We start from the raw sequence: 68,958 nt of genomic DNA, 5'->3' as shown, positions 1-68,958 counted from the left end.
GCCCTCTGCCTAGAATACCCTTCCCCCAAATGGTGCACGGCCTACTCCTTCAATCCCTCGACACTTTCTCTATCCATTCTATCTAAAATTGTTCAGCCACCATCACCTCATTTCTCAGGCTTCCTTCCCCCGCCCCTAATATTAATAACCCTTTAATGTAATTTAATTGTAATATGTTGTATATTTACATGTTACTGATAAAGTGCATAGTTCTTTCCAGGCACCTGACTCTGTGCTAAGTTCTTGACATGCACAAACTCATTTAATCCACACAACAAACCCTGGGGGTGGTTACAAGTAAATAAACAAGATACTCTTACACTATGAAAAAATACAATGAAAGAAACAGCTAAATGAGTGGAGGGAAGCCTTTAGGAGGCAAATTCAGGGAAGGCAGATGACAGAGCTTGGCTTTGAGCTGAGATAAGACTGGGGCAGCAAGTGCAAAGGCCCTGGGGCAGGAAGCATTCTGACAGGCTTGAGGAACTTCGAGGAGACTGTAACAGGGAAAGTGCCAGACTGAGCAAGGGTGTGTGTGTTGGGGGGTGGGGGCAGTCTACCAATTCTGAATTTAATTTTTAATTGTGTTTGTTTTAAAACAAAGGCGGGATCACTAACAATCCAGTGCTGAGCCAAAGGAAAATTCAGTAATACTGATTCTATTCAAAATGTTGACATTTTATTCATCATGAATTTGGGGAACATTAATTTTAGTTTTTAAAAAATACTGCATTAGCCCGGCCAGCATGGCTCCGTAGTTGAGCGTTGACCTATGAACCAGGAGGTCATAGTTCAATGCCTTATCAGGGCACATGCTTGAATTGTGGGCTCAATCCCCAATGGGGGAGCATGCGGGAGGCAGCCAATCAATGATTCTCTCTCATCATTGATGTTTCTACCTTTCCCTCTCCTTTCCTCTCTGAAATCAATAAAAATATCTTTTTAAAAAACTGCATTGAAATATTCTTTATCTTGCCCTGGACTGTTTGCTCAGTGGTTAGAGTGTCAGCCTGGGGTCAGAAGGGGCTCGGGTTTGATCCCTGGCCCTGGGCACATGTGGAAGACAACCAATTGATGTGTCTCTTTCACATCAATCTCTCTCTCTCTCTCTCTTTCTCTCCTTCCTCCTCTCTCCCTTCTACTCTAAAAATCAATGAAAAAAATACACTCGGGTGAAGATTTTAAAAATAATAATATATATAAATAAAATAAAATAAAATAGCCTTTACTGTGACGACTACGTCTTTTGGTGCCCCCTTAAACTTTGCTCCCAGGTGAGCCCACCCTGGTCCCTGCCCATTCCTCATAGCAACCATTAAAAGGTAAATACTGTTCTTATACCCATATTACAGAGAGGCAAACTGAGGCCCAAGTCACTTTTGCAAGGTTACACAGTCAGAGTGCTAGGATTTGAACCTAGCCAGCCTGACCCCAGAGCCCACACACTTCCCACCATCCCACACTGTCTTTCCCACACTCTAGGCAGCCAAGCCTTGGTTTCCTTATTTGCCAAGTGAGACTAAAGAGTGAATACGATGAAGCCCTTGGCGTGGATTTGGTGAACTCATAGGTGAGGCTTAGCATAGCACCTAGGACAGACATCCTTAGTGCTCAATAAATGGCTGTTGTCATGACTGTTACAGGCAGCCACCTGCCCGTCCCCAGGCGGGAGCAGCGTGTCAGAGTTAGGTGAGGAGCAGGGCCACTCCTGGTCCCTGGTTCTCAGCTTGCAGCCCCAGGCTGGGCTGGTGGAGCTGGGCCAAGACAGGTTCAGTCTCCATGGAGACCCAATCAGGATGCTCGAAGCCCTGTGAGCCTCTGATATGCTGGAGAGTCATTTAAAAGAATAAAAATAGCCCGGCCAGTGTGGCTCAGTGGTTGAACATCAACCGATGAACCAGGAGGACATGATTCGATTCCCGGTTGGACGTGCCCAGGTTGTGGGCTCAATCCCCAGTGTGGGGTGTGCAGGAGGCAGCCAATCAATGATTCTCTCTCATCATTGATGTTTCTCCCTCTCTCTCTCCCTTCCTCTAGAATTAAAAAAAAAAAAAAACCAACCACACATATCTTTTTTTAAAAAAGAATGAAAATTATAACCCACCAGCCCTCCTGTGAAGAAAGATGAATTTCCCACACTCTCTCTGGACATGCAAAACAAACGAGGGTAAGGGGCAGGGAGGGTCCCAGTCTAGCTTGCGTGTGACCTCCAGGAATGTAAATTCAGCATTCCGCCTCCTGAGTGATGCTCATCTCTGGAGTTTACTCCCTGACCGGCTGACACGACTCAGCTGTATCAGGGAATAGGTCAAGGCAGAGAAAACTCCCAGGGCTGTCTGCTTGGAACCCAGGAGGCCGATTTGCTGACTTATTAGCCAGAGGACACCTGGTCGGCTGGGCATCATCGCAGGAGGCCCGTGGTGTGGGCGGCTGTTACTGGAGCAGTAGCAGCGAGGCTGGGGCAGAGCCTGGGGTGGGAGCCAGGGGCTGGGAGGCTTCCCAGGAGTCGCTTGGCTCCCTGAGCCTGTTTCCTCACTCACCTGCCCCAGAGCCTTTGCACGTCCTCAGGGTTCATCTTCCAAAGAGCTTCTCAAAATGCTCACACGAACATAAGTCCATCTTAAAGGGAAACTGTGGACATTCAGGTCATGTTCTCTGTGGGGGAGCCACCTGCTGGGGGGTAAGCCGCATCCCGGGCTCCAGCCACTTGTGCCAGGAGCTCCCCCAGACATCGCCCAGGTCCCCCGTGGGGCAGGACCTCCGGGAAGAACTGCTGGGGAGCGCAGCTGAGGCGCTGGCCTCCGGAGGAGCTGGGGTGGGGTCAGCAGGGTCCACACTGCACTTCTCACACGTGCGTGTCCTCCTGGGCATCCTGCTAAGAACGCAGAGCCCGATCCAGCAGGTCTGAGGGGGGCCTGGGCCTGCATTTCCTGACAAGCCTTCAGGCGACAGGCGGCAAAGGTCTGGGAAGATGTCTGCCATGTTCCCGTTCCGGCTTTTCACAGCGAGATTCTTATTTCAGAGGTCGTGTGTGTGAAAGGGGTGAGCCCCTCGGGGAGGGACAAGAAATGGCTTCTGATCTTTTCCAGGTCCCTCCAACCCCCAACCCAGGGGCTGAGGGGTAGGGTCAGCAATGGGGTCAGGGTATTGGGCAGGGGCAGGGGGCCCAGCCTGAAGCTGCCCTGTGCCAGGACCTCTGCTCTTTGGTGGTCTCCGCACAGCTGGCCTGAGTGTCTTCCTGACCCCGCAACCCTGATGCCCTCTGACCCTGCCCCTCTGTGCCCCAAGTCCCTCAATGCCCAGACTACCTACAGCTCTTCTAGGACATTCCCAGAAGTGAAGCGCCCCACCTACCAAGGCTCATGATGTGTCCCCTGGGAACCGCCCCGCAGTCCCTACCCACCCCAGATGCCTCCTGCCTTCACACACCTACAGCCACAAAGCAGACAGACCTCTGGCTGCCACACCCCCATCCACACCACCGCCCTCCCCTGGGAGGGAGCTGCTCTTTCATCCTGCAGGATTGAACCCCAATCTGCCCGGATTCTCCCAGGTCCCTGGCCCCACCATTTGGTTTCACGGATGGGAAAGGGTTCCTCATTGGGTCAACCCCTTGTTGCTCCCTCTCTCAGCAACGGGGTGGGGTTGTGTGAGGCCTAAGGCACAGCCTGAGGGCGAGGGGGAGCGAGGGAGGGTGGGGGAGAGGTGTCAGGATCTGGTTGTGCCTCACCCTCAGGGGTTGTGGCCCCGTCTCCCCCATCCGTCCTTCAATGTGGCTCCACTCTTCTGGCCACAGCCCGTGGGACCTGGAGTGGACACCTGTCCTGAGGGCCGATGAGTTATTTCCCTGGAGACACGAGGAGTGGATGCCTCACCATCCTGGGAGGTGAGTGTGCACCACATGGAACTTGGGTGTGTTTTTTCCAACGTCGGGATGAGAAAGAGGCACAGATCCTCATTTCTGAATGAACCATCCCCAGTGTGTTCCTATAACTTGCAATCAAAACTGCATGGGTTCGTATATGGTAGGATTCTATTTATGTGAAATGTCCAGAACAGGCAAATCCAGAGACAGGAAGTGGGTCAGTGGTTGCTGGGGGCTGGGGGTAATTGCTGATGGGAATGAGACTTCTTTTTGAAGTTATGGAATGTTCTGGAACTAGATAGAAATCACGAAACCACTGAATGATATATCTAAAAGGGTTAATTTTATGGTACGTGAATATATCCCAATTAAGCTTTTTTTTTTTTTTTAAACTGTGTTTGAATGCCAACTCTGCCTCCTTTTTGCCACAAGACTTCTAGCAAGATAGGTCACCTGTCTGTCTCTTTCATCCTCTGTAATTGGAAGTAAAAGCAGGTATGCAATTCAGACAAGGGATAGAATGAGAGAAATCCCCACGTGGCAACCATCAGTGTGATCACAGCTTCACAGGAATCACCAGTGGCTTTGAAAACTAGAGGGTGACGTTTGAGGAGTGACAGGCTATTTGCACCGCCTAAAAGTACCTCCCCACACCCAGCCGGCGTGGCTCTGTGGTTGAGCATCGACCTGTGAACCAGGAGATCATGGTTCAATTCCTGGTCAGGGCACATGCAGGAGGCAGCCAATGGATTATTCTCTTATTACTGATATCAGTAAAATATATACTTTTAAAAAGAAAGTATCTCCCCATAACGTGCTTATTGGAGAAAGATAGTGACTCCAATGGACAGAGCCAACGGATACCCCATTATCCACGAAACTAGGGCTCACACCCTAGGAATGCCCTGCCGAGTACACACCACCCGCTTTTACTTCCTTCTATATGCCGACCCTCCTCTCCTGTAAAATGCATAGGTTGAACCCGATCGTATGGAAACACCAGGAAACCCAAAGTGAGGGGCATCCTACAACAGCCTGGCCAGGACTCCTAACAAGGTCATGAGACACGAAGACGGGGAACCATTCCAGGGTAAAGATGGCTAGAAAGACAAGACCCCCGGGTGCAGTGCGTGATCTGGAATGTTCTTTATTATGAAGGATGCTGTTGGGGACAGAGGCCAACATGTGAATAAACTGTGTAATTTGTTAAACACTATTGTATGGTGTCAGTTTTCTGATCTGGGTGATTGTTCTGTGAGGAGGGAGGTGACTGCCTTGGATTTTAGGAAACACACTTTGGCATATTGAGGAGTGAAGGGGTGGAGAGAGACAGAGACCCAGAAAGAGACAGAAAAAAAGAACAAAATAAAACTGATAAAAAGTTAACATTTGCAGGATATATGAAGGGTTTAGGAAGTTCTTTTTACTATTTCTATAAATCTGAAATTATAATAATAAAAGCATAATATTCTAATTAGACTGGACAGCCAAACGACCTTCTGGATGTCATTCCAGACGTCCTTCTGGACAAAGTCGTGGCAGCGGGGGCCGAGGCAGAGGTGGTTAGGGGTGATTAGGCAGGCAGGTGAATGGTTAGGGGCAATTAGGCAGGCAAGTGGTTAGGAGCCAGTGGTCCCGGATTGCAAGAGTGATCCCAGGGGGTCCCGGATTGGGAGAGGGTGCAGGCCGGGCTGAGGGCCCCCTCTCACCTCCCCTGACAAATTTCGTGCATCGGGCCTCTAGTGTCAAAATAAAAAGGCAGAAAATGAAATGTTGGGAAACATACCCAATTTCTCCCTTTAAAGCCATCAAGTAAGTTGGCCCTTGGCCCAGCAGCCCCACTGCCAGGCTGCAGGCTGGCAGCTGTCTTGGACCCCAGCTGCAAGCATCACTATTGCTTTCTCTTCCCTGGGTCTGAGGCCTCCAGGTGCCGGACATGGATCAAGGATACCCTTGCAATTTTGGCCAATGGTGAAGCTTGTGCAGCCCCTCGGAACCACATTTCTCCTGGTGCCCCACCCATGCTCCCGTTCAATCTGCTCTGGTTCTTTCGTAGGCCAAAAGGGGGGTTAAAATAATAGTAACTCTCGGAACTGAGATTGAAATGTCAAAGAAGCCAAGAGTGTGTGTCCATTGCAAAACAGATCAGCAGTGGCCAAAGGCCACTAGGAAAGAGAAGGAAACCAGGGTGTGGAATTTTCCTGTGAAGAGTTGGGTGGGACACGTTTGGGGTTTGGCCATCTTCACAGTCTCTGCTGCAACTGATCAGTTCTTCCCTTGCAGTGTGAAAGCAGCAACAGACGATACACACCCGAGGGGCTGTGTGCCAACAAAACTTTACTTCCAACAGGCAGAGAGCCAGACTAGGCCACAGGGGACAGTGCTAACCATTGGTTAAGCACACTCCCTCTTTGTGTGCCAAGGGACACCGATAAAGGTTTAAGGTGGTGGAAAGTTAGGTACAAGCAGCGTGCCCATCAGCAGAGGGTTGGGTGGACAGTGCAAGGTCCCTTCTGAAGATGGACTACTGTGCAGCAGTGAAAGGGTTGGTGTATGTGCAAGTGAAACATATAAAAGCAAGAGCTGGGCCCACTCGGAGCCCGTGCTGCCAGGCGGAAGTCCTGCGTGCCACACACGTGACTTATGATGGTCGAGGCCTTGGAATAAAAGGTGCTATTTCCTCCCCTCAGGTTGGCCTCTCTCCCTGGCTATGATCATGGATTGGAAGACTCGATATTGGTATGTTAGTCACCCAGGAAACAGAACCCATAGGATGTGTATTTATAGAAAGAGGTTGTGGGGACTGCAAAGTCTGAAATCCACAGGGCAAGCCCGCAGGCTGAAAATTCCAGCAAGAGTCCATGTTGCAGTCAGAAGGCAATCTGAGGCAGAATTCCTTCCTCCTCGTGGGACCTCAAGTCTTTTCAACTGACTGGATGAGGCCCACCCACATCATGGAGGGGGATGTTATTCAAAGTCAACTGTTTTACATGTTAATCACATCTAAAAATGCCTTCAAAGCAACATCTAGACTGACATTTGACCAAACAGCTGGGCACCATAGCCTAGTCAAGTTGACACAGAAAATTAACCATCACAATTGGTACCTTGTCAGTTCATTTCAAACTGATCTGTAGATTCCTTGTAATCCCAATGAAAATCCAAGACTTTAAAAAAAAATCCAAGGCTTTTTTAAAAAAAAAAACACACAATTGACAGGCTGATTCCAAAATTCATATGGAAGTGCAAAGACCTAAAACAGTCAAAACAACTTTGAAAAAGATCAAAGTTGAAGGATTCACACTACCTAATTTCAAGACTTACTCAGAAAGCCATGGTGATCAAAACACTGGGTACTGTCCTGGCCAATGTGGCTCAGTTGTTTGGGCATCATCCTGTGCACCAGGAGGTGGCCGGTTTGATTCCCAGTCAGGGGCACATGCCCGGGTTTCTGGCTCAATCCCCAGTAGGGTGCATGCAGGAGGGCCTCTCACATCAATGTCTCTTCCTCTCTCTCTAAAAATCAAGAAACTATTTTTAAAAAATGTGTGGTATTAGTGAAAGGATAGATACATAGATCAATGGAACAGAATGTAGTCCAGAAATTGATTCAGACACATTGATTAATTGATTTTCAAAAAAGGTGCAGCCCTGACTGGTTTGGCTCAGTGGATGGAGTGTTGGCTTGCGGACTGAAGGGTCCCAGGTTCGATTCCGGTCAAGGGCATGTGCCTTGGTTGCAGGCACATCCCCAGTGGGGAGTGTGCAGGAGGCAGCTGATCGATGTTTCTGACTCTCTATCCCTCTCCCTTCCTCTGTGGAAAATCAATAAAATATATATTTTTTAAAAAAGGTGCAAAGGCAATTCAGAGGAGAAAGGCTAGTATTTTTCAACAAATGGTGCTGGAACAACTGGATCTCATATGTAAAAATCTAAACTTGTTCCATATTTTGCAACATATATTTTTAAATAGCACAAAATGGATCATAGATTGAAATGTAAACCTTAAAACTATTACACTTTTAGAAGGAAACAGAAAGAAATCTTTGTGACCTTGGGTTAGAGAAAAATTTCTTAAGCATGACACCAGAAGCATAATTCATAACAGAACAAATTGACATATTGGACTTGATAAAAATTAAGAACTTTTGCTCTTTGAAAGAAACTTAAGTCAATGCAAAGACAAGCCAGAGACTGGGAGAAAATATTTACAAAGATATAGCTTAAAAAGGACTTGTACCCAGTATACTAGTATATAAAAAATTCTCAAAACTCAATAAAACCCATAAAAAATGGGCAAAAGCTTTCAACAGGCATGTCACCAAAGACACACCAAAGATGTGGATGACTAATACAAACATGGAAACATTAGTCGATAGGGAAATGCAAATTAAAACAAGAAGATATCACTACACACTTATAAGAATGACTAAAATGTAAAAGACTGGCCATACCGAGTGTTGGCAAGGATGTGGAGGTACCGGTGGTGGGAACATAAAATGACACAATTATCTTAAAAAAAAAAGTTAGAAACCCAGAATGTGACCCAGCCATTCCACTCCTAGGTATCTACCCAAGAGAAATGCAAGCAGATGTCCACACATTTAATTTATATGAATGTTTATAGCAGCTTATTGGTAGCAGCTGAAATCTGGAAACATGTTCCTCATGTCCCTCAACTTCTGAACTGATAACAAATTGTGGTAAAGTCCTCACTTAGTGTCCTCAGTAAGTTCTGTGACTTTAGCGAAATGGCATATAATGAAACCAGCTTATCACAGGCTAACTGGTATAAACAAGAGTTAAGTTCCTGTGCCATCTCAGCGTTATAAGAAACCGACGTTGGATGAAATGACGTTACTTGAGTACCTGCTGCTGTGTATCCACATAACGGAATACTCCTCGGAGTAAAAAGGAATGAACGATTAATACATGCTACAACATGAATAAACCCCAAAATAATTATGCTGAGTGAAAGAAGCCAGATAAAAGGACACATGTGGGAATGACTCCATTATGTAAAAATCTAGGAAATGCCAACTAATGTGCAGTGACCACAGATCAGTGGTTGCCTGGGAGGGGTAAGGGGAGGTACCATGAGGGACAAAGGAAAATTTGGGACTGAGGAATCTGTTATTTTGATTATATTCAATTAGCAGCCAATAAAGCTGTTTTAGAGGTTTAAAAAAAGAGGTTAAAAATGCAAGGTAAGGACAGTATGATATCTAAATAAAATGTTTAAGCCGTACAGAAAAAATGCTGAATGTTGTCCATGTATCCATAAGCATGTACGTAATCATTGTTTTTAAAGGATGACAAGGAGCCCTGGCCGGTGTGGCTCAGGTGGCTGAGTGTTGTCCATGCACCAAAGGGTTGCCGGTTCTATTCCCAGTCAGGGCATGTACCCGGGTTGCAGGTTTGATCCCTGGTCAGGGTGCGCATGGGAAGCAACTTATCGGTTTCTCTCTCATATCGATGTTTCTTTCTCTCCCCCAACCTCTCCCTTCCTCTCTCTAAAATCAATAACACATTTTAAAAAGAATTAAAAAAAATAAGAATGACAAGGATATGGACAGTGGATTGTACCTTTGGGCAGAAGGGGGAGAGAGATGATTACAAGAGATGCTAGATTGTGTTTTATTGCCTTTTAAACAAAGACCCCTGGGAAGAGATCCAAGACACTGGTTGGACCCCTTGGGGGTCCCGGTGGAAGATACAGTACCCTACTCAGAAGATGCTTTTGCCCAAACTATTTGCTGCCACCCAGGGCTGGTGGGGACTTAAGGTGATGTTCACGGGCACCAAGGGAGCCCAAGGAACCATCTCTCACGCGTCTGACACGCGTGGCCCGATCTCATTTCATCTTCATATCTGGGGAGCCAGTGACCTTTCCAAATACAAGTCAGGCCTATGTTCCTCTCCTTGGGCCTCCCCCTCCCCACAGTTCCTCATCACAGAGTATAAAATGCAAACACCTCACCAAGGCCCCTACAAGTAGCCTGCCTCTCCTCCAGCCACATGGGCCTCCTCATGTTCCTCTAACATACAGAGCACCACCCTGCCCCAGGGCCTTTGCATGGACTGTGCCCTCTGTCAGGATTACTAACCCGGATTTCCACACAGCTTAATCCTTCCTATCATTCTGATTTCTCTCAAAATCGCCTCCTCGGGAGCCATCACTGTCCACCCCCCACTATTTTTACCTGATTCCCCAGTGGACCACAGGCCCCAGGGTGGTGGGGACAGGGACTCTTGCTCTCACCATGCAGCAGGGGGGTTAATACTGGTTGACTTCACAGCTGAATGAGACAATCTGTAGGGACATGATCAGTGGCCACCTGGGAACAAGGGCACAGGGAGAGGCTGCAGAAGGGAGCAGGGAAATGTTCCCCTCAGTGTGGTGACGGCTCCGGTGCAACCAGGGGAGCCATGGGCAGTGGCAGCTGGTCCCGGGCTACCCCCCGAACCTGTCTCCAAGGCCTCCGTTTCTCTAACTCTTCAGTGAGCTGACAGCAGCCCTGCCTTGGCTCACTTCTTTCCTATAACATTTCTAGAGACAAAGCAGCCCGTGTGCCCTTCTCACTGCATTCCTGTTATGTCTGCAAAGAGCTATTTAAAGAGAAATACTTAAAAATTGAGTCCTATTTTCAAAACGAGATGGTATGTACTTATATTCACATACACCCACATACACTGGGAAACAGGATGAAAACACACGAGCCTGAGGGCAGCCATCTTTGCCAGCTGGGGCTATTGGTGGTTTTCGTGTGGAACTTTTTGTGTAAAAAACGGAAACATCAGCTTATGTTAATATGAGGAGTAACGGGCCGGCCTTTCCTCTGAAATGTGGGGACTTTTACCGGAGTTCATGATGAGGCCAAAGCTACCTTCCAGCCTCTGCAGGGGGACGGCAGGGGAGAGGAGAGATGGCCCACCCCTCCTTGCCCATGCCTGGAGCAACCGCACCCCATAAACCCGGAGTGAGCTGCACCAGTATCCCAGAGGCTGTGCCCAGGCCAGGACGCTCCTCGGGGCTGGGGATGGGCCTGATTGGTGGGAGGGGCCTCCACACAGCCTGGTGCCCCCACCCCCATATTAGGTTGAATGCTGTCCCCTCAAATTCATAACCCCTGGGAACCTCAAAATGAAAACTTATTTGGAAAGAGGGCCTTTGCAGATGTAGTTAGTTGAGATGAGGTTGTCCTAGAATTGAGTGGGCCCTGAATCCTAACCAGTACCCATATTAGAGACACACATACAGAGAAGACTCAATATGAAGGTGGAGGCAGACTGGAGCCATAGTCCACAATCCAAGGAACACCAGAAGCCGGGAGAGCCCGGACAGAACCCCTCACAGCCTCAGAATCAGCCTGCCCACACCACCAGACAGGACATTCGAGGCTGAATGTTCGATATGGCTTTATTTTCTGATCATCCAACTGCGTCCCACATCCAGCCTGAGCTCTGAACAGTCAGTGGCCTGAGCCACCCTGGGGAGGGAGGGCACTAGCTGGGCAATCCCAGATGGTGCACCCATCAGTCACATGTGAGGAAAGATGAGTTTCCCTCCTCCCACCCCATCCAACTTCCCATCCTGTGGCATGAGCCCCCAGAGGTGGTCAAGCATTTGGTGAAGTCTTTGGGGCAGTGGGTCCTCCGGGCAGGGTGGAGGAGGAACGAGGCAGAACCTGTGGCCCCCATGCTGACCTCTCCCGAGACCTGGCTTAGTCAACAGCCGGGGCCCGGAAGGCTGAGGACAGGACAGCCGCAAGTGCCCAGGGGCTGCTTTGGCAAAGGTGGGAGACTGAGGTGGAGGCAGACAAGAGCCCCAAGAAGAGCCCAGTCAGTCCCTCCTGCTGGCGGGCTTTGGGGAAGGGGCAACAGCAGGCTGGGTGGGGGATGGGAGAGCCGTCCTGTTGCCCCTTTACACCACTTCAGACCTCCATGGTGAGCCTGGAGCCCCTCCTTCCCGATCCTGAGCCTCCCCCTTAGCATTTAACACTTGCTTGATTATATTGCTCATGAATTGGTACACCTGCATCTCCCTGAGGTCCATCCAGTGCTGGAAGCCTTCTCTCCACCGAGAGAAGCTCACGCCCATGAGGCACCTGGTTTGTGGAGTGCGGGCTTGGTTGAGGCTCGCAGAGCCCACACCTTCCCCCTATGGATCCCACCGACACATCTTCTCCAGCAAACATTCTGCCTTGACGCCCCCACCAGGCCCCAACATGGATTTCACTCCCCCAGGACACATCACACCCTCCTTTTCAGATGAGGAAACGGCTCAGTTGGGCTAAGAAATGAGTTTGCAGAGGGGCCAGAGCCTCCAGCCCAGGGCCCCTCCTCCAGGGCCTCCTTGGGCACTGCCTCTGGAGCCTGGGGCCTCCAAAGGCACCCGGTTTCCCTTTGGGAGCCAGGGGTTGGGAGCCCAGGAGCCAACAGAGAAGACGCCTGGGGAGATGCTGGCATCCCTAGGGCGCAGTGAAAGGGAGCAGAGGCCAGAGAAGCCCCAGTGATGGGAACAACCCAGGGCCCTGCAGGAAGGCAACGGGGGTGGGGGTGGGGGTGGGGGGGGGTGGCTCCAGGTCTTCAGGGCACCAATGCCCAATGGGGGTCCTGGGAGACATGTGCCTCAGCCCTGGCTCAGGGAGGAGACATAACCTTCCAAGGCCAGAGCTACAAGCTGGGGCCCGGAGACTGGAGCTGCCCTCTCAGACCAACATGAAGAGAGTATCCGGGACACTGAGGGGGATGGAGACAGCGTGGACAAATGCAGAGCCAGTGCCAGCCGTGGTCGGCATCACGAGCAGGAGTGACCCCAAGGCTGTGCCGGACAAATTTCCTCTCACAGCGCGGCTTAGCGCCTGAGGGCCGAAGGGCCATCTCCGGGGCCAGGGGCTCAGCCACCGCTTGTCCCCAAGTCCGTGGTCTGGCCCAGAACTCTACCCAATGCTCCTCCAAGGGAGTTCGAAGGACAAACAAGAGAAAGAACCCCCTAAATCCTCAAGAGCAGCACAGAAAAGCTCTGTAATTCGGGGTTTCGGTGAGCCCCTGCAGACCAAGGGTGGTGGTGAGGGTGGCAGGCAGGGGCCCATGGTGCTGGCAGGGCCTCGTCACTGTGTCTTGGCCTTCAGCAGTAGTCTCTGAACTGTTTTGTACAGGAGGTCGAAGTGCTGGAGGCAGTGGGAGGGCGCAAGTGAGGTCAGGAGTGAGGGCAGGGACAAATCCCACCAAGGAAGGCCCAGAGACTGGATCACATGCTTCTAGGCAGGATGGGGCGAGAACTCACCTGGGCAGGTCACCCTCCCACCTGAGCCCTGTGAGCTCACCTGGACCGCTGTATAGGCCATGCCGAGGTAGGCGCCGATGCAGACGGCCAGGAGCAGGTCGAAAATGGCTGGTTTGACCCTGGAGGGAGAGGAGTCAGAGGTCAAGAGAGGGGGTGAAACTGGCCACTCCCTGGCTGTCCTGTGGACCACAGTCCCCTGGATGGTCACCCAGGGGGACAAGGGCTCCTGGTCCAGAGCAGCTCACCTGTAGGCATTCATCACCTGCTTCAGCTGGTCGTAGAAGACAAACTCGGGGTCCCTGGGAGAGAGTGGGTTCTCAGTGGACTCGCCCCGACAGCCGGGACCCCAGAGAGCAGACCACCCGGATGTCTCACAAGCCCAGGGACATGGAGGGAGCACCCTATGTGTGTGTCTCCTCGAGGCTGCCACGATTCCTCCTGGGAAAGGGCAGTCCTTTATTCTGAAATACGATCTTTCCTATTGCTTTTTTGGTGCTGAAACAATCTTTAACAACGGAACACGGGGCTGTAGAAACTTGGCTGGTCTCGGAAGTATTTCTACAGAGGGCGGGTGGCCGCGGCCCGGGAATCAGCACCCTGGCTTCGGCAGCGGAGCCACTTGAGCCTCAGTTTCTCCTAAGCACTCTGCTTCCGGGGGTGCCGTGACCCGGACGGAAGGTGGAGGCCAGCACGGGCAATGAGCAGTCTGGGGACATCTTCTGCCCATGGACACCCACAGGTGCCTCTCCTATCACACCCCCTGAGGTGCCTGCTCAGTTCAGCTTGGGAGCCTTGAGCAGGAAAAAGATAAAACTCAGGGCCCACGGTGAGGAGAAGCCCCCTAAGGGCAGACAGGGACCGGGGTACTAGCCACCTGAGGCCTAGAGCACGAAAGGACCAGAGGGTGGGTGGAGGTTAGGGCTGCCAGATAAAACACAGATCAGTTCTCTGCGGATTCAGATAAATAGGGAACGGGCTTTTAGGATAAGCATATCCAAGCATTTCATGGGATGTACTTACACTAAAAAACAATTTGCTGTTTTATCTGGAACTCAAAGTTAACTAGTACCCAGTACTTTTTTACTTATCCTTTAACTTTTCATCCGGTATTTTATTTATTTGCTCACTCTGGCCCTGGGAGCGGTATAGAAGACTCTAGAAGAGCATGCTCACTGGCCAGCCACACTTCATGAGCTTGTGACAGGGTGGGGGCCGCCTGCGCCTCACCGTTTGTCAGCCTTGATGTGGTGCTGCTTCACCTCCTTCAGGTAGCGGCTCAGGTAGTGCTCCAGGGTGTTGAGGAACGTGCCATCTTTGTCCACTAACTGGGCAGCCCGGGGCTGGTTGGTGAGCCAGTCCATCACGGAGTCCAGCTGTTCCTGTTGGATCTGCTGCGAGGAACATGGCCATGGTCAAGGGACCCCTTCCTACCGCTGCCCCAGGACCCCTGCCCACCCAGCCCAGCGGTTACCATCTGCTCTGTGAAGACAGGCATGTCCGGGGGCGTCCCCTGCAAAGAGAGGAAGGACAGGCTCTCAGTCCCGACCCGCCTGGTGCACTGGGTGGAGGGAGGGAGGGCTTGCGGCCACCGGTGGGGTCTCACCTTCTCAGTCAGGTTGTAGATGACTCGAGTCAGGGCCTCTGCGATGAGCCTTGTGTTGCGGGTCAGGGTTTTAGAGTCAACCCGGGACCTTCAGGGCGGATTTGGAAAAAAAAATCTCTATATATTTGGAATCAGCATCATTTATAATCACCAAAAATCAAGAGCAACCATATATTTAATGAAAATATAAATAAGAAAAGACGCAGCCTCCTTGGGCAGGGCAGGCACCTCTCCACACCTCAGATTCTGTTTTAAAATTTAGGGGGACCCTGCCCTCCTCAAAAGGTTGCCCAGCACCCATGGGGGTTATTTGCAGGTACAGAGAAGCTAGCCTGGCTCCTTGTGTCTGCCTGAAATGACTGGACCCTTCTGAGCCTGTTTCCTCATCTGGAACGTGGGTGGTCAGAGAACCTGCCAAGCAGTTAGGGTCAAATATCACCCCCAAAGTCACACCCACCCGAACCTGGGAAGGTGACCTGATTTGGGGGTAGGATCTTTGCAGATGTGATTAGTTAGGATGAGGTCACACTGCAGTAGGGTGGCCCCACATCCAATGGCGGGTGTCCTTCCAGGAGGAAAATTTGTGACAAAGGAGACACAGATTGGGGTGATGCAATCACAAGCCAAGGGACACCATGGATCATGGGCAACACAGGCCCGAAAAGAGGAACGCTGGAGGCAAAACGTCACTGATCCAAGTGGGTGTGAGATGCTGGGCCCACCCTGGGAGGGGAGAGCAGCAGGGGGAGGTGGCTCACTCACTCTCCGGGCTCTGTTCCTCTTTGCCTCCGACTCCCCTTGCTCTCAGCTTCCTCTGCCCTGGAACACCCTTCTCCTGACTCATGTCCCTTGGTTTCAGTGCCACCTCCTCCAAGAAGCCCTCCAGCCGCGGGACCAGCCGATGCTCCCGCTGTGCCTGTTCTCACTCTCTGGTTCTTGCCTGTCACCAGGCTGGGCTGAACCCCATCCAGGACCACCTTTTCATTCCCCCAGCTGATGCGTGTCCAGTAGCTAGGACGTTGCTCAGGGTTGGCCGATGAGAGGGCACAGGCAGACTGTCCCAGGCTCGGGGTCTGGCAGCCAGTACCCCCAGCCCCACTGGGGCTGCCATGCTAGCAGGGGGAGCTAATGGGATGTGAGGTCCTAAAACAACGGAAGCCAGAGGTAGCATCGCCACAGAGAAAAGAGTGAGAAAGTAGTTGGTGGGAGGGCTCCCAAGGAAGCATGAGGGGCCTGGGAGACAGAGCACAGCTCGCCAGGTGGCAGCACAGCCATGCAAAGTCCTGGGGGCAGAAGCCACAGGTGCTCAGGGTCTAAAAGTCATGCATAGGGGCTGGCGGTGGGGGAAAGCCACTTGCTGTGTCCTCCCCGTCCCCGGCACCCTCTTGCTGAGTAAGCACACTCCTGGTGAGCCACACTCCTGTTTCCTGAGCTGCCAGGCTAGTGCCAGCCCCTCCCCCAACCCACAGGGCAGGATTGCTCCCTCCAGGCACCATGTCTACTGCCAGGCTCCTACTCTGGAAGAATAGTTTTGTTCGTAGGATCCAGATGACAGAAAGACAGCTATGAGATAAAGTGGGAGGCCTGGGGGCCGCACTCACCGCACGTCCATAATGCTGCTGCGCTGGCCATCACGGTGGCTCTCCAGGTGGGACAGGGTGAAGGCCGGCAGCCGGCGGATGGCGAAGCGCTCGTGCTCCCAGGCCAGGATGTCCTCTGCCAGGTTGATCTTCTTGTGCACCATCGAGAAGCGCACCTCCGGGAACTGGTGAGCAGCCACCTGTGCGGGAGGGCGTCGTCAGGGAGTCCGCCCACTGCCCTGGGTCCCGGCCACACCCAGCAAGTCTGCAGAGGGACATCTCGCACTGAGTTCATTCTACAAACGTTCACAGGATCCTGAGGGCCAAGTGGGTCCCATGTCCCTCCACAAACCTCCCCCGTTTAGAAACGGGGAAAACCCACTTGCCTCCCAGGAAGCTAACTAAGGCTCACTCAAGGTCCTAGGGTTTGCAGAGTGCCTGGTCTGATGCCTGGCTGGTGGTGGACACTAGCGAACAAGGGACAGTAGGGCAGATACCCCAGCCTGGCCCCGAGTCCCTTGTGATATACTACTGCCCTTGTCAGGGCCTCCGGGCGCCTGTCTGTGAAATGGGCACGTGCCCAGCATGGGGTCAAGCTGCTGCCTGGAGGGCTCCTTCGTCACCAGGGGTACCTACCATCTCCAGCTCCCGCAGGAAGGCATGCTGCAGCGTCCCCTCCCTGGGCGGCTTGGACACGTGCAGGTGGAGGCTATTCCCCCGGCCCACGGTGTCCAGGCAGAGGACGAAAGCCACATTGTCCTGGAGCAGGCTGGAATCTGTGGAGACAGTAGGAGCTGACCGGGGTCAGGGGGGAGCCAAGGGCCCCTGACCACATAACCTGGGAAAGCTGGGGGCCACTAACCTGTGTGGTCCAGGTTGTCTTCTAACCAGCGCTTGGTCCCCTGATAGTTAAATTTGCCCCCTCCAGACGCAAAGAACAGGAGATTATACCTGATGGGGAGAGCAGAGGTGTCAGCTTTGGCAGATGCGTGTCCAAGTCCTCAACAAGGAGGAGATGGTCTCCCCCAAGTGCAAAATCGTGACCAGCCCTTAGGGCAGGGCTTCCCCATTGCCCACTTCTGGCATCAGCACCGGGTCATCCCCGTGTGGGGCCATCCTTGGCACCCTGGTGTACTGAGCCGCTTCCATCCACTCGATGCCAGGAGCATGCCCAGTTGTGACAACCACAGATGTCCTCAGACACAGTCCAGTATCCCCTAGGGCAGTGTCACCCTGGGTGGGAACCGCTGTTCCAGAGGCTTCTCTGAGCCCTCAAAACCAGGCGACAACCTGGTTTCAATCGATGACGAGGAAATAGACCAGAAAGAAAAGGAGAAAGGAATCCAGCACTGCTTTTCCTGAAGCAGGACTGAAGCCAGGCTGTCACCAAAGACCATATCCTGGGCCTCCCTCATCCTCTACTGCACCCATCCCACCAGGGCCACAGCAGTTCTTACAGGAGAGAAAAGACAGAAAGAGAGAAGACATGTGAGGAAGGAGACAGAGACTGGAGTTACGCAGCCACAGCCAAGAAATTCTGAGGACTGGAGGCAGCTCCCAGGAGTTGGGGAAGGCAGGAAGGACCCTGCCCCGGAGCCTTAGCGGGAGCATGGCTGTGACAAGCTGATCTAGGCCTCTGGCCTCCAGAACTGGGAGCATAAATGTTTGCTATTTCAGCTTCTGTGTGTGGTGCTTGGTGACAATAGTTCTAGGAGACTGACGCTCTCGCTGGGCCCCTTTCTGCCCCAAGGCAGCGCGGTGTGTGGGTGAATAAACCAAGAACAACCCAGCCCAGTGTCCACAGGGCCAAGAGCAGGAAACTAGTTTAAATGACTATTTTTAGAGTGTTTCTATTGTTACTTGCAGCTGAAAGCATCCCCAACACTTGCCGGGACTAACAGCAGCTGAGCCTCCTGGGCAGGATTCCAGGGGATGAATGTGGGAGGGGCCTGGCCTATGGTAGCCCTCAACAGAGACACTGTTATTCCTGGGGTTGGAACTGCACCTGGGACACAAGGCGTAACCAGTGTGGCCCAATCAGCACGTGACCCGACCTGGCCCTCAGCCCCTCCCTCCCGGCCATCACTTACGCAGCGTGGGTGCGCTTGTAGGTGTATAGCCTGGAGAAGAGGCGGGCGAGCTCCAGCAGCACGGAGATGCCGCTCCCGTTGGAGTCTGCGCCATGTGACAGCCACTGTGGACGAGCAAGACAAGACCAGCCGTCACCCCCCACCGGCCACACATGGCACCTCATTACCCTCCTCCCACAGCATTCTGCCCGTGCAGTCTTGTCCCTAGTCCACATTTAGAGCAGGCCTGGGATGGCTACCCTCCTCTGCTTAGAGCCCCAGGCTGACAGCACCTCCATGTCCTCGCGGATGAGCGCTGGACACTTGACGCTATTCTGCGTCTCCTTGCCCATTGCATCTCTGACCTGTGCAGAGCAGGGAACTGTGCCACCAGGGCTGCCTCCACCCAGCAGCCTCAGCATGTGCACTCGGACCCTCACTCCCTTCACTATGGGGGGAGTTGGTGCAGGTTCTCCCCCCTGCCAGCCCACCAGCCCTCTGCGCCTTCCTTCAACTCATCTGGGTTCTGTGACTGAAAGCAGTACTCCAATGGGGCAATGACTATTTCCTGGGGAAAGAAAGAAATCTTGGATTCCATAATGGCTCAGGACTCTCCCCAGGTCACAGTCTATTAACCAACACATAGTGTATCAACAGAAGTAAAATTCATGGGGAAGAGGACCATGATGCTCAGCAAGAGGAGCCAGACCCCAAAGGCCACAGAGTGTGTGATTCCATTTATGTGAACTGTCCAGACTGCTAATAGGGATGGGGATGAAGGAATGTTCTGGAATTAGATAGTGGAGATGGTTATACAACCTCGTGACTATATTAAAAACCACTGAATTGTATGCTTTAAAAGAGTGAATTTTACATTATGGGAATTACTTTATTTTATTATTTTTTTTTAAATTTCACAGACAAAAATTAGGACGAAAGTGTCTAAAAAGGAATAATGAACAAGTTGAGAAGCGTTGTTCTCAGCTAACTGTTCAGAACCTGTCTCTGGGCCCCGGCTGGTCCAGGTGTTCTCAAGGGTGGCCTTGGCCTCCCAGGTGGTATGGCCCCTGGAATAGCTGTCCCTGGTCTGTGGCACAAACGCTCACACAAGGCTGCAGGTCCACCCACCATCAGCTCCCTGTTTGGTTCAGCTGGCTGTTCTTCCAAAGCAAGACTTTCTTGACAAAGGAAGCAGATTTACACTCTGGCCCCAATCTCGCCATGCTGGGAGCGCTGAGAGGTGGCCCAGGGATGCCTGCAGCCTGCGGGAAGGGCTAAGTGCACCTCAGACTTCTCTCCTCAGAGAAGCCGGCCTAGAAGGCCAGCCCTGGGCGATGTCTGGAACTGGACTCTGGGGGCTCCCACCACCCTCACTGATGGGGGCTCCCGGGCATAACCTGTCTGTGCCAACACATGACTCATGCTGTGCACGGGCTCTCCTCCGGATTCTGGATCTCGGACTTGCCAGGCAGAGGGGCCTGTCTGATCAGCCCCCAGTGAGAACCCTGGGCACTGGGCCTCTATGAGCCCTGGAGACTACACCTCACATGCATGGTCACATCCTGTTTTGGGGGAGTGAGTGAGTGCTGTGGACTCTGGAAGCTGTGCCTGGTCCCCACCCCAACCTGTCCCACGCACTTTGTCCCTGGCTCAGTACTGTCTCTGCACAAACATGGACAAGAGGACACCCATCTTGCTGAGCCCTGGGGTACTCTCGGTGAGTTATTGACGGAGTCTCTTGGGGACCCTGACAGACATGCCGGGCTCTATTCCAGGCCCAGCCACCTATCTGCAATGGAACCCTGTCCACAAGACTCGCCCTGGTTTCGCCTGTCTCAACTGGAAGACGACACCCACCCTGCAGGGTCCTCAAGAGGAGCTGAGGTAATGCCTAAAGGGCTCTCAGAGTGGGAGCTGCTCCGCTGACCACAGCTGCTGTCCACAGACAGCCGCTTCTGCGTCTGAGCTGGGCTGAGCAGTGCGGGAGGAAAGGCACCCACCTCCCCTCCTGAGGCGAGCGTATACGTACAGGAGCCACTCCAAAGGCATCGTAGTGAGCCACAATGACGATGGTGGGAAGGTCCTCTCCACCCAGGCCCGTCAGCCGTCCCTGTGGAGAGACAATCTGTGAAGCGGCCAGCCAGCTGGGGTTCTGACCACCAGAACAGTCCAGGCTGCCCCCACCCAGCAGGCCAGGGGTAGGAGAGTATTTTTAGCTTTGCTAGCTCTAGGGTCTGTCATAACCTGTCAGTTGTGGGCGACCTGTGAATGAATGGGCGTGGCCAGGTGCCAATGAAACTTAATAGAAATCGGCTGAAGGCTAGACTTGGCCAAGGGTTGCAGTTCGCTGACCACAGCTCTAGCTACAGGAATCTGTGCCATCTTCTTAGTGTGCTTCTCCCCCTGCACACCAAGCCCGCCCTTCAAAGGCTGAGCTCCAAGCCACTGTTTTGAAGGGCAGAGCACTGCTGATAAGGAGAAATGGAGCAGTCAGGAATGGAGCCCCAAGAGCCCCAGTGCAGGTCCCAGCACTGGCTGGGGACAGTGGGAGGGAGGCCAAGCACCCCCACTTCCTCCCCGCCCCCTGCTTCCCATGTGAATAATAGGAATGGCAGAGGACTCATGGCAGCACAGACATTTTCAGAACCAAAGGCTGTGGCAACCAGGTTGGAACAGAGCCTCAAATGTGAGAGGGGCCCCACTGGCGTGGCTCAGTGGTTGAGCGTCAACCTGTGAACCAGGAGGTCACCTGTTCAATTCCCGGTCAGGGCACATGCTCGGGTTTCAGGCCTGATCCCCAGTGTGGGGCATGCAGGAGGCAGCTGATCAATGATTCTCTCTCATCATTGATGTTTCCATCTCTCTCTCCCTTCCTCTCTGAAATCAATAAAAATATTTTTTTTAAAATGTGAAAGGGACCCACCAGACCCCCAGTGGCTCCATCTGCTGTGACCCCTGGGAGTCTGATAACAAGGACTCTGGCCAGTACAGGTTTTCTCTGCCCAAATCACCACCATCTCTTATGCAACTTTAAAACACGTATTCATCTGAGTGTTGTATCAATTGCTCAGAGGCTGCAGCAGCCTCCCTTATCCCGAATCGGCCTGCCAGCCCTGCTAGCTGCCGTGCCTCTTGCCCCGTCTCTGCAGGAATCCAGTCCTCTCCTCACTGCCACTTCACTTGGCTCCAGGCCTCAGCCTGGACATCCCTGAGTGACCCTCTGAAATGCGAGAGAAATTCAAGGGAAATTACAGAAAGGCATGGGATTCTTGAATGACTTTGTTTTTCTGTTGATCCTCACCAGAGGGTATTTCCCCACCATGATTTTTAGAGAAAGTGGACGGGAGGGAGGGCGAGAACATCCATGTGAGACACACTGATTGGTCTACTCCCACACACACCTCGACCAGGACTGGGAACGAACCTGTAACCCAGGTGCATGCCCTTGACTGGGAATCAAACCTGCAACCCTTCAGTGCACAGGCCAACACCTACTACTGAGGACACCGGCCAGGGCTCAACTGATTTTGTGTGTTAAACAGCTCTAAGGCAGACTCGCTTAGTCCGGGAGGCAGAGGAGTGGCTGCACCCCAACTTTTACCAGAGTCTGCACACTGACATGGGGGCAGTGCCAAGCAGCCTGGCACCATCTGGTGTAAGTCCCTGGGAATTTGGGCCTACAGAAGCCCCCATTAATACAGAAGGCAGTGCCTGGCCCAAGCAGAGGGTGGGGAGACCAGTATGCTCAGCTGCAATGGGCCTAACTGGGCAGTAGGCACCAGGGCGGGCTCTGAGGATGAGACAGTGGTCTCAGCACCCCCCATCCCAGGGGCTCGGCACAGGAACAGGGCTGGCACTCACCTCCACACTGGTGATGAGCCAGTCACTCAAGGCCTTGCTCTGGACCCCGCTGGTGACCATCTGGAAGCCATTGGCAGTGGCAGTGTGGAGCAGCACTGGGGACAGGAGCAGTGAGGGGTCAATCCAAGGGTCCCCCGACCACAGCCAGCACCCTCATCACTCCCACACCCTGGGCCCTAGATGGTCAGTCTATGCAAAGCTACATACAGAACTGACCACACGAACTAGAATGCAAGGCGATGACTGGACATGGAAAAGAGCCTGGGTGTCCAGGATGAGCTGGTGAAAGTCACCCCAACCCCAAGTAGGCAGAGTGCCCTCACTCTGCAATACCCTGGGCCTCTATTCCAAATTCACAGAGGCATTTCACGCCCCCTGACCCAGCCTTCCAAGGACCGACTCAGCACCCATGAAGATGGTCACCCTAGAGGTGACCCAGAAACAGGAGTCTCCCATCAGGTGGCCCATGACCCACCAGCCCAGCCCCAAAGGCCCTAACAGCCTAAGCTCCCGAAGATTTGGAACTCACTTGCTCATGACCAGACACAAGGCAGCGCCACCTTCCTCACTGTGGATGTTTGCCACTTGCCAACTTAAATAAGCATTTTTCCATGCTGCTAAAATTCTACCCTGATGTCATTATTAATGGCTGCATAATATTCCACTGAGCAGAAGATTCCTTCCCTCTTAGGCTCTAACTGGAAATTTAGGTCTTTCCAAAAATTCACTCTTCTGCTGTCAATGCAGACAGGTGCTATCAAGACTTTGATATAAACCAGGGGTTGACAACCTTCTTCTATAAAGCCAGAGAGCAATATTTTCTGCTCTGCTCTGCCACAGCCATTCAACTGTGCTGCCATGAAAGCCACCATAGACAATACATAAACAAATGGACACAACAGAGTGGCAATAAAACTTTCTTTACACAGACAGCTAAAAGCTGTGGTTTGTCAATCCCCAATCTAGCATCCCATGCAGCTAATCATCTGGCCAGGAGGATCAAACCTTTGTCTACAGCTTAAACACATACTGCCAGACTGTTTCCCCAGGGAGCTGAGCCAAGTCTCCCAGTGTGGACAAGCCCTCCTGCCTTGCCCACTCCTCTCAGTTCTGAGTATTTTTCTCCTGTAACACCTGCCATTTCGATAGGTGAGAACAGAGGGTCAGGTGGTTCCTTTCAGCTGCATTTCTTTGACTAATTTTGCTATCTCACTCCCAACAGTGAACCACTCCTGCTCCCAGCTCGCCACAGCATCCCCCAGTCCATGGCATAGGAGGAAGGTTTTCTCCTCCTCCCAAGAACGTTGCTGACCCACCCTGATGTATTCAGCAGGAACGACAGAGAAAACGAAATAGATGCCATGTTTTCCTTAAACATCTGGAGGCTGAAGACAGAAAACACCTCCTTCCAAATTAGAAGCTCTCAAAGCTTGTTTGCCTGAAAATCAGTGGTGGGATAAGGTGGGGGCTATTAAATGCAGAGTCCTGGCCCCCAGCCCTGAGACTGTGACACAGCAGGTCTGGGGGAGGGCCTGGTAACTTGCACTGTTAAGCATGGGTAATGTGCTAAGGGTTTCAGAAGTGGCACAGTGTGACCCTGGACCTCAACAGGGAAGGCTCCCCATGAACCCGCTCGGCTCCTGCAGCCCCCCACACCTTCGGCAGCAGAGGCAGAGCCCTGGGAGGCAGAGGCAGCCTGAGTCTGCTCATAGATGGAGAGCAGGGCCTCGTCTTCCACAGCGAAGTACACAGGAACAATGGTCTCCATGGCCAGCATCTCAGGCTCAATCTCCATGAATTGCTGTGGAAGAGACACACAGTTAGGTGACTAATGGCCTGGGGGTGCCCAGTGGCTGTCCCTGGAGGGCAGATAGGCCAGGCCTGAAAGAATGCCTCCACGGAGGCAGCTAAGAGGCTAGGATTGCACCAGAGGAGAGGAAGGGGCAAGAAGGAGACAGGAAAGTACGACGAAGACGGAGGGACAGGTGAGGTGTGGTGGTGCCCAGGGGCCCCCTGGGTGGTACCCAGGACGGAGGAAGTGGGCTGAGAGGACAGGCACTGGAGCCAGCCAGGCTGGGGTCAGGTCTGGTGTTACTGTGGACTGTCCTGCCCTCACTGGCCATCACATCCTTAGCAGTAAGTGGGCAATGGGTGCTGGCTTCCTAAGCTGACGGCAGGGACCCACATGGACAGTGGGCATAAACTGTATGCCTGGCACTGAGCTGGCTCTTGGAAAATGTGGGCTGCTGACCCTACCCAACCTCCACCGCCCCACTCCCCCTTCTCATGTGCAAAGCATCTTTACCGCAGAATCTTGGGGGATCCTATCAGACCCTGTTCATTCAAAGCAGACCTCTGCCCCTCAGCACTGCTGACATCAGGTCCAGGTCACTCTCTGTGGGGGCCTGTCCTGGGCACTGTGGGGTGTTGAACGGTACCCCTGGTGGCATCCACCTGATGCCAAAAGCACCCCCAGTTGTGACAACCACAGATGTCCCCAGACATTACCAAGTATCCCCTGCAGAGTCACTCCAGGGGGACAGGGACCAATGATGGAGAACAGGAGGCATTTGCTTCCTGAAGGACAAGGGCCCAAGGGCTCAGGAAAATGGCTTGCCACACAGATGACTCCAAATCCAGTGTCCCCTTTTCCACAGAAGCTTCTGGACCCTGGCCTGTACAGAAGGTGGGGAATGGGGGCTCACCCGAATGACGTCCTGGGGCACGGCCGCCATGGCCCGTGGCAGGATGATGACCACGGCGCCAGCCAACTGCCGTAGAGCCTTCTGGTACTGCTCGTAGGAGAAGTCCAGCAACCGCATGAGCACGCAGCGGCGGCTCAACACATCTGCATCGATGGTTCGCGCCTCCGTGTTGAGCACTGCGTTCCGTGTGCCTAGGGGGGAGCCAAAGGGCGGGGCGCTCCCTCAGCAGGGTCCAAGACCCTTGCCCAGAGAACACCAACTCAGTAACCCCGAGTCCCACCAGCCCTCTGCCCACATGCCCCAGTACATGTCGGCCATGGCCAGCATCCCACTTGCACTGAATGCAGTGCCCACTTGAACCCTGGAGTGTTGCAGGAGGGCCTTTTGAGAACCAAAGGAAAGCTGAGACTTCCCCCTGGACAAATCCACAGGTCGGCTCCCCCAACTCCCAGAATCCTAGGGCAAACCCAAACTCTGGGCCTGGCTATCCTGAGCCCGGTGGCCCGTCCTGCCCTCTCTGGCCCCCTCCTACCAGGCACCCTCTTCCCTCCGGGCTCTAACACTGCCCTGATCGTTAAGCCTCTCGGTGGGGCCTCAGCACCATCTAGCACAGGGGTGGGCAAACTTTTTGACTCGAGGGCCACAATGGGCTCTTAAACTGGACCGGAGGGCCGGAACAAAAGCATGGATGGAGTGTTTGTGTGAACTAATATAAATTCAAAGTAAACATCATTACATAACCTTTTATGTAAAGACCTTTTACGGTCTTTTTTTTCAATAGTTTTATTCATTTCAAACGGGCTGGATCCGGCCCGCGGGCCGTAGTTTGCCCACGGCTGCTCTAGCATGTGTATGGCTATCTATTCCTCTAATTAAACTGGAATTCAGGGGACAGAGACCTCATTCACTGCAAAGTAAAACCAGCACAGCCACTTACATCCTGAGAGGTTCATGTGTTGTTGTTTTTTCTATTTCTATTGATTTCAGAGAGGAAGGGAGAGGGAGAGAGAGAGAAATATCAATGATGAGAGAGAATCATTGATCGGCTGCCTCCTGCACACCCCCCACTGGGGATGGAGCCCGCAACCCGGGCACGTGCCCTTGACTGGAATCGAAGTCGTAGAGAGCTTTCCTAAGGCCAGCCCTTTGGGCACACAGCATGTGAATGCTGTGTCCTGGAAGTTCTGCTGGAGAAAGGCGTCCCAAAGAAGCCCTTTTGAGGTTAAAATGCTGGACTGTGGAGGGGGCAATACGTCTACATAGCTCCCCACAGCTACTCAGAATGGAACATAGTGGCAGGCCCTTGGGGGCCATCTTTTCTCTTTTTAAATCCTCACTTCAGGGCATGCTTAGAGAGAGGAAGGGAGAGAGAGAGAAACATCAATGTGAGAGAGAAACATCAATGTGAGAGAGAAACATCAATTGGCTGCCCTCCGCACGTGCCCGACCAGGGTTCAAACTGGCAATCCTTTGGTGCACAGAGCAATGCTCAACCAACTGAGCCACACCAGCCGGGCAAGGGAGCCATCTTTTCCAATGAAATGGTGGGTAAGGGGGCTCAGTTAGCATCCCAATGTCAGAGCCACCTACATGCTGCCAGAAATCCCAATTCTTATACCAAATCACCCCAATTATAAAGGCAGCAAGGAGTCCAGAACATTTCACATGCTGCAGGCTGACCCAGGCTGAAGCAACCAAGTAAACCCTGACCCTATGAGGGCTGGATGGAGCCCCCCAGAGCCTCCAGTGGGAGACCCACGCAGTGAGCACAGAGGACACAGAAGGGATCTGGCATCCCCAGGGGAGCCAGCCCTCAGCTGGAGGCGGAAGAAGCTCAGGGGAGGCGCCATCCATGCCCTCACAGATGCAGACCTATGCTAGGCGACACTGAGCCCAGGCTCGGGGCCAGGAGCCTAGATCCCTGCCTCTGCTTTCCAGGAATGAGCTCTTCGGGAAAGTGAGCAAGCAGACAGAAGGCTTGCTTCCAATGGCGTGCCCTAGGAGGATGGTGGGGAGAGGAGGCCGGTGGACACCGAAGAGACAGCATCCCAGGTGGGAACAAGGAGGGCCATCTCTGGCAGGGGGCCTGCAACCAAGGAGTAAAGGTGGGCCATATGCCCTGGGCCAGGGGTACCCTGCCTCCACCCCCAATCCTCTGGGGAACTTCTCTCTGCTTTAAGCAGGGGAGGGCAGCAAAGACCTTCAGGATGCCCTTGAAAGTCTTGAAATGCTCAGAAGGCCCCTCCTCCATGCCCCACCTGTTTTGGGCCCTCAGCCTCCCAGAGGGGCTCAAACGTCACCTCAGGGGCGAGGACATGAAGGGCAGCCTGTGGAGCCTTCTGTGTGCATCTCCTCACTGGGCCTGGTGCTCCTACAGGGCAGGAATCAGGACCCAATTTCCGGAGGGAGGAAGCAAGGCTAGAGAAGGAGAGGGAAAAGAGGAAGGCCAGGGACTGTCCCCCAGACTCTGAGCACCCCAAGGGCAGAGACCATCTTTACTGATATGAAGTTACAAGCCAGCACAGCCTCCTACATCCCTGCTCTAGACCAGCAGGCTTGGTAGAGGGCACTGGACACCTGGACAGAGGTTGCTGGTTCCCACTATGGAGCCTGCAAACTTTTCTATCGAGGACCAAAGGAGCAATTAATTCTCTTGCCTGGCTGAGCTGTAGCGGCTCTGTCATGACTACTCAGTTCTGCTGTCAGAAACACATCAACTAGTGCGTGTGGTTGTGTGCCAATAAAACTTTATTTACAACAATGGCTAAAGGGCCAATCCTAGGTAAAGAAGCCCTGGCAAGTCTGCCCAGCATGGTGCTGGGGTACTAACACCCCCACCTCCTAGGGCCTTGATGAGCCACAGTGCATCAGCACAAAGCAAGCGCTGTTAAAGCAGCAGTCGACCTCAGAAAGGCCAGAGTCCACCTGGTAGGGGGGTGGGCCACACCTGTGGCCCTGTACCTGGTATATTTCCCTGAGTACTGTTCACAGCAGCACAAAGAGCACACGCCTTTCCTTCCTGGGCAGCTGCCCAGCCCTGTTTCTTAACAGGAGTGACAGGAAGTTGGGAAACGAGAGACTCTGAGCCAGGATTGCACCAGAGGTGGGGAGCCTGGGGCGTGCACTCTAGGAGAGGGCGTGAAAGACACTGGGGAGACTGCACTCCGCAGTGACCTAGCCGACCAGTTCTCAGAGGCACCACTGGCAGGGAGAGACTCAGGGCTTCTTCTGGCCACACCAAGTCTTTCTGCTGCTGCTGCTGAAGAAGTAGCAATGCCTCAGACCTGAGGAGCCTCCCCTCCACCAACTATCCCACCAGCTTCTCCCCAGGCAGCAATGGTCTGCCCGACATCTGAGCCAGGGATATTGCAGGGTGTGTGGGGGTGTGGACATGTAAGCCCCACTGGCAGAGCCTCATTCAAGTTTCTCAAGCCGACCTCTGTCTCCCTGCTCTGCAGATAAGCAGCACTTGGCTAACATGGGTGGGTGCCCCACCAGGCACCCTCCAATCACCCCTGGGACCCAGAGTTTGTATAAATGCCTCACAGAGGGCGGGAGGTGTCTGTGTTTCTCACTAGGAGCAACAAAGACAGGGGTCAAGAAAGGGGTATGTGGAGGGAGATACCAAGTAAAAAAAAAAAGAACGGGAGGGAATCCCAGGGTCAGGAGCAAAGGACTTAGAAAAGGGCGGGAAAGGGGAAAAAGCTAAGGGAAAGGAGAGGAGGCCGGGGAGAGAGGTCACCTAGGATCTGCACTGCAGGGAGATGGAGAGCGTGGCTCTGCATTCAGAAAGATGGTGCCTTGGCACCTGTTTGCTCCACAAATTCAGCCAGCATTTCCTGGGTGGGTTTGGAGGGGAGAAAGGAGGCCACATCAGGTGCAAGCAGGACAGTGCTGAAAGGGCCAGAGGAAACCTGGGGGTGTCCAGGCTGTCAGACTACAGCTGTCCAAGGGGCCAGAGAGAGAAGCTGGGTGTGTTGGGAGGGGCAGGACAGAGGCTCTTGGCAAGGCTTCTGAGTGTGAGTCGTTTGGGTTGGGACAGAGTGACAGGTGTGAGTTGAAGGAACTGAGACTCAGGGTCTGGAGAAATTGGTTATATTGAGTTTTAGCATCTGGGCCTTCTGGACTGTGGATTCCTCTGGGAAACCAATGAAAACTCTAGACCAGGATGGCAGCCACCTGTCACATGTGATTATGTGACTTTATTACAATTAAATAACAGTGAAAATCTCCTTCTGTGTCAGAGCCACATCTCCATTGCCCAGTGGCCACCGGGGCTGGTGGCGCCGTATGAGTGAAAGCACAGAACCCGTCCACCGTCACAGAAGGTCCACTGTACAGACTGGTCAGACCCTTCCTCCAGGAGAATGTCAATGCACAGAAACGTGCCCACAGATTAGAGCTCCTGGTCCCCCACCCCGACTCCTCCAGAGCCTGAGGCCTCGGGTTCAGAACCATCACGGAAACCCCAAGTGTCTCCCCTCAGCACTGGGGCCGGATCTTTCTCTGTGTGGGGCCGTGCTGGGCACTGTGAGGTGATCAGCAGTATACCTGACCCCCACCCACTCAAAGCACCCCCAGTATGACCATCCTAAAGTCATCACCCAATGAACCCTGGGTTGACAACCACTGCTCTGAACAGAAAGAGCATAACTTTGTGGCGAGGAGGGATCTCAGGGGAAGTCTGGACGCGTCTCCAGAGCCTGAGGCTCTCCAAAGGCCTGGCAGGGCTTGGGGCCTCAGGGGTCGCCGGTCGGCCTGAGATGGTCTAACAGGAGAGGGCAGTCGACGAGAACTGAGGCAGACCCCTTAGAGACAGGGGACCAAGAGAACTGGAGAGGGAGGCTCCTTTATAAGAAGTCAGGCTTTGACTTGCAGGGACCTAAAGCACCAGGCTGGAAGAGAAACCAGAGGCCAGAAGGTTCTGGAACAACAGATACAGTTGGGAAGAGACCAGGGAACGTAGGATAACTTGGGCACTGGGGTCAGAACCACCACTGGCAGGTGGAGCAGCAGGAGTGGGGGAGCAAGGGGCTGTGCAGGCCCAGGAATCAGAGACAACACAGAAATCCCGGAGAGAGGGAGCAAGCGGAGTTCCAGGAAGTTAGAGGTGAGGAAGCTTAACTGAGGGGTGCAAATACCAAAGGAGAGGTCAGGACATGGGGTCCAAGGGATCCTCAGGACCCTAAGGCATGGGGCTAGACGGGGGGAGCGGAGTCGGGCTAAGGAATTCTGAGGAATCTGGCTCATGAGCAGGGACCTGGGAGAGCTCAGAGCCTGGAGAGGAACGGGCCCTGACCTGGGGCCAGGCCTTAGTTAGGGTTAAAGGTTCGGGTTCCGGTTGGCGATCTGTGCTCTGGAGTCCCGAGGGGAGCAGAATGTGGAGGCTGCACCAAGAGCACCGAGGTGCCCAGGGGCTGTGGGAAGCAGGGGCTGGGTGGAACAGCACGTTGGGCGGCTCACCGGGCAGACCCTAGCGAGGTGGCTCACCTCCAAATCCACCAGGCCAGAGGGCGAAGCTCTGGGAGCAGAGGATGGCCCAGTGGGGATGGCACGCGGGGGTGCCCCAGGGAGGGACATCCTGGGCAACGCGACGCTGGCCCCGCTGGGAATTGAAAGGGGACCCGGGAGCAGAGGGAGCTTAGCCTGAGCGTCGGAGGGCTCTGGGACAGGCAGACAGGCAGCCCTTGTCAAGGACGGGAAGGTGTGGGAGCCGGCGCGGGGGAACTCCTGGGGCACCGGGCGGAGAGCTGGGGGCCTAGCGGAGGTCTAGGCATCCACGCTCTGACTTGCATGGGCCTAGGTGAGGGTCTGGCAGCTGGACAGGCCGGAGAGGAGGGTCCTAGGGCCCGGGAAGCAGAGACCCGGCTGAGGGAAGGGGGCATCTCGGCTCGGGGAAGGCCGAGAGGAGGCCGGCTGAGCCAGGGGCCAAGGGGTGCGGTGGAGGGAAGGCGGGGACTCGGGGGAGGCCAGGAGGGAGGCCGGGGTCCACGCACCATAGGGCTGCCCTTGCAGGTCGTACTGCTGCATGCGGTAGACGGTGAACTCGTGCGCCGCATCGGCGGCGGGCAGCGGCGGCGCCACCAGCAGCAGCACGGCGGGCAGGAAGACGATGAAGCCGAGCGGCAGGCACGACGCCTTCAGCATGTTCTCCAGCACCTCGCCCGCTTCCTCCAGCATCCTGGCCGGCGGGGGAGCCGCGCAGAGCGGCGGCTTGAATGGGACAGCGGCGGCAGCGACGGCGGCGGCTCCCGCAGACTCACCTCCACACGGGTAGCCGCCGGGGTCCTGAGGACGCAGCGCCGGGCAGCCCGGGCCCGCCCCGGGGTCCTGCGGGCACTGCTGCGGACCGCCCCGCGCCGCCGCGCTGCCTCCTGGGGGGGTGTACTTCTCACGGAGCGCGCGAAGCCACCTGGGAGTTGTAGGCCCGCTCATTTACTCCAGAATGCTAGCTGTGGTGGACTGTTTGGCTAAAACTGCTAAAGTTTCACATAAACTCCAAGTCAGGAAATACGGAGACTTAAAAAAGAACTGTTTGAAGTGGAACTTATTTACACCCTGTCTTTGCTGTGGGAGGAGGGGGCGGTGACTGCGGATGCAGAACTTGACCTTGAACCGAGCAAAAAGTTGGTAACGTAGGGAGGGGCCTGCTTGGTGCGCTGGGTCTCCTGGGAGTTGTAGTCTCATTGAGCAAGCACAGGGGATCATTGAAGCTGTAGTCTTCCTGGCAGAAGTCTGGAAAAAATCACTTAAAACTTCCAAGGAATGTAGATGTTAAACTTCCATGAGGGCGAAGACTTTGGTCTGCTTTGTGCATTGATGTATCCCCGGAACCTAATAGAAAGCCTGTCACGCAATGGGTGAGCTATATAATTTTGGGATGAATGAATGTAGAAATCATAGAAGGTTCCTAAAGGGATGACGTAATGGATTATGGGACTTGTAGTCTGGAACCTGGAGTTCGTGCAGGGATTGGTGACATGCTTATTCATTTTGGGGTCATAATCATAGTAAAAAATTATTCATCAGAAAATGAAATTTAACTGTGTGTCCTAAGTTTGTATTTTCTAATCTGGCCACCCTAAGAACCCTCTGTCTCGGGGCCAGGAATCTTGAGAAGCATGAGTAACTCACACCCCCTTGTACAGATGAAAAGACTGAGGTCACAGGGTGAAGAATACATCAGCCCTGGCCCACAACGTGTTGACATCCCAGGCTCTGATAGGGTGGCATTTGTGTTGATTAACAGCATTGGGTTCAAATCCCAGCCCCTCCACTTCCCATCTGTGTAACCTTGGGCAAGTCACCACCTCTGAGCCTCAGTTTCCTCAGCTGCCAAGTATAATAAATAATCAAATACTCTTCCACTCCCCGAAGAGATGTGTAAGAAGTTAACCAGATAACCCACATGAACTGACTCGGAAAGAGGAAGGCACTCATGAAACTCTCAATAAGTGTTGCTATTATAAGAACGCACCCACTTGTGCAGCCCCAGGACTGTTGCATCTGCTCTGCCAGCAGAACACCCTCCCCCACTTTTCTGCATGGCTAGCTCCTCATAGAAATGTCATTGGGCATTTCTTAGCTCGGCATTGCCACCTCCACCAGAGTGGGAGCGTGATGAAGGCAGAAACCAGATTGTTTATATCTGGAGCCTCAGTGCCCAGAATAGAGCCTAACACACAGTGGTTAAGTGAATGAATGAGTAGTGAAAGCTCCAACACACTAGCCATTCTTCTTCTTCCCTTTCTTCCAGCCATTCTGCAGGCCTCTCCAGGGAGGTCCTAGGCCTGAGGAGTCAGGAGTGCCCTGGCAGGGCAGGGAAAGAGATAAGAAGTCATTCTGGCTGAAACCGGTTTGGCTCAGTGGATAGAGCATCGGCCTGCGGACTGAAAGGTCCCAGGTTCGATTCCGGTCAAGGGCATGTACCTTGGTTGCGGGCACATCCCCAGTAGGAGATGTGCAGGAGGCAGCTGATTGGTGTTTCTCTCTCATTGATGTTTCTGACTCTCTATCTCTCTCCCTTTCTCTCTGTAAAAAATCAATAAAATATATTAAAAAAAAAAAAAAGAAGTCATTCTGGCCCACATCACCAAATGTTTATTACCTGCTTCTTCCATCTGCACCCCCATTCTCCCAGGTCAGGATAGGAACACATAGGACACACACACACATTCATCCAGAGACAGGTCAAGATAGGGGCCTGGCCCTAGCCAGTGCTGCTCAGTGGTTAGAGTGTCAGCTCACACAGGGTCATGAGTTCAATTCCCAGTCAAGGGCACGTACCTGGGTTGTAGGTTCGATCTCCAGCCCCAGTCTAGGTGCGTGAGGGAGGCAACCAACCAATGTGTTGAGGTGTCTCTCTCATATAGATGTTTCTCTCCTTCTCTCTCTCTCTCTCTCTCTCTCTCTCTCTCCTCACTCCCTTCCACTCTTTCTAAAAGAAAAAAAAATCAATGAAAAAAATATCCTCGGGTGAGGATTAACAAAACCAAAAAAAGATAGGCACCTGAACATGGCTGCCTAGAGCTGCCCATGCTGCCTGCTCTCCTGAGCCTGTTTTTCTGTCTAAAATATGGAGGTTCAACTAGTCCTCCTTCAAAGAATGAAATGGAATTTTGAGTTTTCCGAGGAGGAAAGGAATTGGTATCCATTCATTCATTCATTCATTCATTCAAGAGGCAGTAACACGCAGGAATCAAAAAGCCACCTGCCTGGTTTTGAATCCCAGCTCTACTGCTTCCCAGCTGTGTGACCTTGAATCAGTTACCTGACCTCTCTGGGCCTCAGTTTCTCATCTATAAATGGAGTTAATGGAGAGGTTTTGTGAGGGTTACATGAGTTAAAACAAAGGTGATTACACAACACGAGGCACCGAGTGATAAATAAGGCGTTGTTCTTATTATTCATTTAAAAGCATACACGTAATAGTTCCAGGGTCTTTTTATGTTTCGAGTTAGCAACATCCCAGGATGGCAGAGGCTATCAGTGTCCTCATTTGACAGACGAAGAAGCTGAGGCCCAGGGTGTTCAGCAGAGCTGGAAAATGACAATGGGTTGCAGACACCTGAGCCATCTAACAAGCAGAAGACAAGGATTCTTGGGGACGATTCTGCCACCGTTAGAGAGAGGGCTGGGGTACGGAAGGAGGAGGGGAAGAGGTTCCCGAGGCTCAGCAGAAGGCGTGCTGCTGAGTCCAGTGCTCCCAAAGCTCCAGGTCACCGAGTATCTGCTGTGTTCTGGGCCCTGGGCCAGGTCCCGGGGACACAGCAGTGATGCAGACACTACAAGATCTCCATTGCCACAGCTTGCAGTCCAGGGGCAGAGGTAGATGGGTGGCCAGGGGCGACTGGCACTACAGTGGGACTCACAAGCAGCTGTGGGAGTCCAGAGGAGGTCTAGGGAGGGGCGGGAGAATCAGAAGAGACTTCCTGGAGGAGGTGATGCTAAAGCTGAGACCCAAAGGGCAGGCAGGGCAGATGGGGCAGCTAAGCCAGCTCAACACGGGCCCAGAACACAGGCTGAGAGTTTTGGGGGTGAGCTCCACTCACCCCACACTGCCTACTGCTGCCCCAGATAAACACACCCAGAACAGGCATCAGGGGAATGTAAAAATTACTCCAGCTTATTGTGCACCCACACACAGGCTGGAAACTCTTTCTGGCCACGTCCAACAGAACTTTCCATGATGATGAAAACATTCTGCCTCGACAGTGTGCAGAACAGTTCCCGGGAGCCGCATGTCACTACTGAGCGCTTCAAATGTGGCCGCATGGCTGCTGTGGGACAAATGTATATGTTGAAGTCCCAAACCCCCAGGACCTCCGTTATTTGGAAAAGAGGGTCGTCGCAGATGTAATGAGTTAAGGTGAAGTCATACAGGACTAGGGTGGTCCTAATCCAATATGACTGGTGTCCTTATGAAAATGGGAAATTAGGACACAGACATACACACAAGGGGAATGCCATGTGAACATGGGTGCAGACATGAGGGCAACGCTTCAGCAAGCCAAGGAACACCAAAGATTGCCAGCCAACACCAGACTCTAGGAACAGACCCTCCCTCGAACCAACCCTGCCGGCATCTTGATCTCAGACTTCAGCCTCCCGAACTGGGGCGGAATACCTGTCTGTGGCTTAAGCCCCCTCATGTCTGGTGCTTTGATACAGCAGCTCCCACCGACCAAAACAACCAACTGACTTTGAAATTTTCCTTTCGTTCTAGCTCATGATAACCAGCCGCATGCGGCCAGCGGCTGCTACATTGGACAGTGCAGTAAACGGTTTCCAGTCACCAAACCCCCGTCGTGCGGTGGGAAAACAGATGTGGGGGGCTGCCCTGAGAACTTGGCGAGACAGAGACAGGAAGACCCTGGCTGGGTCCTGGGAGGATGGAGAAGAACATTCTACCAGCCGAGGGGGCCAGGTATTGGGTGTGCACCTGCGCTGTCCCATCGGCTCCTTAAATGCAAACGAACTCAAAGGTCAGCTCTCCCGTTTCACCGGCCACGGACGCAGTGCTCAGTAGCCACGTGGGCTTCCTGTCCTGGCTAGATGTGGAACCTCTCACCATCGCCAGCCGTTTGGTGGGACACATGGATGCGCTTCGCCGTGGCAAGCACTGGGCAACAACACCTCACGCTGTGGGTTCTGCTTGTTACCAGCCCGTTTTACAGGGGGGAAGGGGGAAGCTGTCAGTGCTAAAAAGCACTCCAGAGCGTAGGCAAGGCTCCCGAGGCCAGGAGAACCAGACCACTGGCCTTTTGTTGGCCCCAGACTGCGGTCCCAAGAGATGCAGAACCTAGAGGTGGAGGAAGAGGCTGCCAGGAAACCAAGAGGAGAGATGGGGGAGGAAAGGGGAAGTGAGCGAGAAGGGGAGGGTGTCAACTGTCACTGCCCCCCCCACCCCCACCCCACCATAGCCTTGTATTGCTCAAATGCTTTCAGAAGAGTAGTCCGGTTACACACAGGTGTGCGCACACACCCTCCGCAAGAGGCCACGGAGATGTCTGTGCATATGCAGAGGCACAGCACATGCTCGTGGGCACAAGCCATTCTGTCCTCTCTCTCTCTCTCTCTCAGACACACACACATACACACAACCACCTGCCCTCACACCCACACCACCGCCACCACCAAGCACACAGACCCAAGGCCTTCCCTGGCCACCGACATGCCTTCTTGCAGGCTCCTGGCCGCCCCACAGCCCTCGTGCCATACTCCCTCTGCAAGAAAGTGAATAAGAGGGAGGCGGAGATATCTCATACCATCATTGAACTTCCATGTTGTCAATTCCACCGTCATCAATTCCACAGGCTGCCCCTTGTTGCCTGGGAGCCCCACGGAGGCCCAGAAAGGAGCCCGGATTTCCCCAGAATCACACAGGAACTGGGGCACACATAGTCACCCCATTTATCCCCACTCCAGGGCGCCCTCTGTTCCAATGAGCGGTTGCCTCTTTGGCATCAGCAGACTGGGGAACTGCGAGGAGGACCATGGGGCCTTAGGACCCCTGGCTGGCTGGCTGCCCTGTTCCGTCCTCTCCCTCCACTGCCTGGTGCCTCCCTGCACGCTCCCAGGCCCCTGGCCCGCCCCTCCTGGGCCTCGTCCAGGGCAGGAGGGGGGCCTGCGTGGGCCTGCACCTGGCGGCTGGACCACGTTCCCCCGCCGTGGCTCAGATGCTCCGCACGCTGGAGATGCTAGTCAGGGGCTCCCGCATCCGAAAGCTGAGCGGCCGGGAGCCCCGAAAGCTGTCCCTGGGCCTCAGCGAGCTGTCCGTGGTGGAGGCTCCAGAATGGGCCTCCACGGCCCGGGCCAGGCAGTCCCCCGGCCCTCGCAGGCCCAGCCGGAGACACCCGCAGCAGAGGAAGCCCAGCACGGCCCGGCACACCTCCCGGCTGCGGAAGGAGTAGATGAGCGGGTTGACTGCCGAGTTCAGCACGGCCAGCGCCAGGATCCAGTCCATGCCCCTCAGGTACTCCTGCGCCCAGATGTTGGAGCCAAAGATGTCGGCCAGCAGCAGACCGAAGAGGGGGCCCCAGCAGACCACGAAAGCCACCAGGATCATGAGCACCGTGTTGAGCAGCCGGCGGGCCTTGCGGCGGCATGGGGGGCGCGAGGCCTTCTGCCCGTTGGCCCGCACCACCCGGAAGATGGCCCCGTAGAGCACCATGATGGTGGCCAGGATCCCGGCAAAGATGACCACGCAGAAGAGGATGTAGGCCTTGGAGTAGAGCGGGAGCAGGCTGGAGCAGCTCTGGAAGGAGCACACGCAGTTCCAGCCCAGCAGGGGCAGCAGGCCCAGCAGGGCGGCCAGCAGCCAGCACAGCCCGATGAAGCCCAGGACGCGGCCCCGCTTGGTGTACCCGCTCTCGGCCACCGGCCGCACCATGGTGGCAAAGCGCTCGCCGGCGGTGAAGAGCAGGCTGAAGGTGGACGCAGCCAGGGCCATGAAGAGCACGCCCTCCCGCAGGAACCAGTGGGCCGGGGCCAGGTGGAAGGTGCGGGCCCCGGACAGCAGGACGTTGACCAGGTAGGCCAAGCCGGTGAGCAGGTCACTCAGCGTGATGTTGACCAGGCAGTAGTAGACCCAACGCCGGGACCGCATGTGGGTCACGATGGCCATCAGCACCAGCAGGTTCTCCAGCACCACCAGACAGCTCATGGCCGCGAAGAGCCCATGCAGGCCCCCCAGGCCCCCGTCCTCTGGCGCGGCCCGCCCCACCAGCCGGCCGGAGTGGTTGTAGTGCAGGATAATGAGCTGGCTGCGCCCACTGGCCGCCAGCTGCCAGCAGGCGTCAGAAGCCTTCACTGGGGACCCTGTAGCATTCATTGCAGTCCCCCAGGGCAGACTGAGGCCCAGGGTGGCTGGCCCCGGGGCAGGGTGGAGCTGCTGCCTTGCCCTGTCTTGGTTTCCTGTTATTTGAAATTTCCTGTTATGTTCGAGGTACCCCCAGGGTGGGGGTGAGGCCTGGGAGGGTGGGAGGGGAGGGGCATCCCAACGGTCCACTCCCACCCCAGGTCCTTGGAGGGCGCTGCAGCTGCTCCTGCTGCAAGACCCCCTCCTTTGTCCCCTTCTGTTCCTCGAAAGCCCAGGGGGGTAGGGGCCCCAGAGGGAGGGGAAATGCCCCACCCAAAAGCACTTGCCACCCTGCCCAGCTAGGTGACTCCTTCCAGCACCCAGCTACTCCTTCACTGTCTTCCCAACTGCTTCAACTGTGCCTGGCACACAGTAGGTGCTTAATAAGTGTGTGTCAAGTGAGCAGGAGCACCGCTGGCCACTTTTTAAAAAATATATATTTTATTGATTTTTTTACAGAGAGGAAGGGAGAGGGATAGAGAGTTAGAAACATCGATCAGCTGCCTCCTGCACACCCCCTACTGGGGATGTGCCCGCAACCAAGGTACATGCCCTTGACCGGAATCGAACCTGGGACCCTTCAGTCCGCAGGCCGGCGCTCTATCCACTGAGCCAAACCGGTCAGGGCTCTGTTGGCCACTTTGCTGAAGGTGCGGATGTGCCCCACTTTATCCCCATGATAGGGCCAGACAGGCCTGTGGCCCACCGGTCCACAGAAAGGGAAACCGAGGCCTGAAGAAGTGGCACCAGCTATGGAGGGTCATACAGTGGGAAGCGACCACCTACAAACACAGGGTTCTCCAAGGCCAGGACCCCACTTAGCAGAGTTTTTCGTTTCACCGCTGGTTGTCTCTCCTGTCCCCTGAGCTGGCCCTACTAGGAGCAGAGCTAGGGACCCCCACCCAGGACAGCCCCTCCCCTTTGGGGAGAGGGGCTCACAGGAAAAATGGGGGCTCACCCCACCCCCATTCCCACCCATGTCCACCTGACCGTGCTCAGACTGACCCAATCGGAGACGGCTGAGGACTGAGGTGTGAGCACCAAGTGGGGGTGAGAAGTTGGGGGAGTAGAGCCGATCCTGGGGAACCTGAAGAGGCGAGGCACAGTCCTGCCCTGGGGTCTCCAGGGGGAGGCAGGCTCCCCTGCCAGGCCCACACGTGTGCCCATGGAGGCGGGGTGGGCAGGAGCTCGGGGAGGGCATTCAGGTGGCTGTGGCTCCTGCCAGCACCTCTCCCACGGCTCACTACTCAGGGTGGGAGCGGAACCATTTCAGGGAAGCCCAGGTCGAGGTGCTGCCTGAGGAGGCGATAACATCTTGTCACTAGAGGTGACCGAGCAATAACGGATCTGAAAGGGAGGTTTGGGGAAGAGGGGCCACTCAGGAAGCTGTGTAGGCAGCTGCGGTTTGAGGCCTGGGGTGGGGTGGGAAAGGCAGCCGAGTCTTTCCCAGGTACCACCCTGTGCAGTAGGACAGCTGGCCTCCGTGCTGGCCTCACCAGGGACCGCTAACGTGCACACATTAACCGAGACACACTGCGTGTTCTGAGACTCAGCCTGTACCCGGGATTGAATCCTCAGTCAGGCTGGTCCTTGGATGGAGCTCTAATCCCAGGCTGAGCCCCGGTCCCAGGTTGAGCTCCGATCCTAGACTGAGCTTCGATCTCAGGCTGACCCCTGACCTTGGATGAGCCGTAAGCTGATTCTGATCTTCACCCATGACCCTGAGTGAGCCCAGCCCTGGACTGAGCCCTGAGCCCCAACTCTAGTTGAGCCCCAACCTCAATTAAACCCCAATCCCAGCTGGGCCCCTGATCCCTGGCCCAGAGCGCAAATCCAGGACGAAAGTGCAATGCCATGGGAGAGCAGTTTGACTAACACTGCAGAGCTGTCCGACAACGACCTCGCCCGTGAATTACTTGCTGCCTGGGAGAAAGGCCGTGCACACACACACATCATACCTGATTTAATCTTACGATATATGTCTGTGCTGTAAGAACAAGCCCCCTCTAGAATCAGCCCTGAAGCCACAGCTCTAAAAATATGCAAGTTAACACAGAGAAGGCTATTATTGTTGTTTGTAAATGAAAAATATTAGCACCCCAAATGCCTGTGCACAGGAGACAGGCTGATACATTATGCCGCACCCAGAGTGGAGCACCGGACAGCCGTGAAAAAGAACGAAGACAGCCTCTATGAATGAATAGAGTGACTTCTGGATCATCGTGTCAATTTGGGCGAAAAGTACGAAAGACTTGGGTCATCTGGTGCTTATCTATAATAATAAAAGCGTAACATGTTAATTAGACCTGATAGCCAAACAACCCTCCGGACATCCTTCCAGAGAAAGCCACCATGGCGGGGGCCAAGGCAGAGGCATTAGGGGAGATCAGGCAGGCAGGTGAGCAGTTAGAGGTGATCAGGCAGGCAGGCGAGTGGTTAGGGGCAATCAGGCAGGCAGGCAGGCAGGCAAGCGGTCAGTAGCCAGTGGTCCCGGATTGTGAGAGGGTGCAGGCCAGGCTAAGGGGACCCCTCTCCCCCAATGCACGAATTTCGTGCACCAGGCCTCTAGTTGTGTAATAAAGAAGGGAGATAAAATATACACATATCTGCTTGTTTTTGCAAAACAAACACAGGAGAGAAACCAACAAGGCTTGTGGGGGGATCGAAATTGAAAAGAGGGGATGACACCCTCTGAGCATCCCTCTTTACATCATTTTCTTTAACTCAGTTAATGCCTCCATTAGTTAACAATGAAATTAAATCAGCAAGGGTGAAGAAAAAGAGCTTTAAGATGGGATAAAATGGAAAAGAAATGAACATAATTGCATTTCAAATGAAAAACAAAACCACACAGAAATACAAGAGAACCAGCCCATGCAATTTTTGGACACAGTACTAGCTCTGAAGACAGAAGAAACTGCAAAGAGATTTTGAACTTTGTGTAGGAGATTTGTTTTTGGGGGTGGAATGGGGGTAGTGATTCTGAAACCATCATGTGTGCTATGGGACTGAGCACAGTAGCAGGCGTATTGATAGGAAGGGCCAGGTCTTCACGGGGGGAGAAGATGCGACAGTGGAACGGGAGAGTGCAGAAGAGCCCCAAGAGCAGGACTGAAAGTGTCAGTGTGGCCCTCGCTGGTTTGGCTCAGTGGGGAGAGCTGTGAACCATTACAGGGCTGGACTTGTGATTTAAACAAAAATCTGTTTCCTGACTCTGTCCACTGGAACTACTCAATAGCAATGAGAGCATCAAACACCCAGATCTTGGCTTCTGAATATCATCCCCTTAAAAAAAAATTAAAAAAAATAAAATAAAAAAAGGTAGTGAGGCAGGGAGAGTACCTGAGCCTGGAACACGTTGGTGTGTCAGAAAGTAAGAAAGTGCTCTGAGAAAGATGGGGACCTGTCACACAGATGCAGGAGCCAGCCTGGGGGGCTGCTGCTGGCCAAACTGGGAGCTACATGAGCACCAGCGATGAATGACCTTAAAATCGGAGAGAAAGGAAGTAGATGGTGGGGGCCAGGGCCTGGGAGGGGGAGGGGCAGTTAGTGCTCAATGGGGACAGTTTCAGTTTTATAAGAAAAGTTCTGGTGATGGGTGGTGGAGATGGTTACACAACGATGTGAATGGCCCTGGCCGGTTTGGCTCAGTGGATAGAGCGTCCGCCTGCGGACTGAAGGGTCCCGGGTTCAATTCCGGTCAAGGGCACATGCCTGCGTTTCGGGCTTGATCTCCAGTAGGGGGTGTGCAGGAGGCAGCCAATCAATGATTCTCTCTCATCATTGATGTTTCTATCTCTCTCTCCCTCTCCGTTCTTCTCTGAAATCCTATATAATAAAAGCCTAATAAGCAAATTGACTGAACCGCAGAACGACCAGTGGAACGATGGGTCACTATGACATGCACTGACCACCAGGGGACAGATGCTCAACGCAGGAGCTGCCTCCAGCCCGCAGGCCCCAGGTCAGCCAAGTTGGGTGCCAGCAGGGCTCCCCGCCCCCCAATTGCCCCACGGGTCACCCCACAGATCGGCCCTGATCACTGGCCAGGCCGAGGGACTCTAGTTAATAATAATAATAAAAAAACTAATGTGAATGGATTTAATGCCACTGAACAGTACACTTAAAATGGTTAAAATGGTCAATTTTATGTTATGTGTATTTTACCACAATAAAACTAATTAGAAGAAAAAAATCTTTCCATATGATCCAACAATTCCACTCTTAGGCAGCTACCCAATAGCAGTTAGAGAAATCACTTTTTTGTAATTATCATAGCATTATTTGGTCCAGGCAATAATCAACAATAAATGCTAAAATTATTGGGTAGAGCCCTGGCCAATTTGGCTCAGTGGATAAAGTGTCAGCCAACAGACTGATGGGTCCCAAGTTCAATTCTGGTCAAGGGCACGTGCCCAGGTTGCGGGCTCTATCCCCAGTAGGGAGCATGCGGAAGGCAATCAATGATTCTCTCTCATCATTGATGTTTCTATCTCTCTCTCACTCTCCCTTCTTCTCTGAAATCAATAAAATTAAATATTATTGGGTGGAATTTTGTTGGGGAGCAGGATATTGACCTAATCTCAAAGTATTTTCCTACAGAATACATATTTAATTACAAAGAGAAAAATATCTTACTCAAGAAACCCTTGAATGTCGCCTTGAGACAGGCCAGCAAACCAGGACAAGTGGAACAGGAAACTGAGACAGGCAGCTAAACAAACTGGCCGAGCAATTTACAGCAGATCCAGGAGGTCACCTCCTGAGAGAGAACATCCAGGCCTCAGCGTATTTCAGCTCCAGCCCCGGAAAAGCAGTCAAACCAGGTGTGCGACACCAGGACCAGCTGCAGTGACTAGTGACCCCCTGCCCTGACACTGACCTATCAGTGGAGACCATGACCCTGAAGGAGCACATCTAGAAAACGGATGAATATTTGCTAAAACCCTGCCCTGAGACACCCCCCCCCCCAATATTCCCTCCTGCAAGAGAGAGATAAAAAACTCAAGACAACGGACCCAGCGCACGCTCTCCCTCTCAGCACCCCCTCTATTTCCTTTCTCCTCTTCTTCCCCCACAGGCCTGCATCTCCTAAATTCTGAAGGACCCCAGGAGGCTTGCAACCAGGGGAGCAATGGACAGCGGGAGCTCGTCCCAGGTTTGCCCCTGAACCTGTTCCCCAGGCCTCCTTTTCTCTGACTTCCCAGAGAGCTAGGGAAGCCCAGCCGAGGCTCTCTTGTTGCTTCTTCTGTGCTAAGCCCTTCCTTGTTTTACTGTCCCAGCTTTAATAAACATTCCCTCATAGTCATCTGGGACTTGGGTTATGAAATTTTTCCTGCACGAAGTCAAGAACCCACACACTACCAGCCAGCCCTAGGCAGACCCGCCAGGGGCTAGGTCCCTTTCGGTAACAGCCTTCACCAAGAGATCCAAGTTAGCATCACTGGAGATGCAGTAAATGCACAAGGCTGGCCTGGCATCACACACTGAGGAGGAAACATCACTTCTGTGATATTCCCACCAAAGTATACAACCTGCATCAGGTCATGGGGAGGCATCAAACAAACCCACACTGAGGACATCCCACAGGATAACTGGTCTATACTTTTTAAGAGTCAAGGTCATGAACGTTCATGAAAGACAAAAAAGGCTAAGGCTGTCTTGGATGAAAGGAGACCCAAGATGCATGAAACTAAATGCAGTGAGTGGTTCCTGACTGGATACTAGAATGGGGGGAAGTGCTGTAAAAGACAATATTGAGGAAATTTTTTATGAGCTGTATATTAGACAATGTTAGTGTATCAATGCCCAGCTGGCATGGCTCAGTGGTGGAGTGCCGACCTATGAACCAGGAGGTCAGTGTTCAATTCCCAGTCAGGGCATATACCCGGGTTTCGGGCTTGATCCCCAGTGTGGGGCATGCAGGAGGCAGCTGATCAATGATTCTCTCCCATCATATCTCTCTCTCTCTCTCTCTCTTTCTCTCTCTCTCTCTCTCTCTCTCCTTTCCTCTCTCTGAAAGCAATGAAAATATATTTAAAAATATATTATTGTATCAATGCTAGATTTCCTGAATTTGACTATTGCACTCTGCTTATATAACAGATTTTTTTCCCATAGGAAATACATGGTGATCTGGAGTAAAGATGCACTATATCTCCAACCTACTCTCAAATTATTTAGAAAATTAAGGGGGAAAAATTTCCATATTCTCTATGGAATATATAATACACTTTTAGATTTTGTATATAGAGAAATATAAAGCAAAAGGTTAGTCATGGGCGGACCAGCTTAAGGGTCAGCAATTTTTTTCTGAGAAGAGCCAGAGTAAATAATTTCAGCTTTGAGGGCCAGACAGTATCTGTCAAAACTCTGCCCCCCAGAGGAAAAGCTGCCAGAGACCATATGTAAATGGATGTGGCTGTGTGCCAATAAAACTTTATTTACAAAAACAGCAGTAATCTGATGGTTTGCTGAACCCTAACCTAGATGCAGGGTAGATGGGACTTCATTGCAATAGTTCTGCAACTTCTGTAGGTTGAAAGTATTTTCAAAATAAAAAGATAAGTGAAGAAAATATGGATTTCCCAACTTTGTGGTCAGAGTGTGGTCTCTAAATATGTCCCATTAAAAGGAATCAGGGCTCCTTGGAGAAATGGCCAAATGCAGAGCTGGGGCTGTGAAATTATAGGACAAGACAAAAGCATCTCGCTGTGCCAGAACTATGACCTCTGAGGCCCCAGGGGTCATGTCAACAGGACCGAGGAGCCAACTCAAAGAGGTCCCACTGGCCACCAGCCAAGGGATGCCTGGGGCTCGCAGAAGCTGGGAGAGGCAGGAGGGAGTGTGGCCCTGCTGCTGCCTTGATCTCACACTTCCATCCTCCAACATCGGAAGAATACATTTCCGTTGTTTTAAGCCACCCGGGCTGTGGTACTTTGCTACGGCAATCCTAGGAAAAATATCTGACCAGCATCCTCAACACTGTCAAGGTCACCAAAAACAGGAAAAGTCAGAGAAACCATCACAGCCCAAAGGAGCTTAAGATGTGGCCACTGAAAGCCATGTGGGCTCCTGGGAGTGCAAAAGGATATTAGGGGGGAACGGAAGAAATCTGAATAGAGTATAAGTTTTAGTTAATAATGTGTCAATATTAGTTTATTGATTGTAAAAAAAAAAAGTACCATATTAATGTAAGATGTTAATAGTAGGGGTATTTGGGTGCAATTTTATAAGGCAACTCTCTGCACTACCCTCACAATTTTTCTGTAAATTTAAGACTATTCTGCCGAAACCGGTCTGGCTCAGTGGATAGAGTGTCGGCCTGCGGACTGAAAGGTCCCAGGTTCGATTCCAGTCAAGGGCATGTACCTGGGTTGCGGGCACATCCCCAGTGGGAGATGTGCGGGAGGCGGCTGATCGATGTTTCTCTCTCATCGATGTTTCTAACTTTCTATCTCTCTCCCTTCCTCTCTGTGAAAAATCAATAAAATATATTTTTTAAAAAAGACTATTCTAAAACATAAGGGTTTTTTTAATTAAAAAAAAAGGGGGGGGATGTTGAATGAATAGAATCTTGGTTGTGTGACCTCCCAAGTGCATGACTTCAGTCAAATTATTCAGCTTCTTGGTGCCTCAGTTTTCTCATCTGTAAAATGGGAATGACAGGGCTTGTGCTACATGAGACATCCCTGCGGATGGTGGGTCACCATGATCTGGCTTAAGTAGAGCCATTATCTTCATCTTCATCAGAGATGGGTGGGAGCTGCCACTAGAAATTTGGGTAAATAGCAACATAGGGCGGGCTTAAATGCGCCCCCCTCCAGGAAGAGAGGCTGGACTCTACCTCTTGGCTCAGAGTGTGCGCTTTCCTGGACAGCTCTATATACCGTGCCCAGCACAGGAGGGTGAACAAGTATAACCTTTTTTCCTTCCTTCCCCATGTTTCTACCCTTCGTGGGACAGGAGACCTGAGAAGGGACCGCGGGGGGGAGAGGGGGTAAACAGGGCACCCCTGAGAAATCACAGGTCTCCAGAATGTCATTTCTTTAATGTCCAACTCACAAGGGGCCCTGCAGATGAGGGAATAAATACAGGTTGTAAGATGCAGCGCACCCAGCCCCCAGCCTAGGGAAGAGGGGGAGACCTGTGAGCCTCGGTTTCCCTCGTCTGCAAACCGTAACAGAACACGCTTCGAGTCATGAGGCTCTTAACACCGTTTTCCAGGGGTCTCTTCCCCACCGAGGGCGGCCTCTGAGCTACCCAAACCTCAAACTGGGAGGTACCCCCTCCTGTCCACTAAGGGGCGCCAGAGTCCGGTTCCTGGGCCTGCGGGACCACTGCCCGATCCCTGAGGGGGTGTACCACCCCCCGGGGGTCCCGGACTTCTCCCCAGGAGGGGACAGGCCCGGAGCGGGGGTCCTGAGTCTTCCGTCCTCTGCTCTCTTCAGCGTCCCCGCCACCCCGGGGACCCCAGGTGGCCATGGTGCTCCTTTATCGAGGAGTCAAGAGTGGGGACCCCCGGAGCTGTCCTAGCAGAGGGCAGAGAAGCGGCGGCGACTGGCTTTCCGCAACTCACTCGTGGCCCCCCCGCCACGTGGGCCTGGAGCGACCGGGGAGGCATCTGGGCTCCCGGAGCGCCGCCCGCCCGCCCGCCCGCAGGTCCGGAGGGCCGCTCGCTGGTCCGAGCCGGGGAGGCGGGGCTGGGGTCACAGCAGGTTGATCTCGTCGAGGTAGCGGGCCAGGACCGAGTCCCGCACGTCCTTGAAGACCGTGCGGATGTTCTGCGTGTCCGTGGCGCACGTGTAGTGGCTGAAGAGGCGCCGGGAGCGCGAGCCCTTCCTGCCCCCGTCGGCGGCGTCCGCGCAGCCGGCGTACATGCCGCTGTACATGTTCAGGATGAACTGCTTGGCTGCCTCCGCGTCCTGCTTCGGGCCTGGGGGGCAGGAGTGAGGGCGTCAGGACACAGGCTCCTGGGGCAGGCGGGGACCCCCTACTGAGACCAAGGGGGGTCTCCGGAAACTCTCTTCCCGATATGGGCAGCTCAGGGCTGCAGGGACCACCCCCCCCTCCAGCACCCACTAAGTTCCTACAGGTGGACGCCAGCTTTTGACTGTCTAGCAGGTCACGTGACTCCAGCCCAGCCATTGGCCACGGCAGGCTGGCGGGGTCACATGACCTGGGATGGACCAATGAGGCTCAGCTCTGGGACTCTGAGCAACACTTGTGTTGAAGAGATGCTCTTGGCTGGGCTTGGAGCTGGAGGGGTGGGAACCGGAGCTGCAGAGACAGAGGCTGGTGCACACGGGGAAACCAGGCCAGGAGAAGGGAGGGATGGCCACCCTGGTGAGGCACATGGGCTGCTGCATTGAAAGCACAACGTGAGTTCAGGGCCCAAAGTCTGGCTCTGCTACCTACTAGTTTGCATACATGTTAATAAATGTGACCTCTGTGAGCCTCTGTTTCCTGGTTTGAATGACTTCTGGCAAGTGACTGTACCTCAGTTTCCCCATGAAGGAGTCCTACTGCACAGGACTTTGTAAAAAATATATATTTTTATTGATTTCAGAGAGGAAGGGAAAGGAGAGATAGAAACATCGATGAGAGAGAATCATTGATCGGCTGCCTCCTGCATGCCCCCTACTGGGGACCGAGCCGGCAACCCGGGCATATGCCCTTGACCAGAATGGAACCTGGGACTGTTCAGTCTACAAGCTGACGCTCTACCTACTGGGCAAAACCAGCTAGGGCTGCACAGGGCTTTTTAATGAGGATTAAACAAGTCAAAAATACATAAGAGTGCGTCCACCAGTGTCAGATGTGTTCATTGTTATTGTTCATTATTGTCACAAGTATTATTTAGTAGCAGGAAAGACGGGCCGAGAGCCGTAAGCTTAGTCTATGGGCGCTGCAGCCTCTTTGGCTGGGAGAAAAGGATGGAGTTTCCCTTTGACCTTGAGGAAAGCAAACAATCCTCAAAACTATCTGCTTCTCAAACTCTCCAAGTGCTGCCCAGGGTGACGAGGGGTGCCCAGGCCACCGCCCTGGAATAAGCTGACATCTGCTGCCCAGACTCTGAGTCTTGCGGGCATGACGGGCTGAGATTGGCCACATGGGCTCTGACAAGGCCAGGGGCTCCCACCCACGGTGATGTCACCAAAGCTTAGTACATGCGAACTAAGGGCTTCATCTGCCATGGCTGGTTGTGTATCGGGGTGAATAGTGTCCCCTCAAAGCCATGTCCACTGCGAACTTCACAATGTGATCGGATGTGGAAATAGGGTCTTTGCAGCTGTAAAGAGTGAAGTTGAAATGAGGTCATACCGAACTAGGTTGGACCCCAGATTCAATGACTTGTGTTCTTATAAAAAGAGGAGAGAGCCCTAGCTGGTTTGGCTCAGCTGGATAGAGCGTCAGCCTGCGGACCGAAGGGTCCTGGGTTTGATTCTGGTCAGGGGCACGTGCCTCGGTTGCAGGCTGCTCCCTGGCCCAGGCCCTGGTCAGGGCTTGTGCAGGCAGCAACCAATCTATGTGTTTCACATGGATGTTTCTCTCCATCTTTCCCTTTCTCTTCCACTCTCTACAAAAATCAATGGGAACTTGTCCTCAGGGGAGGATTAAAAAAAAAAAAAAAAGAGGAGAGACAATCAGAGACAGAGAAGGCCATGTGACGATGGAGGAAGAGATTGGAATGATGCATTATAAGTCAAGAAATGCTGCCCTGCCCTAACTGGTTTGGCTCAGTGGATAGAGCGTCGGCCTGCGGACTGAAGGGTCCCAGGTTCGATTCCGGTCAAGGGCATGCACCTTGGTTGCGGGCACATCCCCAGTAGGAGGTGTGCAGGAGGCAGCTGATTGATGTTTCTCTCTCATTGATGTTTCTAACTCTCTATCCCTCTCCCTTCCTCTCTGTAAAAAATCAATAAAATATATTAAAAAGAAAAGAAATGCTAAGACTGCAGGCAACGACCAGAATCTAAGAAAGAGGCCTAGTACAGGTTCTCGCCCCGAGCCTCCTGAAGGAACTGACCCTGCTCTGCCACTCACTTGGTTTCACACTTCCAGCTTCCCGGGTTGTGAGGGAATAAATATCTGTTGTTTTCAGCCCCCCAGTCTGTGGCCATTGTCACAGCAGCCCCAGGAAACAAAGATAGCTTGTCTCCAGGATGGCTGTCATTGCTTCCTTCCCTCCCTGTAGTCACATGCCATTTGGCCATCATAATGTAGATGGTGCCTCCGTTAGAGTCTGGCTGGCCTGAGTGATTTTATTGGCCAATAGAATAAGGCGGATGTAACCACCTGGAACTTCCTAGGCTACATCATGAGCAGAGACTTCCACCTGGGCTGACGTCTGACCATCCTGAGGCAGCCATGCTGTGAGCTAGCCCTGGATTAGAAGACACCAGACACGGGGAGGGGGAGGGAGAGAGATAGAGAGCGAGAGGAGAGAGAGAGGAAAAGGAGGAAGGGGCGGGGGAGGAAGAGGAGGCGGAAGGAAGAGGCGGAGGATCACAGAGTCACCATACACACGGTGCAAGAAGCCATCTCAGACGTGCACCTCCAATCCCAGCCACCCCAGCTGATGCCACATGGACCACAGGTGAACAGCTGGCTTACCTTCCCCAAGTTCCTGACCCCCCTCAATTGTGAGCAAAGTGGAATGGCTGGCTTAAGCCCCCAACTTTGGGGGGCATTTGCTACTCAGCTGGGATACTTCTAGCAGCTCCCTTTACCATCACAGTGGCCCAATATCTGGCTAACACACCTCTTCCCTGGCTTCACCAAAACCTTACGTCTCTGGCAGATACCCTACCTGGTGCCCAACACTCACTGCACTCCACTCTAGTTGGCCGAGGCCCTTTGTGCCTCAGGTTGCACCAAAGGTTTGTTCCCAAACCTGTTGTATCCTCCTGCTTGATATGCACTTAATGAGACACTACACACATCTATTCGCTACAAGCACAGCATGAAAGAGGGTTGTTGTAGCTGTGAAAACTGAGCCGTGTGCTTTGGAAAAACTTGCGCAGAGGTCAGTCACAGATTTAAAAATAAAAATGCTACCCGATTAGGTATAGATGAGACGACTATGAAAGTTAGAAAATGAAAGGGTCGAAAATCTTAGAAGATTCTGGAAATAGTTGTTGATGCCTTTTGGGTATGCTTTATGACAATGGGCTCTATCCAGCAGACCCACCCTCACAACATCCATAATATATGACTTTTGAGAATTCTCTTCGTTAAGCAATTACATCAAGTACGAAGGCATCTGTTACTTTATCCCCATTCTACAGAAGGGAAAACTGAGAACAGAGAGAGGTTGGGCAGTGAAAGCATCTGGGTCTGGAACTCAGGTTTGTCCAATCGTATTTGAAACTCCACTAACTCCAGGCTGGAGTAGGGCCTGGACGAGCATCTCCCTTGGGAGCTGCTTTTTTTTGGGGGGGGGGGGGGGGGGGAGGGTATAGAAGGTTCTAGAACTCACCCTGGAAGCTGGGGAAGTAGGTGGCCAGGTGGGAGGTGGGGATCTTCTCCTCCAGAATGTCGGTTTTGTTGAGGAAGAGGATGACAGATGTGCTTTTGAACCAGGGCAGTTCCAGGATTGTGCCAAACAGGGCCAGACTCTCCTTCATTCTGTTCTGGGTTGGGGGACACAGGCGGTTCATCGCTCAGATCGGCCAGCTCGGCCCAGACAGGAGCCCTCCCTCTACGTGGAGACGGGTCTGAGCAGGCATGGCCGGCTGCCTATGTGGAGCCAGCATGGTTTTGTGCCTCAACTGGTTTGACTAGTGCCCCCCCACCCCCAGTTCATGTCCCCCTGGAACTTCAGCCTGTGACCTTATTTGGAAGCAGGGCCTGGAATTCACGAAGAGGTCATACTGGAATTGGGTGGTGTTAAGTCTAATGATTGATGCCCCCCAAAAAGGGGGAATTTGGACCCAGCCTCACATACAAGGAGGATGCCATGTGGCAACGGAGGCAGAGGTGGGTTGATGCATCTGCAAGCCAAGGAACACCAAGGACTCCAGAGTCACCAGCAGCTGGGAGAGCCTGGGACAGAGTCTCCCTCGGCCACCGGGGACCAGCCCCGCCGACACCTTGACCTCAGCCTCTGCCTCCAGAACCCGGAGAGAATACTTTTCTGTTGTCTCAGCCTCCCGGTTTGTGGTCATTGGTTACAGCCGCCCCAGCAAACTAGGACAGGTCAGGTGGCGAGAGCTATGTCAGAGCGACCTCAGGCTGGTTCTGTCTGATTCAACCTGAAAGTCAAAATGATAGCGTCTCCCTCTCGAATGCCCAAACGGCCTCTGTGACACTGAGCCACCGGAAGTGCACATGTCAGGTAACAGTGTGCCCGCCATCATGCTGGGTGTAATTAGGAGGAGAGGTCACAAAGGAAGATTGATCCTCACCAGCATTTCTGGATAGAAGCGTGACATTGTCCCTGCAGTGTGACACTATTTCCAGGACAGTTTGTGTGTGCTTCTGGGGGTGGGGAGGGGCATGTCTCAGGACACGCAGGACATGAATATCGGTGTGTGTGTGTGTGTGTGTGTGTGTGTGCACGCACGCATCACATGTGAGTGTTGTTGGCAACACAAATGCTTGTGAATCTAAGTCTTGGGGCTCAATGGTCTGATCACGAAAGAGTGGAAGGTGAGGCTCAAAGCCACACCAGACACACACAGGCCTGCTCGAGAGTGGCCTGGGGCTTCCTGTGGGTCCCTGGGCCAGGGGGAGGAGAAGCGCAGAGAAGATGGCGGCCCCTCCGCCCTCAGCGGCCCCTCACCTCTTGGTTGTTCTCCTCCAGGCACTGGTCGTATTCGCTCAGCGAGGCCAGGTAGATGAGGGCGATCACGTTCTCGAAGCAGTGGATCCACTTCTTGCGTTCTGACCTCTGGCCCCCAACGTCAACAATCCTACCAGAATCGCCCCTTGTCAGAGCTCGGGCTTAATCAGGACCCCCCAACGTGGCCCCCCAGGTCCCATCACATCTGAGATGTGCCAAGATCAAGATGACGAGCAGCAAGAATAGGGGCTAGGCCCTGGGCCCACGCCTCGTATGTGTTATTGCATTTCAACCCGCCGCCCAATGACACCCATTATACAGATGAGGAAACTGAGGTACAGAGAGGAGAGGGGACTTTCCTGAACTTCTACTGCACTGGGTTGTCTGATTACTACCCTCAAGGTGGAGGCCAGCAGGTCAGACACATCCGGAGTCTGCCCTGGTTCCGGCTGATGGGCCTAGGTCCTAGGAGAAACTGCAGGCCGTCGGCACAACTCAGTGAAATGGGGATGCTGCACTGTGGCTGGCCAGGGGACCGTCCAGCGGCCAACGCCATCCCCTCTGTGTGTGGCCCAAGGCGAGGGCCGGGCCTCCACCCCCACACTCCACAACAGCGGCCCGAGCCCTCCTGCCTTCCTGTGCTCTCTTCTAAGAAATGTGGGTCCCTGATAACAAGCCCTACGTCATTTCCCCGGGGATACAGCCGTTACTCAGGCAGCCGACAGGAAATGCCAGAAGCCTCAGCGCGAGAAGGGACTTGCCCCGCTGCACAGGAGGGGAAGGAGGCTGGTGCCTGTGGCTCCTAATCCCAGAGACCTGCCCTCTCATGCATCAGACCCCTCAAGCCCCCATGTCCGGAGTGGAATGTGGGTGCAGCGATTGAGAGTGGGGCTCTGGGGACTGAGGCAGGTGGGGTACACTTCCTGCCAGCCGCCCATCTCAGAGTCTTAGTTCCTCTGCACCCTCACTCCACCGATTAGCCTCTCTCCTTAGCCAAAGAACATACTCAAGTCTCCCGCCAAGAAATCCCCTCCCCAGCCCAGCCTTCCCTATGAGCATCCCCAACCGCTACCTTCACTCCTAAACTTTACCCACCCGTCCACCCATCTATACATCTATCCACCCATCTATCCAGCCTCTGCTACATATCCATCCATTCACTGATGTATTCATTTACCTACCCATCTACTCACCCGTCCATCCATCCATCCATCATCCATCCATCCATCATCCATCCATCATCCATCCATCATCCATCCATCCATCCATCCATCCATCTATCCATCCATCATCTATCCATCCATCCATCCATCCATCCACCCATCCATCCATCCACACATCCATTCATTCATCCTTCCATCCAAACATCCATTCATTCATCCATCCGCACATTCATCCTTCCATCTTTCTAGCCATCCTCCCACATTTACCAACTTCCACCCTGATCTGGATCTGATCATCACTATGAATCAGGAGACTGAAACTTCGCCCCTAACCATGTGGGACTCTCCATCTAGTGGACGAGACCTATGGCAAACAGCTAAATTATGAACTTTCCAGAAAGGGACTATTGCATAGGCCAGAACAGCATGTTTGAGGTGGGGGAGGGTGGTCCAGGGGAGTGAGAGAGTCAACACATGTGGGTTGATCACCACCCCTGTCTCCAGGCATCACCCTGCACTCTCCTCAGCTCCGTCATCAGCCCACAGACACGGAGCTTGCTAAGGACACTGACGACGCTCTAACTGCCGATCTCAGAAGTCACTTCTCCTGCTGTATCCTTCCTGACCTCTCCTTGGCCTTGGACACTAGGCAGCACCCTCCCGACGCCGTGTTGCTGCATGCCCATCCACACCTCTGACTTCCAGCTCAGGCCTGTGTGTGCCCAGTCACCTCCCAGATGCCTTAGACCCCTCAGACTCTATGTGCCCCAAGGACTTTATCGTCTTCTCTAATACCCCCCATCCTGCTGCCGCCGCCATGGCACCCTGATGGGAAAACTGGGAGACATTTTCAGCTCCCTGCTCTCAGTCCCACACTCATCTAGTCCTGCCCCTTCTACATCAGAAACATTTCTTGCACCATCCCCTCGTTCCCATCCCCATGGCCACTGCCCTGGCCATGACTAACCCTTCCTGCCTGGACCATGGCTCCTGCCTCCTCCTGACTCTCTGGACTTCTAGTCTCACCCCCTATTGATCACTAGAGGAGCCAGCCTCTGAGCTTCCCAGTCCAAATCCATCCCTCTGACACAGCTCTGACCACACAGTCTCTGTCTTCTCCTGCACAACAGCCCTTCAAGGGTCGGAACTAGAGAACTCCTACACATCCTTCAATGCCCTAATACCAGTGTTCCCTCCTCCAGGAAGATTTCCCCCTTGAAGCTCTGGTGCCTCACTCTGGGCTCTTCCAAGTCCCGGTCCTGACTGTATGGGGGGCTACGAGGTGTTTATGTCCAATTCTGCCTCCTTCAACCTAGGAGCCCCTGAGGGCCGGATCCAGGAAACGCCTACTCCTCCCTCAGGGCCCCAGCTGCTTTGCCCCTCCTCCAGGAAGCACTCCCCGCCCAGGAGGCCCTGCACTCACCGCAGGTTGGTTTTCTGCACGGAGAAGCAGTACTCGTTGATGCCGGTGGTGGGCATACGGCTGCGGAGCACATCCTGGGCTGTGGGGACGTAGCCCTCCTCGGTGATGCGCTCCAGGTGCGACAGGTAGCTGGGGAGCAGGGAGCCCTGAGCCTGGCCCCGCGGACTTCCTTGGCTTCTCAGACCCACCCCCAGGGCCCTGTGAGGACCCTGCTAGGGGAGAGCCTCCCAAGAGGGGCCAGGATCTCTGGGGTCTGCGGGAGCCCCAGGAGCAGCACCCTGAGGCCATGGGAGCCCTGGGAGAAGCAACTTCACCCCTAAAGCAGTGTGACCCCAAGGATGGTGTGACCCCGAGAACAGCAGCGCTGCAGAGGGGTGTCACCTTGGGGGCTGTCACCAGGAGTGACACCACCCCGGGCATCCACCATCATCCCTGGGACAGTATTACCATGTGATGATGAGCAGTGTCACCCCAGAAATGGTGTCACCTGGGGCTGATTCACCCTAGCAGCTGTGTCACCCCACCAATGACATCACCCCAAAAACAGGGTCACTCCAGGGACAATGTCACCCCAGAGACAATGTCATCCCAAAACAATCTCACCCCAGGCACAACGTCAACCATCGCACAGCCAGCTGATGCCCAGCAGCCAGTCCCCGGGGTGGGAGTCGCCCCCTGGAACCCCCTCTGTGCAGGCGCAATCCTGGCACTGGGTCTCTGCTGGCTGCCTCTCCAACCCGCAGCTGTGCCCAGCTCGCCCCCCGCCCTGCACCCTGCACCCCGCACGGCCGCGGTGACCCAGACTCACTACACTGCGGAGTCCAGCAGGTGGAACTCGCGCCGGCGCTCGTAGCAGGCCCGGATGCCGCTGTCACTCCACAGACGCTGCACGGCCACGGCGTAGCGCTTCTCGAAAGTGGTCACCTTGTAGGGGTCCTGGCTCATGACCAGGCTGGCGTAGTTCTGGAGGGAAGGGCGAGGCAGGTCAGAGCAGTCTCCGGACATCCCAGCCAGGCCCCCCCCTCCTTTCTCGGCTGCCTCTTCTTCCTCCCCGTGTGCCCCCTGCCCATCCCCACCGCCGTCATCTCCTCTGAGGCGCTCCTTCGTGCATTTGCCCACGGACGGAGCGTGGCGGCAAAGTGCTGCCCCAGCACCAGGGGCGGCAGAGAAACGAGCTCCAGGGGACCATGGCCTGTGTACACTGCGGCCTCCTGCCTGCGGGGCTCCCCTTCCCCACAAGCACTGGTTCCCTGACTCCCAGGAGACAAGTCCCTACAGATGTCCCCAGTTTACGGATTAGGCTACTGAGGTGTGAGAATAACCTTGTATAGGATCAATGAGACGGCTCGCAGCCTGTTATGGCCGGGTTTTGTTGACCACCCATGTCCTCCACAAATTCCTAAGTTTAAGTCCTAACCCGGAGGACCTCAGGCTGTGACTGTATTTGGAGATGGGGGTCTTTACAGAGGTGATCCAGTTCAAATGAGGTCACTAGTGTGGGTCCTGATCTGATATATGACTCGTGTCCTTCTAGGAAGAGAATAAGGACAGCCATGTGAGGACACAGAGAGAAGAAGCCCTCTGCCAGCCAAGGAGAGAAGCCTTAGGAGAAACAAGCCCCGCCAACACCTTCATCTCAGGCGTCCAGCCTCCAGATTGTGAAAGAATAAATTTCTGATGTGTCAGCTCCCCAGACTGTGGCACTTGGTGATGGCAGCCTGAGCAAACTAATATACAGCCTGAAAATACATTAACTTCCAAGTTTTAAAAAGATGATTAAGAATTTTAAAAGTAAAAATTAAGAGACACATCCTTCTAAAAATTCAGAGTAAAATTTATATTCAGGGAAGGCCCTGAATAGTCCTTAATGTGCTTTGAAGGAAGTGAATATGGGTCCTTCGCTCTTAAAACACAGGAGACTGGGAGCGAGACAATGAGGCCCACTCACGCCATTTCTAATTAACACATGAAAAAGAAATAAAAGGTCGGGTTTGGAAGGGGAGAAATTACATGTGGTTATGCACAGACGACACGGCTTTGTGTAGAAAATCCAAAATAGTCTGTAGATAAACTATTAGAATAAACAAGTGAACTTAACGGGGTCCCCAAATGAAAGATCAATAAATGAAAATAAGATATGTGTCTATATACTAACCACTCACTAGTGGAAAATTTTAAGAATTTAAATCACATTTATAGTAGCATCAAGAGCTAGCAAATACCTAGGAATAACCTACAATAGATGTGAAAGCAAGAAAGCGCTTATATCCAGAATGGCTTAAATCAGCGGTTCTCAACCTGTGGGTTGCGGCCCCTTTGGGGGTCGAGTGACCCTTTCACAGGGGTCGCCTAAGACCATCGGAAAACACATATATAATTACATATTGTTTTTGTGATTAATCACTATGCTTTAATTATGTTCAATTTGTAACAATGAAATTGGGGGTCACCACAGCAGGAGGAACTGTATTAAAGGGTCGCGGCATTAGGAAGGTTGAGAGCCACTGGCTTAAATGAAGCGACGGCAACATCAAGTGTTGCTAGGACAGGGGCAACCGGAGCTCTGCTGGGGGCGTGTGACTTGCTACAATTACTTGGAAAACAGTGTCTTCTACGTGTTCCTTCCCGGTAGACACCCGACAGAAATATGCAAATGACCCAAAGGTCAGCAAATAAACTGACCATCGCCCCCAAAAGATAAATGAATCACAGACATACGACACCAGAAGCCAGACGTAAAAGATCATTCCAGAAAATTCGAGAATTTAAAAAATAGGCAGCTCCTATATGGCGATGAAAGATGAGACGTGGTTATCCTTAGGGGGAGCCCCTGTCCCATCTCTAAAATGGGGTGATCGCTGAAAGGGGTTGTTGTGAGGATTAAATGATCATATCACCCCTCACACGACTGAGCCCAGACTGCATTCCAGGCACTGTTTTGAGAGCTTTCAGCACCTTTAATTGATCACATTCTCGCATCAGCCCTGTGAGGTAGGAACCACAGGCCTCCAGTCCCTCTTCCAACGTCCTTGGACCACCTCATATTCACAAACCAGATGCTTCCAGGTTTTAGAAAGGGAATGTGACCTCCGCCTGTTCGCATGGCCATTATAAAAAACAGCCACACCGAAAACGGCACGTGTGGGTGAGGATGTGGGGAAATTGGGACCCCGTGCACTGCTGGTGGGAATGCAAAATGATGTGGCCACTATGGAAAACAGTATGGAGGCTCCTCAAAAAGTTAAAAATAGAATCACCATATGACCCAGCAATTCTGCTTCTAGGTGTTCATCCCAAAAAATGGGAAGCATATCTCGAAAAGATATGAGCACTCCCATGTTCATGGCAGCACTATTCTCAATAGCCAAAATGTAGAAAAAACCCAGATGAATGGATAAGAAAATGTGGTCCTTGGGGGGGGGGGGGGGGCGGGTAAGAGATCAACCGAAGGACTTGTATGCATGCGTATAAGCATAATCAATGGACACAAGACACTGGTGGGGGAGGGGAGGCCGGGGGAATGTCAAGGGTGGGGGGAGACATATGTAATACTCTTTGTAATACTTTAAGCAATAAAACAAAATTTAAAAAAAGAAAAGAAAATGTGGTCCATAAGTGGAATAGTATTCAGTCTTTAAAAAGAAGGAAATTCTTGCCCTAGCTGGTTTAGCTCAGTGGATAGAGGGTCCCAGGTTCCATTCCGGTCAAGGGCACATGCCCGGGTTGCGGGCTCGATCCCCAGTAGGGGACATGCAGGAGGCAGCCGATCAATAATTCTCATCATTGATGTTTCTATCTCTCTATCCCTTTCCCTTCCTCTCTGACATCAATAAAACTATATTTAAAAAAAAAGAAAAAGGAAATTCTTGTCAAGTATATGGTCATCTAACCACTATTCTGTGCATCTAAAACGAATACAAAATAATATTGAATGTAACTGTAAAACTGAAAAATAAAATAAAAGCCCAGCTGGTGTCGCTCAATGGTTGAGCATCGACCTATGAACCAGGAGGTCATGGTTTGATTCCCAGTAGGGAGCGTGCAGGAGGCAGCCCATCAATGTTTCTCTCTCATTATTGATGTTTCTCTCTCTCCCTCTCCCTGTCTGAAATCAATAAAAATATTTTTACAATAAAATAAAAATAAGGAAATTCTACAATAGGTGTCCACGTGGGTAAACTTTGAGGACCTCGTGTTAAGTGAGATAAGCCAGCCATAAAAGAAAAATACTACACGACCCCATTACGGGAGGCACCCAGAACAGGCAGACTCAAGGGAACGGGAGGCGGGCTTGGGGAGGGGCCACGTGCAGTCGCTAGTCAGGTAGGATGGCAAGGTCGAGCTTCCCTCAGTAGGACGGATCGTTCCAGAGCTCTGCAGCCCACCCTTCCTCCAGCTAATACCGTACCATCCACCTAAAATTTGAGAGGGTAGATCTCATGTTGAGTGTTCTTACCACAATAAAGTAATGTGTGTTCTCAAAAAGGGATGTGATGCATGAATTGCACAGCAGCCTTTCCCTGCAGCCATCAGTCCATTGTATTAATATTTCCACAGGGGAACGGCCATTGGTTCAGGATTCCCACGCCCAAGGGGTCCAAGGGATGAGCTCTGGGGATGCATGGGGGACATGTGAGGGGGGGCTGGTGGGGAGCCGCCCCCCTGTGGCGCCCCCGTGGCAGCCCCGGGACGCTCACCTTGCTCTCGGGCCTGCTGAAGGGGATCTGCAGCTGGTCCATGGCCTCGATCATGGCCCGCATGGACGCGAAGATGTTCTGGTAGACGAGCGGCCGGAAGCCCTTGCGGTCCTCCTCCGAGTAGCCGGCCCCGTGGATGATGCGCATCTGCTTGATGAACGTGCTCTTCCCGCTCTCACCCGGGCCTGCGGACGGGAGCCATCGCTCAATCTCAGCCCGGACTTCCTGCTGAGGGTTCAAACCCCTGGGCCCAGGCCGCACTACGACCTCGGTGAGCGTCCACCGCTTCTGCCTCAGTCTCCCTGCCTGTGCACCGTGGGTCTCCAAGGGCCCTGCCTGCGCATTCAGTGTGAGGGCGAAATGCGTTCAGTGTAAGGGGCTCCTGGGAGGGTCTGCACACGGTGGCCCTCGGGCCACATCCAGACACAGCCTGTCTGCGCACAGCTGGGGAGTTTTTACAGTTTGTATGTTTTTTTCTGTTTCTGATACTTTTTATGGTTCTGGTTTTTACCTTGAAAGGAATCAAAAGAAAATTGTTTCATATCCTGTGAAAGTTATATGAAATTCAGGTTTCAGTGTCTATCAATAAAGTTTTATTGGCACACGACCACACCCATATGTGTTTGAATGGTCTATGGCTGTTTTCTCCCTGTAGAGCACAGACAACCAGGAGGCCCTGTGAGGCTGGAGGGGAGGGAAGGGAGGAGGCGATAGGGCAGCGGTTCTCAGCCTGTGGGTCGCGACCCCTTTGGGGGTCGAACGACCCTTTCACAGGGGTCGCCTAAGACCATCGGAAAACACATATATAATTACATAGTTTTTGTGATTAATCACTATGCTTTAATTATGTTCAATTTGTAACAATGAAAATACATCCTGCATATCAGATATTTACATTATGATTCATAACAGTAGCAACATTACAGTTATGAAGTAGCAACGAAAATAATTCTATGGTTGGGGGTCACCACACCGTGAGGAGCTGTATGAAAGGGTCGCGGCATTAGGACGGTTGAGAACCACTGTGCTAGCGGGAAGGGACCGGGCCTTGGGGGAGGACTTGGACTTTTACCCCAGGGAGGTGGGAGCCCTGGAGGGCTGTGGACAGAGGGACGGGCGTGACTCGGGTGCTCATATGCGCCCTCTGATGGCTGCGGTGGGGGAGGACAGGCTGTGGGGTACCAGGGCCGAGAGGCACCGCAATGGGTGGACCAGGAGCTGGTGAGAAGGACACATTCGTGAGATATGTGGGAGACAGAATCAACAGTCCTAGCCTTGCTATGAACCAGGATGGGGAGAGGGGCCCTTGCGGGGCCAGCTGCAGAGCCGACAGGGCCAAGTGCAAGATGAAAACCTCAGGACCTTTCTGAGTGAGGGCACTGGGGGCCGCCCAGGCTGTTCACGCACAAAGCCAGCCCTGGGCTTGTGATATCAATTCTGGAATCTTTAAGGGCCCCGGACAAGAACCTCCAAGACTCCGCTCCCTGCTGTCTGAGCTCCAGAACCTCTCTGTCTCTCCGTGCCTCTGTTTTCTGTCTGTAAAATGGGTGTGACAGCCAGGTGGGAGGTGCAAGCCCGGAAGGCTCCTCCAGTATCTGGTCAACCTGCCTGGCTCCTGGGGGACACAGGTGTGGGGGCTTTCCAGGGACTAAAGGGGGGACTGCAGCAGGAGGAACTGGAAAAGCAGCAAAAAGGGAAGGGGTGGCCTGGTAGAGCCAAGAAAGAGGAAATGGGAGCAGAGGGGGGAGCAGGGAGGAGGGTGGAGAGTGCAGGAGGCAGGAGAAGGAGGGGACTGCCTTGCATCAACCCCCAGGGGTATCCTGTCCCTGCACCCCGCCCCTGCCAGCACATCTGAGGGTGACAAGGGCAGGTCTGAGGTGGCACCGGGTGTTATAAGTCCACGGGAATCGGGGCCTAAGAAAAAGAGACGCTGTTGTGTTGCCACACAGGACGTTAGTGGGGGGAGTGGGAAAAGTGGGAAAGCTGGCAGCGATGAGCTGAGAGCAGTGCCCCACGCTCATCGCCAGCTTTTGTTCATGGTCCTGGGGAGTCTTTGCTTTGTGGTGAGACTCAAATCCCCTGGAGTCTTCAGGGATAAGAAGGCTCCAGGTCTGCAAGTTACAAACAGTTCAGGAAAAAAATGACTATGTGCCTATTAACTATATAGTAAAGAAATGACAGCTGTAATCATGCATTCAATAAATCATACGTGTACATACACTTACATGTAGCATATACATGTTAGATATTTGGGGGAGGAGAATAAAGGGAATGTGGTCCAATGCTAACATTTACAGTCCTGGCCAGCTAGCTCCGTTGGTTAGAGCATCGCCAGGATGGGCCCAGGTTGCATGTTCAATCCCCGGTCAGGCCACATACAAAAAGCAACCAATGAATACATACTGGTAAGTAAGTGGAACGGCAAATCAATGTTTTTTTCTCTCTCTCCCCCTGCCCCACTGTCTCTATAATCAATAAATTAAAAAGACAAAAATGTTGTAGAAGAAGCCAGGCACAACATTCCTATAAGTCGGAAAGCATTTTAAAACAAGCTAAGAAGGGGAAAAATGGCGCTGCAGGTCTACAAGAGCTGAATGTGAGGGAAGCTGCTTAGGAGTAGAGGGCACACTGTGTGCTATCTTTAAACTTTTCTGTAGATCTAAAATTACTCCCAAATAAAAAGTTGTCTTTAAAAGAAACACACCAAAGGACCTCACAGGTCCCACAGGCCTCTAATCTGGAGCTCTCCAAGGTGGGGCCGTATGCCTCAGATTCTGGAATTCCTTGAATTTCAGGAAGAGGACATGTCAAGCTCACTAAATAGTCCGGAAGTGAAACATCTGGACGTCGCGGTCAGCGATAGAAACCCCCGGCCTCGCTTCCCATGGAGGAACCTGGGGAACCTCCAGGCTTCAGAAGTTTGGCATCAGGGGTGGCAGCAGTGGCTGGGCCCTGAGAGCTGAGGGCATGAAGCACCAGCTCCCCTGAGCCTCACTTTCTTTGCTGTTAATCCTGACCCGAGGATACTTTCCCATAGATTTGTAGAGACAGTGGAAGGAAAAGAGGGAGCAGGGAGAGAGGGAGAGAAAAAGAAAAAGAGAAACATTGCCCTAACTGGTTTGGCTCCGTGGATAGAGCGTCGGCCTGCGGACTGAAGGGTCCCGGGTTCGATTCCGGTCAGGGGCATGTACCTGGGTTGCGGGCACATCCCCAGTAGGAGGTGTGCAGGAGGCAGCTGATCGATGTTTCTCTCTCATCGATGTTTCTAACTCTCTATCCCTTTCCCTTCCTCTCTGTAAAAATCAATAAAATATATTAAAAAAGAAAAAGAGACACATTGATTTAAGACAGACACACCAATTGGTTGCCTCCCTCAGGCACCCCCGATCTGGGCAGGGATCAAATCTGCAACGCAGGTACATGCCCTTGACCGGGGACGCGAACCCTCGAACCTTTGGTACGTGGGTGGGTGCTCTAACCATTGAGGACACTGGCCATGGCTGGACCCCAAGGTAGGGAAACTGAATCCCAGATGTGCTGAGGGAACTGCCTTGGGCCAAACCCAGTTCTGTCTGAGTCCAGAGCGCACAGGCTTTTAAATGATAACACCAGCAGCTCCAAATGTGCTGCCTAAATGATGACAATTATAACAGCAGTTGGCATCATCTTCATCATCACCATGGGCATAGCTTAATTCTTGGCATCTGCCAGGACAGGGACAAGGCGCTCTGTGCGTGCCCTCGGTCCGTCCTCCTAAGGCTCCTGCTGTCTGTCCATTGACAGAGGAGACGCGGGGCTCAGCGAGGTGACATGCCTTCCCCAGGGTCACATGGCTGGGGGAGCAGCAGAGGACTCGTCAGGCCCTGTGGGCCCTGCAGCCACAGAACGGGACAAGGCCAGCCCAGGAGGCCAGGGGACATCCACAGACCTGGTAAGTGACCTTTCTACAGACACTCACAACTGGACGGCCCCTCCGGGTGCCCCCCGCGACGGCAGAGACCTGTGGCCGGGGCTGCCCTCTGACCTCTCGACTGCCTTCCAACCCTCCGCCCTCGGGCCTCCTCCCAAAGTAGAGAACCCAGGTCTCAGGAAGCAACAGTTGACACCATTGCAATGCACTGATTTTTCTTTCCTTCTCATCTCTTCTGTTTTATTGAAGAAAAAAAACCACGTCTGGTCTCTACCCACAACATGGATTTTGTGACTCATGAATGGATCACAGCCTGAATTCTGAAGAACTCACTTCACGGCTGGAACCCCTCTTGGCCGCCCATGCCAGTCCTGAAGGCACGAAGGGCCCTGGAACGTCTCCAGCCCCGGCTCCTGGTCAGCCTCAGGAAACCCCCACGTGGGGCCGGGGGCTGTGGGGGCAGCTGCATCCACCTGGCGGGGCCTCGCCGCCCAGACAGGAAGTGATACTTCCCCCTGGGATGGATGAGGAAGCGGAACCCAGCAGCTGCCCTGAGGAGTGGGCCAAGCTCCAGGGCATCACGAGACAGCATGTGGCTCCTGTCAGAGGGAAGGCAGTCCCAGACTCCCCCGCCCAGGAAATGGGGTTCCTGGGGTACAGGAGCCAGACTGGGCAGCAGGGAGTGGGGGGCAGGTGGCTCAGCTTCTATGTCCAGCTCTGGCTCAGACTGGCCACTGACCCTGACCAATGCTGCCACGGCCCTGGGCCTCGGTTTCCCTGTCTGTCACTGGGGTTCTGTGGCTTCTCTCTCCTGAGGCACGTTCACAGGCCAGTCAAACACACGGACTTGGAACTGGAATTCTGGGCTCTGCTCCTGGCTGTGTGACCTTGGGCAAGTCCCTTCACCGCCCTGGCCCTTGGTGTCCCCATCTGGGGTTATAGACAGAGCTGGCTTCATTTTGACTGTTCCCCTCCCCAACGTGGTGATCACTTCCTGTCATGGACAGACAATCTTCCCCTCCCACCCTGTAGCCCCGTGGCCTTCATCCTCAAAAGGATCAGCAAACCTTCAGGAAAAAATCACTTCTTTTCAAGAAGGGAGGGAGGTGTGGAGGCGGTCTCAGGGCAGGGATGGATGGGGTGGTCGAAAGCAGCCCACAGGGCAACATCAGTGCTTGGGGACACACACAGCCTCCTCTCCCTGCTCCCGTCCCCACACCAGCAGAAGGGGCGTCCTGATTTGGGGCTGGCTGTGCAGTGGTCAGAGTGGTGTCCGGCAAGGGACCTTCCCCACTCCAGGAAGATGGTCCAGCTCTGGGGCAAACTCTGCCCCTGAATCAGGACTGACTGACTCATTCATTCAGTTGTTCACTCATTTACAAAGCATACACTAGGCATCTACTATATGTCAGGCTCATTGTCCTCTGGGCTCGTTGCTGGGGGTTCAGGAGTGAATGAGACAGACATGGGCCCCACTCTTGCACTGTTTGCTCTATAACTGGAGGAGGCAGACCATAAACAGGTAAACACTGAAGAGTGTCAGTGAGTGAAAAGTCAAGTCAAGGATGGAGAGGGATGAGGCTGCCCTTGTAGCCACGGAATTCAGGGAAAACTCCTCTGAGGAAGTAAGAGTTGAGCTGGGACCTTGCTTGAGTAAGAGTGCCAGCCGTGCAAAGGCTGGGGTGACACTGAGAGCTCTTGGCAGGAGGAACAGCAAGTGCAAAGGTCCTGGGGTTCAGATAAATGAACTTGAAATGTACAAGGAAAGATCACTAACATCAGTAAAGCCCTACACATGAAAAAGGACTAAAAACAAAGAGTTAAAGAAGGGACCTAGCCAGTTTGGCTCAGTAGATAGTGCGTCGGCCTGCAGACTGAAGGGTCCCAAGTTCTATTCCGGTCAAGGGCACATACCTCGGTTGCAAGCTCAATCCCCCGCCCTGGTTGGGGTGTGTGCAGGAGGCAACCACTCTGTCTCTCTCACTTTGATGTTTCTATCTCTCCATCCCTTCCACTCTCTCTAAAAATCAATGGAAAAATATCCTCAAGTGAGGATTAACAAACAAACAAACAAACAAACAAAAGAATTAAAGAAGGGCATCACTTTGGAGCCTACACACCCAAAAAGGATGATAAGGGAATGTTGTAAACAATCTTATGCCCATAAATTTAACAATTTTATTTTATTTTATTTTTTTTAATATATTTTATTGATTTTTTACAGAGAGGAAGGGAGAGAGATAGAGAGTTAGAAACATCGATGAGAGAGAAACATCGATCAGCCGCCTCCTGCACACTCCCTACTGGGGATGTGCCCGCAACCCAGGGTCATGCCCTTGACCGGAATCGAACCTAGGACCCTTCAGTCCGCAGGCCGACGCTCTATCCACTGAGCCAAACCGGTTTCGGCAAATTTAACAATTTTAAAGAAATCAACAAATTCTTTGAAAGACACCAATAACCAAAGCTTACTCAAGAATAGATAACTTAAATAGCCCCATTTATTAAAAATAATAAATAATATATGAATATGTCACCTCTATTATTAATATAATGATAGCCCATCCATGAAGAAAATAAAATAGAAATAGCTATTAAAGCAATTAAATTCTTAATTAAAAACTTTCCAGGCTCAGACAGCTCATTGATGATTTTACCAAACGTTTAAGGAAGACATGAAATACTCAATGAAGAGCAAAGAAGCCAGGTGTCTGCAGCTGGAATATGATGGCCAATAAACAGAGATGGGGTTGGAGAGGTCAGGGGGCGCCAGAGTTTGAGTTTTATGCCATGTCAGATCTTCTTGGAGAAATGAATGGGGGAGGGGGGTAACTAGTTCAGCAAGAGAGAGCAATGTTAGAAGTTGGAAGGTCCCTCAGTTAAGGTGTAATTCCTAGGGGTCCAGTGCTCCCACCCACTCTCTCTCCTCTCTCCAGTCCTCAGGGCTTCCCACTGAGCCAGAGCAGGGAGAGGGGACTGCCGCCTCTCGACCCGCGCCAGGCAGATGTGACTTCAGGACCTTCCCCAGCCCCCACCCAGAGTTCAGGGAGTCCTGGGAGACCCTCCGAGGCCCGCATCCCTGGGGCCATACACAGGGCACAGTGGTTAGGGGAGTGGACACGTGGACACAACAAGACTTGAGGCTTCAGAAGTCACAATCTACTGCCTTTCCAGTCACTCCTACTCCCTCATCTGGTTTAATTTTCCTCCTCAACCTTCTAGCTGCTGGGAACTATTTTATCTGCTTATTAGTTTATGGGCTTAATGTCTATCTCCCTCAGGAGAAGATGAGGTCCATGGAGGCTGGGACAACTCCCATACCTTTGCTGCTGTGTCTCCAGGAGTTACTTAATAGATCTTGATCATTTGAATGAACCAATCAATCAATCACAACGGGGTGGCAACGCTCCGCCCACAAAACTCACGCTAGCCAACCTGCAGAGCTGGGGTCCAGCCCTCCCAGCTGGTGGTGTGGCAGCCAGAGAGGAACTGGGGGGCCGTGGGGAACGGTGACAGAGGGAGAGGCCAGGGCGCACTGGCCCGGACAGCGGCAGACCTGAGCTCATGGCTCCCTTCCCATGACACAGAGCCGGTAGGGCGTGCTGGGCCTGCCAGGCTGGGGCCGGCCCCACCAGGCCATCCCGTGGGGCCACCTCCGTTCTTGCAGATGCTCCGCAAGATGGCTGGACCCATGTCTGGACAAGGAACCGGGGTTCTCTGTGCCTCAGTCTTCCCATCTGGCGAATGGGCTCCCAGGTTCTCCCACCCCGAAGGCCAGGACCCTGTCCTCCAGCCCTCTTCCCTCTGCCCGCTCGCCAGGCCCTGGACTCACCCAGAAGCAGCAGCTTCAGCTCCCCTCGGTCCCGCTTCTTCTGCTCCAGGAGGATCTTGTTGATCTCCTGGTCGATCCGGGCGGCCGTCTTCTCCTCCTCCGTCAGGCACCAGGGGCAGCAGTGCCAGGTCAGCGACCGGGCCATGATGCGGGGGCCTCAGAAGGCACAAGGCAACATGGCCCCGGCCCCCTGGGGGAGGGGACCCCCACCCTGACGGCTCCAGGAAGGGCTCCCAGCAGCCAAGCGTAAAGCGGCTGCCCTCTTCTTGGGGGTCACCCCCCTGGGGACCCCCGGCTTCCTGGCCTCAGGCACCCAGGCAGCCCAGCTCGGAGAGACCTGAGTGCCGGGCACAGGGCAGTGGGGGAGGAGGAGGAGCAGGAGAGGGGGTGCGGAGGCTCAGGGCTCCCCGCCCATCTCCAGACCTGCCCAGCCCGGCCTAACAGGTTGACTGGCAGCCAGGAGAGGTGGGCGCCCCTGGGGAGGGCGGGGCGGGGCGGCTGGGGATGGGCTCCACGCAGTCTGGGTCCCAGCAGTTGTCTGGGCCCTCCTTCCTCATTCTGGAGAAGGGGTGGACCCCATCCTTTCTGGGCCCCTGACCCCGCCCCAGCCTCCCCCCAGGCCCAGCCTGCACGCTGCTCTGAGCCAATTAGGAGCCACCCTCCAAAGCCCGACCGCGAAGGCAGGGCGGCACCTACTGTTGGAAGTGCTGGCCTGTGCGGGCTTGTCTCACGTGCACCTCACCCCAGAGCTACGTGGGCAGATGCGTACACCGAGGCACAGACCATGATGGGACCAGACAGGGCCCGCAAAGCAGGCTCTCACCCATGGGCCTCAAGGGCTACACACGAACCAGGCAGCTTTGCGAAGAGCCATTCATCATTCTGGCAAACACTGAGTAAGCACCTACTGTGTGCCAGGCATTCTACCAGCAGGTGCTGCCAAAAACAAAGTGGCAAAATCCCGGACCCCTCTGCCTAACGTGCTAGTTAGAGACAAGTAAGGAAAGACTCTTTTTTCTTTTTTTTAGAAAGAGAGAGAGAGAGAGAAACATACGTTGGTTGCCTCCCGCACAAGCCCCGACTGGACCGGGAATCGAACCTGCAACCTAAGTATGTGCCCCGACTGGGAATCGAACCTGCAACCTAAGTATGTGCCCCGACTGGGAATCGAACCTGCAACCTAAGTATGTGCCCCGACTGGGAATCGAACCTGCAACCTTTAGGTGTCCAACCGACTGAGCCACCCGGCCAGGGCAGGAAAGACATTTTGAACAAATACTCAAGCCTGTTGGATGGCAATACATTCTGAGCAGAAAATAAAGTGGAGACGGGGGCTGGGAGTTGTTAGGGGCTTGAGCTGCTTTACACAGGGAGTCGGGAGGGTCACACCGACCAGGCGGCATCTGACACCAGCAGGAGCCGACGGTCCGCAGCCCGGGCACAGGCGGTCTGGAGGGGGTAGCCTCTGGGCCGGGCCCTGCCCTGACTCCCTCGGCCGGCAGGACCCTCGAAGGAGGACGAGGACACAGGGTGACATAGGGCTGCTTCCTGACTCAATCCAGCAGATCTTGGCTGTTTCTGGGTGCAGGATCCCCTTTGAGGGGTTCTTGAAAGTGCTAGAAAGTTCTGGAACACCACTCCCCTGGAGATACACACAGCTCAGGGGCCTCTGGACCCTTCGCAGGTGGCACTGTCAAGGCTCAGAGAGGGTGAGTCCAGAGGCCCCACAGCGGCGACTGCCGCCCCTCCCCCCAGCCCCAACCGTGGAGAAGGTGCGGTTTTCTTTGCTGTTGAATCATAATGAATGGCAGATGGGAAGTTTCATCAGGCCCCCACCCCACCCCACCCCACCCCACCCCACCCCAGTCAGGTGGTTGGGCAGACAGGCACTGTGCTACCCCCCACCTCCCCCACCCCTTGCTGGACGGCCCCCCCAGCCCACCCCAGTCAGGTCACTGGGCAGGCAGGCAAGGTGCTACCCCCCTACCCCCCCCCCCCCCGCTGCCTCCCCCCTTGGCGGCCCTAGGAGGTCAGGGTGACTCCCACTGCCAGGCCGGGGAAGAAAAGCAGAAATCAGTCTGGGTTGCGCAGAGCTGGAGGAGGCACAGAACAGAAATAACCAGCTTGGCAACAGAGAAGGCCGGGCTGAGTCACAGACCAGAGAGCGGACGGAAGTGCGGAGCGGCCCGGGATCCGAGGGCCACGTCTCTGGGCAGCTGCCCGCTGCCCACTCCCAGCAGCAGGACCGGGTGCCCGGCCCTGGTCTCACACCTTCCGCATCCTCACTGACCTCAGAAACCCACCCGCTCCCTCGC

The 68,958-nt window shown here is 53.5% G+C and overlaps 3 protein-coding genes across 5 annotated transcripts; all 3 read right to left on the bottom strand.

Annotated features, from left to right (window-relative positions):
* Positions 1 to 11,268: 11,268 nt before the first annotated feature.
* Positions 11,269 to 31,318, bottom strand: NCLN (nicalin). 3 transcript variants are annotated; one of them, XM_036313833.1, is made up of 15 exons: positions 30,970 to 31,317; positions 24,974 to 25,164; positions 23,925 to 24,069; positions 22,269 to 22,363; positions 20,437 to 20,517; positions 18,429 to 18,532; positions 17,201 to 17,289; positions 16,975 to 17,114; positions 16,360 to 16,538; positions 14,759 to 14,846; positions 14,627 to 14,665; positions 14,383 to 14,546; positions 13,401 to 13,454; positions 13,196 to 13,274; positions 11,269 to 13,039 (listed from the first exon to the last, which is right to left on the bottom strand). In XM_036313833.1, exons 1-15 carry the CDS (start codon positions 31,151 to 31,153, stop codon positions 12,980 to 12,982), a joined length of 1,692 nt encoding a protein of 563 aa, XP_036169726.1. In that variant the 5' UTR covers positions 31,154 to 31,317; the 3' UTR covers positions 11,269 to 12,979. The 3 variants fall into 3 exon arrangements, with proteins under 3 accessions (XP_036169726.1, XP_036169727.1, XP_036169729.1); XM_036313834.1 differs by having other exon boundaries at positions 14,383 to 14,543; positions 30,970 to 31,153; XM_036313836.1 differs by lacking the exon at positions 13,401 to 13,454 and having other exon boundaries at positions 30,970 to 31,318.
* A 4,919-nt stretch (positions 31,319 to 36,237) lies between these two features.
* S1PR4 (sphingosine-1-phosphate receptor 4) lies at positions 36,238 to 37,901 on the bottom strand. The gene has a single exon (XM_036315121.1). It carries the CDS (start codon positions 37,803 to 37,805, stop codon positions 36,648 to 36,650), a length of 1,158 nt encoding a protein of 385 aa, XP_036171014.1. The 5' UTR covers positions 37,806 to 37,901; the 3' UTR covers positions 36,238 to 36,647.
* A 7,960-nt stretch (positions 37,902 to 45,861) lies between these two features.
* GNA15 (G protein subunit alpha 15) lies at positions 45,862 to 67,168 on the bottom strand. The gene is made up of 7 exons (XM_036313871.1): positions 66,644 to 67,168; positions 58,902 to 59,086; positions 55,013 to 55,167; positions 54,205 to 54,333; positions 51,619 to 51,748; positions 50,314 to 50,467; positions 45,862 to 46,767 (listed from the first exon to the last, which is right to left on the bottom strand). Exons 1-7 carry the CDS (start codon positions 66,786 to 66,788, stop codon positions 46,541 to 46,543), a joined length of 1,125 nt encoding a protein of 374 aa, XP_036169764.1. The 5' UTR covers positions 66,789 to 67,168; the 3' UTR covers positions 45,862 to 46,540.
* Positions 67,169 to 68,958: the final 1,790 nt, after the last annotated feature.

The sequence above is a fragment of the Myotis myotis genome, unplaced genomic scaffold (assembly GCF_014108235.1).
Source record: "Myotis myotis isolate mMyoMyo1 unplaced genomic scaffold, mMyoMyo1.p scaffold_m19_p_6, whole genome shotgun sequence".
In the NCBI taxonomy this organism is placed as follows: domain Eukaryota; kingdom Metazoa; phylum Chordata; class Mammalia; order Chiroptera; family Vespertilionidae; genus Myotis; species Myotis myotis.
The sequence above is the reverse complement of the archived record's forward strand: the minus strand, read 5'-3'. Positions and strand labels throughout refer to the sequence as shown.

Bases quoted from the DNA above. Each gene is read 5' to 3' on its own strand.
- GNA15 (XM_036313871.1), bottom strand. From the start codon at position 66,788: ATGGCCCGGTCGCTGACCTGGCACTGCTGCCCCTGGTGCCTGACGGAG. The intron at 59,087-66,643 runs GTGAGTCCAGGG...TCCCGTCCGCAG, and splicing joins GCTGAAGCTGCTGCTTCTGG to GCCCGGGTGAGAGCGGGAAG. The intron at 54,334-55,012 runs GTGAGTCTGGGT...CCTGCTCCCCAG, and splicing joins CTGCTGGACTCCGCAGTGTA to CTACCTGTCGCACCTGGAGC.
- S1PR4 (XM_036315121.1), bottom strand. From the start codon at position 37,805: ATGAATGCTACAGGGTCCCCAGTGAAGGCTTCTGACGCCTGCTGGCAG.
- NCLN (XM_036313833.1), bottom strand. From the start codon at position 31,153: ATGCTGGAGGAAGCGGGCGAGGTGCTGGAGAACATGCTGAAGGCGTCG. The intron at 24,070-24,973 runs GTGAGCCCCCAT...TCTCTTCCACAG, and splicing joins TGCCCCAGGACGTCATTCGG to CAATTCATGGAGATTGAGCC. The intron at 14,847-16,359 runs GTGAGTGCGGCC...TCCGCCCTGAAG, and splicing joins AGCAGCATTATGGACGTGCG to GTCCCGGGTTGACTCTAAAA.